The following is a 66,892-nucleotide window of genomic DNA, read 5'->3' as shown; positions in this document are numbered from 1 at the left end:
GAGTTTAAATCATTCCCAGCATGCTGCAGAGCTCATTCTGAACCACTTTATTGTGCTCTGCGGTCCAAAAATGTGAATTGTGCTTCTTTTTTACAGCACTTCTTATTGGGGTGGGAGTTGCATAATTACAAGTTATAACATGAGCACAACTAATTAAGTTTAAGTTAAACTGATGTACATGAATTTGTTTAATTATCAGTGCCAACCATACATGTATACTTGAGCTGCATTGAGAATGTTTCACACCATATCATGTTTTTTCTTTGTTTTCAAGTTTTGTTTAAATTCTGTAACATCATGTATTTACACATTTGTATGAAAACAACATTAACCGTATTTTTTAGGGTGTCAGACCTTGTGGGAACATTTTGGGTCCCCATGAGGATACACGCTTATGAATAAAACAGAAAATCTAAAATAGCAGAAAGTTATTGTGTGTGTTCAAGACTTGCAGTGTGTGTGTTCACTACTTAATTATAAGAGATATCAAGGTTATATTATTTTAAAAAGTTCCTTACATTGTAGAAAGAATTTGTGTAGTAAATCACAAAAACGACTTTAGCTGGGTTTTTAAAGGTAGGGTTACATATCGTACTAGTATAGAGTTCTTTTAACAAAAAATGCTTTATGGTTTCAAAGTAGCTTTACAGAAAATCATGCCTTAATGCTTTAAGCACCAGCTTTGAGGCCCAGTGAGCATCAAAGGTGAATGCAGAAAAAAAATAAGATAACTGAAAGTAAACCTATCTTGGCTTCTCTGCTCTGCATTACAATAAATATTCTTATTACTGCAAGTTTGTTATTTCCATTTATTACATGCCTCTTTAAAATGCTAGATTCTGATTGGCCAGTCAGGACATTCCAAGGTTCATTCATAACACATGGTAACCCGAATAGAGACAGAGCGCAGCGCGTCATTACCTGAAAACCACGCCCACTGGGGGGGACAATCCAACCGTCTCCATTGAGTTTGTATTGCGAGAAGCCGCCTCCTTGTCATTTCTGGCTTATAACAAAAAACTGAATAATGCCTAAAAGCTGCTGTGTGACAATATGTACAGCTAACAAGCCAAAGAACCCAGAAATAAGTTTTTATAAGCTGTCGAGCCGTAAAACCCTGCCTTTAAGGATAAAAAAGTGAATCGCTGACTACGTTTCTCCCTAGTGGGTGCAGTTCTACTAATAGAAGTACTATGAAAAGTTGCCTGTTTTGTGTCTTTAAACGCTTGTTTTTTTTTTTTTAGGTCGACAGCTTATAAAAATGTATTTCTGGGTTTTTTGGCTTGTTAGCTGTATATATTGTCACACAGCAGCTTTTAGGCATTATTCTGTTTTTTGTTATAAGCCAGAAATGACAAGGAGGCAGCCTCTCGCAATACAAAGTCAATGAAGACGGTTGGATTGTTTCCCCCCCGGTGGGCGTGGTTTTCAAATTTGCATAACTGCGCTCTGTCTCTATGCTGCAAATGATTTTGATAGGTACAGTTTAAAGGCGCTCTAAGCGAATCTATGTGATGTCACTTCTTGTTGATGTTCGAAGTGTTTTCAAACAAAACGGAGTGTAGCTAACTCCTCCCCTCCCCATCCCTTCTGTGCTTTCTGAACGAGTCATGAACGCGCCCAGCCCCCCCCTCCCAAATCCTTCTTGTCGTTTATTTGCTGGAACACTATGTTATGTTTCGTGGTGGTAGGTTTGATCACTTTGTTTTTGATGCAGTTTGCGAACCCTGGGGCTGTCTACAGAGACCGCGTTTTTTACAGTGTGTTCAGGGGACAGGCAGCTAGCAGATAGTGAGGAGATGTTTACTGTATGAAACCAAAAAATTTTTATGACCTAAAATGCGTGAATTTGCTTAGAGCACCTTTAACATTACACTAAATTCAATATAAATGTGTTTCAATTACAAATGATTAAACCAAATAGTGTGTTCATGACATTTGAACAGACTGGTCTCACGGAAAGTCATAAATAGTAAAAATGACTCTTTTTCGTGTCATTTTATTTATTGTTTTCTCATAGTTTTTTCCTGTTTTCTTACCATTGTTGCTTGGGGTTGGGGTTAGAATCACTTTCTGTTACATTTTTAGACATCCTAACCCAAACCCCAACTCCAACCCCAAGCGACAATGATTTAAAAAAAATGGGAAAATAAAACAATACATAAAATGACATGAAAAAGAAAGTCGTGCCACAGACACGAAAAACTATTTATAGAAATTTGTGCTGAGTGACACGGAAAAGACATTCAAACAAGCTGAATTTTGTGCCATGGACATAAATAAATAAATCAGCAATTAGCAAATTAAATATGTTAAATCAATATTTAATGTTCCTTTCCTATGAGGTATAAATAGCCATGTAGTAAGCAAGATAATGTATAGGCAGCAGGTTGTTGTTGCGAAATAAGCCCCTTCAATGTTGGGTCCTGATCACAAAACTGAAAATAAACGGTCTGTATGCGTTAAAACTGAACTGATAAAATATTTTAAATCAAAATTCCTATGTTTCTTTCCTTACTTATGAGGTAAATAGCTATGTAATAAGCGGGATAAGGCAGAAGGTTTCAAGGTACTAATTTTTTTTAAGGTGAGTGGCCGCAATCAATTTATTTAAACTACATCTAAACAAAAGTTTTTTGTTTTGTTTTTCTAATTTTTGTTTGTTTAAATGTAGCTTGAATAAATCGATTGCGACCACTTACCTTAAAAAATGTAATTGAGTAAATTGAGTGAATAATTTTTTAATAAGCCCCTTCAGTGTTATATTAGATTGTCGGGACTTACTATTTCTGCAATAACAACCGGCTGCCTATACATTATCCCTTACATATGCCAGTTTTACCAGGTTACATTTCATACAGAAGCAGCCTAATTTAGGCATTTGGCAGACCAAAACATCTTACGTTAAAGATATAAAATTTGTATTTCCTGTGGGATCAAACCCATGACTTTTTGCACAGTAAACACAATGCTTTACCAATTGAGCCATGCAGGATTCACAGGAACACACAGTAGTTTGTAAGATGAATGTGAATTTCCTTTTGATAGTGAGTTACCCACACTAACACGTGCAGCCACCAGTTGGAAAGAGAATAGAAAATAAGAATTAAATAGCAATCTTTATCCCAATAGTTTCTCCTTTATATCAAGTAAGTTGTTTAAATAAGAAAATACAGAGATTTCTATTCAGTCTTCCAAACAATTAAAGAGAGACTTCTAATACATTGTCCTCTGGATGGTAACTTTTAAATAATAAAAAATCCAAGTTATGCTTTGACCAAAACAATCTTATTTTGTCTTTCATAGCTGAACATTCTGTCATTTAATCTGATCGAAATCACTTTATTTTCACCTGTGGCCTTGAATCTTCAAAAAATGCTTTGGCAACCGTTTTTTTATTCATTCCCATCTGCAGACGTATTCAATCTGCCAGCATTCATGTGAATACCTCTTTAACCTTTTATATAATCTCTCTAGATGTTTTTGTGACAATGCAGGCTTGCAGTGGAAGAAACTCATGGCTAAACTTCAAACTGAATAAAGAGAGTAAGATCTCGCTAGCAAGAAGAATTCGAACCTTGATGACAAACACAAAAATAAAGTCGTGACTTCTGGGGACATCCAAGACACGATGATACCACAGTGTGGGTGTGTCCGTGTGATATATGGTTAATGATATAAGTTATTATGTTGGCTTGAGAAAGCCAACTTTCTCTAGCTACAGCCACCAAACTTTGCACAGACCTTCAGTCTGATCTGACTTGAGTTGCTATATCTTTTCTAAGGGATCGGACTAACGGTTCACCTAAACCGTCCGATCAAACATCCCAAAAAAGTCCCATAGACTTACATTCATAGAATGTAGGCTGAGTGTTTATTTTCAAATTCTAATTGTCAACTCTCATTCATACAAATACATTACATCATCATCTGCCAATCTCTCTCAGTCTCTCTCTGTCTCACAAAACTCACTCAATAGCACAAACACACACACACACACACACACACACACACACACACAAACACACACACACACACACACACACACACACAACCACACACAGACACACAACCACACACAACTACACACAGACACTCAACTACACACAGACACACAATTACACACACAAACACAAAATTATATATAACATACAGTCACAAAAACACAAACATGCGCGCACACACACACACACACACACACACACACACACACACACACACACACACACACACACACACACACACACAGACACCCATCCACACACAACTACAACTACACACAAACATAAATGTCCCAACTGCCCCATCTGTCCAACTGCCCCGTCTGCCCCAAATGCCTCATCTGCCCAATTCTGTCACAACTACCCCAACTGCCCTATTCTGACCCAAATGCTCCATCTGCCCCAACTCACCCAATTCTGCCCCAAATGCCCCAACTGCCCAATTCTGCCCCAAATGCCCCAACTGCCCAATTCTGCCCCATCTGCCCTAAATGCCCCATTCTGCCCCAAATGCCCCATTCTGCCCCAAATGCCCCGTCTACCCCAACTGCCCAATTCTGCCCCAAATGCCTCATCTGCCCCAAATGCCTCATCTGCCCCATTCTGCCCCAAATGCCTCATCTGCCCCAAATGCCTCATCTGCCCCATTCTGCCCCAAATGCCTCATCTGCCCCAAATGCCTCATCTGCCCCATTCTGCCCCAAATGCCACATTCTGCCCCAAATGCCCAATTCTGCCCCATCTGCCCCAAAATGCCCCTTCTGCCCCAACTGCCGTAAATGCCCCATCTGCCCTAAATGCCCCATCTGCCCTAAATGCCCCAACTACCCAATTCTGCCTCAAATGCCCCAACTACCCTTAATGCCCCATCTGCCCCATTCTGCCCAATTCTGCCCCAAATGCCCTAACTGCCCCATCTGCCCCAACTAACCCATCTGCCCCAACTAACTCAACTGCAGCTCCATCAGTAGCGGAGTGGCCATCGGGAGAGTCGGGACATTTCCCGGTGGGCCGGTAGTGTTTTGAGGCTGCGAGGGCCGGTCTGATAATGGTTAATAGTTATACATTGCAAGTTATAGCAACCCCGTCTGGCGGCCTGATGTGCGGCCGCTTCCCTCTGGTCAAACTGTGCAGCCTCTTTGCTCAACACAGTAGGCTATATAAAAGTGCTCAACCTGTTCGGCAGGTCCAACCATGTTTAGGATTTTAAAAAAATATAAGGGGATTATTGAACGGCCCTTCTCCAAATTGCATAGCCTGTCGGCCTTTGATGTGAAAAGCCGCGTCACCGAATGCCTGTTTATTTCAGTACATATGCAGTCCTATTGATCCATCAAGTGGAGACTATTTGATAGAAAGTGTGGATTAAGGATGTTTAAAATCTCTAGCCTGGTGGTCAGTACTTGAATGGATAAAATCAGCAAATTTGCAAAGGTTTATCTCCATATGGCTATATATAATAAATACAATTTAGAATGGTAACTTTGCAGTATCACATTTTATATTTCCTACTATTAGATTTCTATTAGATTTCCATATTAATAGACGAGAGTATTCAACTGAAATATATAAATATCCTCACAACATTATTATTTCTCAATACTTTGACAAAAATTATTTTCAAATGAACTGTATTCTTACAGTTATTCAAAGATGCACACATTATTCTGGATATGATTTGAATATTAGACGAGATAATATAACGGCAAGGAACGTCTCATATGCCATTAAATATCCACATATAAATTAACATTACAGCATAATGAAATTAATAAAAAGACAAGGAAGCAGGATTGGCATGTAAATTGTATAATTATTAGCAGGAAAAAAAGCAATATTACTGAAATAAACTCTGAGGTAATGCGCCAAACACGTTAAAATAAATAAGCAATAACCGTGGAAAAAAACATTATTATCTCTCAAAACTCTGACAAAAATTATATTTAAAGGAAATATTCTTACAGTTATTCAAAGATGCACAAATTATTCCATATTACTCCGTTTATGAGCACCTTCATCTCTGGCCTCGCTCTGTTATGTAATAGCTGATTGAGGTGCGCATCTCCGTCTTTCAACCAGGTATCATTTTGTATAATTACTCATTTAGGAAAATTAGCCATGATTTAATGATTTTATTAATATTATGAAAATGTTTTTTTTTTTTGTGCAAATTGATTACGATTTGTATTACCCTAGTTTTACTACAAATAGGCTACGAGACATTTTTTGTTACCACGGAGGGCCGGTGGTATACGAAATTTCCCGGTAGATTTTTTGGTCCCACTCCGCCCCTGAGCTCCATCTATTACTCTCAGACTAGGCTTTCTCAAGCCAACATAAAGTTTGTTCACAAACTTTAACCTCATCTAGTTTCAATTACTGTACAATTACTAATAGACTATATAATTTTACATTTGTCCAACTTAAAAGATTAAATCATGGCCACCATGTGAGTGTTAAACAATTCATATAATAGCTCTTTTGCCCTAAAGCTGTCCTTTTTTTGTTGCTATTCTGTGGAAAGTACATTTTGGCAAACTGCAAACACACACACACACACACACACACACACACACACACACACACACACACACACACACACACACACACACACACACACACACACACACACGCACACACACACACACACACACACACACACACACACAAACCCATACAGATAAGCTTCAAAGCTGGCAGGAGGAACACAGAGTCCAACAGATGACAGCTACCTGCTGAGGCTCTGACGTTTGAAACATCCTCAATATCCTGAGTTTCCTAAAAACACCAGCACTGGGTTGAAAAAACAGACAAAGACACAGATAAATCCAGCACACCTGTGGACGGGGGGTTTATATAGTTCACTCTCTTCCATGCAGGATTTTTTGTCTTATTATATCTTCCACTCTTGCTGAGCTACAATCAAACATTTCCATCAAGTGTAAATTTAGGAGTAGAAACCAATGTGCAGCTGTTTGTGTAGAGCTTTGTTTCTGCATTGCGTCAGATATATGATAGGGCCCTCAGACATCATGCCCATGAAGTTTTGATGCATAACGGCACATTTAACTGGAAACACTTTAGCAGCTTCAAAGTCATGCTCTGGTTGGTTGAAATCAACACAGTCTCACACCCTATTCGTCACATACTGCCGTTTGGTCATGACCCCCTTACGTTCATAGCCGACGTTGAGGGTACCCCCTATTCGTCGCTTGAAAACGTAGAGGGTTGTCCTATAGATTTGAATGCAAACCCCTCATCTTTGAATTTTGACGAAATGGGTTTATCGGTTTGCCTGCGCAATATGGTTTTAGGCGATTGATTTTATGCTGCAAATGTGCATTTTGCGCAAGCGTGCGGCGCATATACGGTTACAATCATTATTGGTGAGGTGACCAAACATTTCCGTGGGACGGAAACCCTTGTCTAAATCGGTGTATCACGACTTTTCTCTCTCTTTTTTATATATTTGGTCTACAATAAAATGACATGTTTACAGGGCTGTATTTGCTGCATGCCTTAATTAACGTAGGATATTTTATTATTTTCGATCACGTACAGGCTACTGTTGGTCATTCCCCCTCACGTCTATAAGCTGACGTTGAGGGTACCCCCCAATTCGTCGCTTGACAACGTAGAAGGGTCGTCCGAATCCAAATCCCTCATCTTTGGATTTTGACGAATGCCTGCGCTGCAAAGTATGTTTTAGGCGATTGATTGTATGGTTCAAATGTGTATTTTGCAGTAGCGTGCGGCTGTTACATTCATTGGTGAGGTGACTATACATTTTCGTGGGGCAGAAACCCTTGTCTGAAGCGGCATCACGACTTTTTTCTCTCTTTTTATATATTTTTGGTCTACATTAAAATCACATGTTTACAGGACTGTATATTTGCTGTATGTTTAATTAAGGTAGGATATTTTATTATTTTCAGTACCAGGCTACTGTTGGTCATTCCCCCTCACGTCTATAAGCCGACGTTGAGGGTACACCCTATTCGTCGCTTGACAGCGTCTTGGGGTCGTCCGATATTTGAAAGCAAATCCCTCATCTTTGGATTTTGATCATCTAGCGGTTTGCTTGCGCTTGAAAAGTATGGTTTTAGCCGATTGATTTTATGCTTCAAATGTGTATTTTGCAGTAGCGTGCGGCGCATACTGTTCCAATCATTATTGGTGCGGTGACCATACATTTTTTGTGGGGCAGCCAGAAACCCTTGTCTGAATCGGTATCATGACTTTTTTCTCTCTTTATCAATATATATATATATTAGAACTGGGCATAGATTACATTTTTTGCATAACATATGAGTTTGTGCTGTGTGTAATTATTATGTATATTTAAATACACACACATTGAAACATTTACATGTTTATATATATTTATTTATATTTTTATATATTCTTAATTATATATTAATTAAAAACTATATTTAAATAAAACATTTATTAAATGTATATGTATGTGTGTGTGTTTAAATATACATGATATTTACACACATCACAAACTCATATATTATAACTTTTATTTTGTATGAGATTAATCTAGATTAATATATATATACACTAAAATTTACATGTTTACATAACTGTATATTTGCTGTATATTTTAAACATGCCTTAATTAAGGTAGGATATTTTAATTCCATCACATATACTGCCGTTTGGTCATTTCCCCCTCACGTCTATAAGCCGACGTTAAGGGTGCCCCCATTCGTCGCTTGACAACGTAGAGGGGTCGTCCTATATATAATAATAAATATTATATATATTATTTATATATATCATATTTTATATTATATATTTAATAATATATAAATATATATTATTTATACGTCCTATATATTTAATAAATATAATATATTAAATAATATATAATAAATATAATATCTGACTGCAAATCAGGTTCGTAACATAAACAAAGTTTTTCTTCCAATATGACTTGAATATATATATATATATATATATATATATATATATATATATATATATATATATATATATATACGCTATATATATATTGCTTTATGTTGGATAGTGAGCAACTTTGCTTTTTCGCGACAAAATAGCCTACTTTTATAGAACTTTTTATAGAAAGTTGTGATCAATTAAATAGCCTACTGCAGAAATGTGTATTGCTTTATATGGACATATCCGATAAAGAGATCGATGCATTCTGGGAAGTGATGCTTAAATATAATTGCTACATATAATACCCGTGTTTCATTCACTAAGACATTTATGCTGACCACTTTAAAATTTTGAGCAAGAATAAAAAATATTAAGACTGTGCTTTTTAATTGTGATTGATATTTTGGCGCAATTTTGTGCAACACGTCACTGTGTGCGACCATAGCAGAAACCATTGCCCTGCGCGATTCCATCACGGTAAGTCGCAAGTTATAACAGTCTAATAAGCAAGATAAATTAATAAGCATTTAATGTTACACGTCCAAAATTAATAAAAGTGCGAGTTTATTTAAAAGACAATTTTATTGTAAACATAAACTCATAATGTTAATTTTGGTCGTGTAAATGCTTAGATATAGATATAACAGAAGTCTGGCAAGGCAAAGTTTATACAAGTAACGTTACCCTGATCATGTTATTCCTGCTTGTTTTACCAATTGATTTAAGGCAGAACCAGGGTGTGTTCCAAATATCATGAACCCTTGCTCAGAAAATGACTTATTTTTAAAATCATTCATTTATGATATTGTGATTGCATGAATGAACAAGAGCAGCATTTACTTAACGTCTTAGCTTAGTAACGTTAGTTATTCATAATGTAATATGTAGTTTGGTAATCTTCTCTTTTTTGATTTGTTCTTCTCTTTCTCTGCAGGTTCCTTAATCCCTGTCCTTAAAAAAATAGCACCCGATCTTTACATAGAAAAAAGGCACTTTTAAGAGCCACATTTGTCTTGTTTGTCTTATTTGTATTGTTTATTGTCTTATTTGTATTGTTTATTGTCTTGTTATTTCTTGTTATTCCCCCTCTCTCTCTCTCGCTCTCTCTCTCTCTCTCCATCCATCTCTTTCTCCATCCATCCATCCCTCTCTCTCTCACTCACTCACTCACTCACTCTCTCTCTCTTTCTCTCTCTCTCTCCATCCCCCTCTCTCTTTCTCCCTTACTATCTGAGTGGTTGCTTTTAAGAGGTACGTATAACCTGGGTTGCTTCTTCTTCTTTACTTTCTGTAATCAACTGAAAGTGTAAAGGTTGGGATTACAACATATAGATTAATTTGCTGGTGTTGCTTAATCACACAATATTCAAATTTAATGTAGAGACTGGCATATACACTGTAATACCTGGTTATTGCACCAAATTAAATTTGCAGGAGTCTGCACAATATAGGCCAACCTATAAGATAAGATTGCTGTTGGCATGAAGTCTAAGTAAATCAAAGTTAAATTTTGTGAGGAATGCCTGTATTCAAAGATGTTTATGTCTACAGGAAAGCAAATAGCTCGCTTAGTGACTTTATGTTTCACAGTGTTTCTGCAACTTAAATAATTTGCCAGGTTGCAAACATCCAGATCTAGTATTACCTTTTATAATGTTAGAAAAGTAGCTTACTGCTGTATGACACATGCTAATAGATTGACTAGCTCTGTCTTTCTTGTACTTATGTGTTCTGATCCCTGTATAATATTTAATATTTATATTGTTGTATATGTGTACATTTCAGAATGACAAAGCCAAAATTCAGACCTTGTCCTATCTGCCAGGTTCTTCAGCAGGCCAACCGCAAAACCTGCAGTGCTTGTTTTGCCACACTACCAAGCAAGCGGTTATTAAAAACTGCAAAAATTAATGATGACTGGGGCCAGAAGGTCATCAAAAACAAAAATGCATCTAGGGTGGTGGCCTCTGCCCAAATAGCTGTAAGTAAAAATGCTCATGTTGTATTCATTACTGTAAGTTTTAATCATTATTAAGCTTAAAGTACACACAGTATTTGGTACTATGCTTGTTAATGGACAGAAGACTTAGCAGCCATGCTCTGTGCTGTGTATCAGGCTTCACATGCATGCCTTGATGTTGGAAGTTGGCACATCTTGTCAATATAAAATTTTAGACAAACAATCACTTTAAGAAACACACCATTCATCCCTATTTAATTTGCAGCACACATGAGGCTTAAGTGATAAATGTACATCACATGCAAGTTGCTCTGATAAACAGTTTGCTAAAAAACTCCCCATACACAATATGTAAAGATGCTTTTATTTTATGCAGTACAGGTGTACTTCTGTTGTGAAAAATCTTGAAAATACATTGGTGTATGTACATAAGTAGGCACATTTCTAGAATACACTTAACTTAAAATACTTGTGTAACTGATGGCAGGGACTAGGGATAGGGATAAATGAATCAAGTAGTACCTAGTTTATAGACGGTTTTATTGGACGCACACGTTTGGTCGGAACTTTACTTCCGGTCTAAAGTTTGTTTAATGGTCTGACAAGTGTCTTAACTAAACTCTTGTTACACTTTAGCTATGTTTGTACTTGATTCGTTGCAGAGTTTACCGGAAGTTATGTGTGTTCAACAATAGCAGTTTGTTTATGTTGTTACTGCTGAAACCGTCTGTAAACCATGTAAACTGCCCTCTGTTTCTAATTCAAAGTGATAGAGTTAGTGTGGAGTAGACGCCATCTTCAATACTGATACAACATCTGATTCATTATTTTCAAACAAAATCGAGGACTGACAGTTGCAATTTAAGAAATACTCATAAATGAATATTTCTGTGTATTAATATTACAATATTTAATCATCACATACTTAACACTTATTGAAAGCTTTAACAAATATTTTTTTGCCAGATTAGGTCTTTAAATAGTAGATGGACTGCCATATATCTACTAATGTAGCAACATTATTTATTGGAAATGTGTTAATTAAGTTTGTTTCATTTCAGGTCCAAAAACTTTTTGCCTTGGGCTATATGCCCATATTATTTATCAGCCAGAGGCACAAGGGCACAGGCAAGTTGATGGCAGATGTAATCACGCATCTGCCACCAACGCAAAACAACACACGCTTTTTAACAAGCATGAAGAAGGCATATGACTTCCTGATCAAAATGAATTGTAAGATAAGTTTTATTTGTAGTTCATTAGTGTTTGTTGTTGATTTCTTTGACAATGGGTACTGAATTTTTTTTTTTGCTAACTTCACAACAGATGTGCCTCAGCCCCAGCAAGACCAGCCCCTCCAGCAAGACCAGCCCCTCCAGCAAGACCAGCCCCTCCAGCAAGACCAGCCCCAGCAAGACCAGCCCCAGCAAGACCAGTCCCAGCAAGACCAGCCCCTCCAGCAAGACCAGCCCCAGCAAGACCAGCCCCTCCAGCAAGACCAGCCCCAGCAAGACCAGTCCCAGCAAGACCAGCCCCTCCAGCAAGACCAGCCCCTCCAGCAAGACCAGCCCCAGCAAGACCAGCCCCTCCAGCAAGACCAGCCCCAGCAAGACCAGTCCCAGCAAGACCAGCTCATACTCCTAGACCAGCTCCAGCAAGATCAGCCCCTCCACATAGACCAGCCCCAGCAAGACCCTCCCCTCCACCTAGTCCAGCCCCAGAAAGACCAGCCCCTGCCCCTAAACCAGCTATTCCCACAAGACCAGCCTACCCCAGCAGACCAACAAATAATTACAATTGAATTATTTACGGTCGACTCTCAGGCTCAGCAGTATGTGGAGCCTCTACCACCCAGGAAAAGACAAAGTAAGTAAACTTGCATTGCACCACATCTGTAAATTTGTCCTATGTCTTTTGCAATCAGTGCACAATATAAAACAAGTTACACATGGTGAATTTTACCTTTTTTAATTAATTAAGCTGCTCCTCCAAGATACTGAATATACAATTCCCAACCTTTTTCCTTCCACCTTAAGCCCCACTATCCACCCCGGGGCGACCATCCACCCTAGGCCAAAACAGACGAGCCCCACCATCCATCCAACCTCAACTAAAGAAAAGACAAAGTAAGTTATCTTGCATTGCACCACATCTGTAAATTTGTTCTATGTCTTTTGCAATCAGTGCACAATATAAAACAAGTTACACATGGTGAATTTTACCTTTTTTAATTAATTAAGCCACTCCTCCAAGATACTGAATATACAATTCCCAACCTTTTTCCTTCCACCTTAAGCCCCACTATCCACCCCAGGCCTACCACCCACCCTAGGCCAAGACAGACGAGCCCCACTATCTATCCAACCTCAACTAAAGAAAAGACAAAGTAAGTAATCTTGCCTTGCACCCCATCCATAAATTGGTCACATGGTTTTGTAATCTTTGTATTAATATAAAATAGGTTAACCAATGTGAATTTTACCCCCTTCTATTAATTAAACCACTTCCCCAAGATACTGAATATATAATTCTTAATCTTTTCCCCTTGCTCCCCAAGCCACAGGTACAGGAGCCACACAAGCCCCACCCTCTACCCTGGCCAAAAAGAAGAAAACAAAAAGCAAGTAGACATTTTTGCACCCCATGTGTATATTAGCATACAGCGATTGGACAAAACTCAGGGTGTATTCACACTTGGTCTCTTTTAGCCCTCAAAGTAAACTAAGAACACTGACTCATATATGAACACCTCAAGCAAACTGCGATCCATTTGAAGTGAACTAAACTTGTTTTTTGTCTTTGTCATTTAAGGTTGCAAATGCAGTCGACAGACAATTTATCCGTATGATAAAATATTGGAAAGACGGATGAATGAGGTAAGATGTAGAACCATATTTTTCATTTGGCTGTCTAATTATCCCATCAGTCAATCCAAATGTGACAAAACAGTAACACTGAGCAGTAGTTATCAAACTTTTTCAACTATCGAGCCTCTCACAAGTGCTACCCCTTACGAAAAAGAAGTATACTTCAAGTTCATTTTATGAAGTATACTTAACTAATGAAAACAATGTAAAAAAAACAATGTAAGAAATGTATTTAATAGGCTACTCGATCAAAACCGTTAACAAAACTAAAAGCCAAGTATACTTTAAATACTTAATTATACTTTTAAGCTTATCTCGATCAAAAGATAGAGTACAAGTAAAGGCCAAATATAATTTGACTTTTCTGTCAGTTTAAGTCAAGTACACTTAAGTGTAATAAATTGTATTTTTAAGAAATACATAAAGTATATTTTTGAGAATTAAAAAATTTAGACAAATAGTATATTTTCTTATTGTTTTTTTTTTTTATTAAGTATACTCATAGAAAATTTTAATTAACATATTTTTCATAAGGGACATGCTGTAAATACTAAACAAAACTATAATGCAAATGGAATGCGACAACAGATTATTATTTTTATTGAGCTTACAAAAAATACATAAGTACTGTGTGTGTGTGTGTGTGTTTCTGCAGGGGAAGGCAGCAGAGGTCAAAGTACGCTGGCTACCTTGTTCTTCCTGGTAAGTGATGGCTGATGTAATTTAATCCATGGCTACACAGAGTTTTAGGGGTGGTTTCCCAGAGAGGGATTAGACTAGTCCTAGACTAAACTAAATGTACTGCACTGACATATCTTAAAATACATCAGTGCCTTTTCTTTTGCCTCAGAATTCACAAAAAGTAATGTTTTTGTAAGGCATGTATGTTAAAACTAGTTATATTTCCTAAGGTCTAGTCCTGGCATAAGATAATCCCTGTTTGAGAAACCACCCTATAGTGTTTTTAAAATCGGGGCCTCATTTATAAAATGCTGCATAAAACCATACTACATTTGATTTTCTGATCATTTATCAAAAATTTGTACGTGTGATTCAAATCTATAAATCACAAATGAACTTGAACTTGTGCGCAGCCGACCAGTTTCAGATCTCTGCCTTTAAACAATGCCTAATTAATAATGTCATAGACATATGAAAGAGTGCTTGTCAATGTTTAAAGGAATAGTCTACCCTTGTGCCATATATGTTATTACCTCAACTTAGACGAATTAATACATATCTATCTTTTTTCAATGCGTGCACTGTACAGTGCGTCGTGAATGTGTTAGCATTTAGCCTAGACCCATTCATTCCTATGGTACTAAACAGGGAAGCCACCAAACACTTCTGTGTTTTCCCTATTTAAAGACTGTTACATGAGGAGTTATACCAGTAAGTATGGTGCCAGAAAATAAAACTTTTTTTAGTACCATAGGAATGAATGGGGCTAGGCTAAATGCTAACACATTCACAACGCGCTGTACAGTGCATGCATTGAAAAAAGATAGGTATGTATTAATTCGTCTAGGTTGAGGTATTAACATAGTTTAATATGGCAAAAGGGTAGACTATTCCTTTAAATCCTTTACGAGCAGCAAGAATGGCTTTTATTTCCAAAAACCTGCAGCAATCAGATTAGCAAAAGTGTGTATGTCTGCTCAGAACCTGATGTGGCGCTAAGCACTTTTTCACGTCAAAAACAGTTTTTATAAATATGGACTTTGCCGTGGATTTTGCGTACGCACACTTCACGATCAAATCTGTGCATACCCACGCTTTATAAATCAGGCCCCTGGTCCCTTTCAGCCTTCAAAGTGAACTTTGAAGTGAAAGAAGGACTGATAATTGTTTTGGGCACCAGGAACTATCTGAGCATACTCGGATCACTTTTAAAGTGAACATAACTGAGACCTCCCAAATGTAGTCCAATTAAAATGGCTTGTGAGGTGGACTGAACCAAAAACAACTTGTCTCTTTCTGTTCACATTATGAGTTCACTTAAAGATGATGCAGATCACTTTCTAGTCCACTTCAGCTCTGATTAGATCTTAAGTCCAATTAATAGTTACATGTAGATTTGACACAGAGGCTGACATAGAGGCCTTTAACCACATCATTTCTGTGCCCATCCCGTTGTGGTAAGTATTTGCATAGCGACACAGTTAACCTGGTGCAGAACTTCAAATAGTTGACTGTAGGGATGACTACAGAAGTTTTCACTTAGAACAAAATGACTGCTGCTTGACAAACTCCATATAAAATAAACTAGAAGAAATTATTCAACAGAAAAAGGGTAAACAAAAAATAAATTTTTCAGCTTCGGATGACATATCTTCAAATTTGACCCATAAGATTAGTTGTGAGCTGTAGGCTGTACTGTATATGCTATGTGTAGGATGACTTGTTTACTTATATATTGTTAACTATTTACAGTGGCAGAGTCTGGGAGGACACCTGGGAGCCGGCCAGCAAATTCGCCTGATGACCAATACTGTTGTGCTATTTGTTTGTATATATTTGTTGATAATTAAATTCACAATTTTTACATTTTATGATTTGTCTGCCAATCATTGACTTCACTGAATACTTAAGGTGTCATGACTTTTGTGTGTATTTGATGGGAATAGTGAGATAGCGGAAAGTTGCAAGTAGTGACTGTCAAGCCAATCACCTTTATTTATATAGCTCTTTTTACAATTCAGATTGTATCAAAGCAGCTTTACAGTGATAACATGAATATAGAAAGACACTTTATTAGAAAATTACATCCTCGTCCACCTTAAGGCAGATTAGCAAGCCAAAGGCCAAGGCAACCAGAACAATTACCAAATTGGCTTTATACTAACTGATCATGAAAATTGTTGTCAGTATTGTTGGTAATTTTGGAGCAAATTAAATGGGCTGCCATCCCTGGTGACAGATGCCTCCCGCACCAGGATGTATTACTGAAAGACTGCATCCTCTTTTTTACCTCTGATCGCTAGCACACAACACTGTTTTTGTTATCATGGTTGTCTATTTAGAATAATTATGAGAGTTCTTAAGACATTTCAAACATTCCCAATGAAGAGAAGAGGCACATTTATCCATTTTCATTAATGGTACATGGGTCAGCAATTATTTTTCGGGTCAGGAAAGAACTATGACAAAAAATGGAAGTGAATTGAAATCACACAGTGTCTGAAGTGCCACTCATGCCATTTTTTCATATCATACAAAGACAGATTGTCAAATTTTACAAATAATTTCCTCAGCCTCTGTGTCAACAATCAACATGCAATATGTGCATGACATAAGTTGATCGGAGATCAGAAAGACCAGAGACATGAGCCTTGTAAATCATTAAAGCTAAGAACAATTCCAGCTTGGTCATCAAAATAAAAATCTAATGTTTTCTTGTCATAAAACCAGCAAGAGAGGTATGTTTCCCTCACAATAAGGAACATGGGAGGACACTGAGGACATCAATCTGGTCACCCTAGAATGACTTAACTGTGGGCGGTTTATTAAGGCCTATGACAGTGGTAGGAAATCTAAGGCCTAATGTCTTCATGATCAAAGGCCTTTGATCTTAATTGTCAGGAAAATGTAGCATTATTCATGAAATACACTCAGGCCCTACTTATTCTAACCCTAACTTTAAACTATAGGCCTAACTTAAACCTACCTCAATTAAAAATGTAAATAATGTTGCTTAAGGCTGCAGCGGTTGTGCAGTAGTTTCATGATAAAATGCATATAGGGTTGTTTGCAGGTTGAAAGATGAGCAATAAACTGTGGCTTTGATGTGTTTCAGCCTGGTTACATATCATTTTGTTTATGTTGGTTTTTATTGTAATCATATATCGGATATATGATAAAATAAAATGTTAAGTCTTATGTGTGAAGCATTTGAAGGCAAATTTCCCTCTGGGGACAATAAAGGAGGCTATCACCTGCAAAGTGGTCTTCATAATATGTAAGTTGCCGTAGGACTATAGCAAGCACATCATTGGAAAGGTCTCAACCTCGACAGTAACATATGTCAGTCTGAAGAGGATACATTACTCATGATTTGAATTATTGACCTCTGCTCTGAACCTTGAACCCAGTAGGCCTACATTTTTGATGGCTTGTCATTTAGCAACAGAAGGTCCTACACACATAGGACCACCTGTTATAGAAAGCTCTGGACCTTAGCTGTCATGCAGATATGGTCTCTAAGCCTCAGGTATACAATGATAATGAAATGAAAACAATCAAAATGATATCTGTAACTCACAACTATGATTTTTTTATGTCTTAATTGTGCAAATCTATTTCTATGCATTGATGCATAATACAAGGATGGTTAGATAAAGGATCAGGGATGGATGAATGTGTGAATATCTATAGGTAGATATATTAGACAGAATTTTATTTTATTATTTGTGTCTAAACACAACAAACCCTCTGTTTGTTACAATGAACCCCACCTATGGGTAATGTTTGCACTCCACTCACTTTCAGTGTAATTGTATGATAGCGGTAGGTCCCATAGACAAACTTTAAGTGTTTATTCATAGCAGAGATGTGTGTGTGTTGATTGTGTAAAAAATGATTCATCTAACTTAAACATTTTTTGAATGATAGAGCCAAAGTCAAAAAGCTTTAGGTTGTGCCCCACTCTCCCTTATATCCAAAATTCTACACTACCAACTTATGAGAAATACCACAATTTTTTTAAACAACAACTTCCACTAGAGACACACAATAGAACACAGTTACAAAGCTAGTGTTACTTTTAGTTCTTCTGGGCAGGGTGGGTGGACTTTGTTTTTCTGCTTTCTACTGTAAATGGGCTTCAACTACACTAATAAAGGTCAAAACTGAGCAAAGTGATGTTGCTGGTGATTAAATATGTAAATTGAAGCTTTACTGGTGTTAAAGACCACCTGACCTGCATTGCAGGATATGGGATTCGCATGTGACCCGCTCAACCCACATTGTAGTGTTCTGTCTTACACCATACTGTAATGTAATAATTAGAACGATAAATAAAATAATAAATCATAATAATAAATAAATCTTGATATGAAGCATTATAGTTTTAATTTTTAGTATCTAGGAGATGGAGGAACTGTCATAATGAAATGTCTTCTTTCCCCCATACAGACACTGTACTTAAGACGACACACCACATTTTAGGCATTTATTAGCTGATACAAAAACAAAAATAACACGCATAGCTCAGACACATAACAAAAATCACAAATGTAAAAAGTAAACAGCATGTCTAGTTTTTACAAAGGCCTGGTAGGGACTGACCCTGTGATACATGATACTGGGCAGCTACTGAGTGATTTGCAGTGGTGGTTGTGCAAAAATAAACAGTGCAGGGATTTAATCAGTGCAAAGCTGTGCATGTTTAATATATGACTATGGAAAAAATAGCATAATGGCATAATAGGGTTGCTTAACAAAAAACATGCAAAGAAGATAAAATAAATAGAACATCAGAAATTTCCACCTTTAGTATATAGACAGAATTTTATTGTATTATTTGTGTTTAAACACAATATATATTGTGATTTTTATATATAAGATTTATATATATATATATATATATATATATATATATGTGTGTGTGTGTGTGTGTGTGTGTGTGTGTTTAAATATACATAATATTTACACACATCACAAACTCATATATTATGCAAAAAATTATTTTTATTTTGTATGAGATTAATCTAGATGAATCTATGCCCAGCCCTGATATATATATATATATATATATATATATATATATATATATATTTATATATATTAGGGCTGGGCATAGATTCATCTAGATTAATCTCATACAAAATAAAAATAATTTTTTGCATAATATATATATATATATTATATGATTATATAAAGATTATATAATCTTTTTTATATATATATAAAAAAAGATTATACAAACCAACAGGGGTCAATGTTGAAACCACAGTCCAAAATGTTTAGAGGGGCTAATGTAGCATATAAGACAGTCAAATGAATGGTGGAGACAATAAACAAAGTGATGTGATGGTTCTTCTTAATGCTGCCTCCCCAGCACACAACAGCATAAAAATGACTCATGATTAATCTTGCTCAGAGTCACTACTGGTATGATATTCCTCAGAGTCACTATCAAAGTTCATTTCAGTTTCAGTCAGAACTTGAACATAGCATTTCTTTGCATGCTTTGCCAGGCTGTTGCTTGCTTGCCTTTTCTTCATCATCAAGCTCTGTAGACCTTGGATACCATCTTCAAGCAGGCCCCAAGTCTCACCTTACATGTAAAAACACATTGAGCCTTTATTAATTAGAAACATTGAGAAATATTGTATTGCATGCCAAGTATAACAGATATATACCTGATGTCACATTAGAAAGCTGGGATGACATCTGCTTCAGGGTGTCTGCATGGGTGCAAAGAGACTTCCAATGCTTCTTCATCTCTGCGATAAGAATCCCCTTCTCCTCCTCAAGTCTCCTTACCGCCATCACAATGTCAAACGCCTTCCTTTTTGTCCTTAGATCTACAGAGTCTGTAATACATAGATGAAACATAAGTCAGTTTAAGATTAGTATTTAAAAGTTTTTCTGGGTTTACAATCGAGGCATGCCAGATTTTGTCCTACTATGTGACTATTTCACATAGTCAACGGAATTGTGTACATACCACAGTGTGTAAGCTGCCATGGCCAAACAATCTCGTCCGATAGAATGGTGTCCATAGTCAGTTTTTCTGCATTAGGAACCAATGTGTTATACATTTCTACTACAGAATTTAAGATTTTTTTTTCCTCCCTGATCTTTCGGCGGATTCGGGCACGTCCTTTACATCCGTCACTATCCTTATAAAGACGCTGGGACCTCCTCTTAACACTTGCCACCAGCTCCTCAATTCGGCTGGCAACAGCGGCAACATCAGCATCATTTGGGGATGTTGTTGCTGAGTAGAAGAAATGAAGAAATAAGAAATATGCTTCTTGATTTCCAGGAAAAAATATTATTTCTGGTGAATGAGCAAAATAAAGCCTCAACAATCTTTTCATATTTCTCGGTAACTGAGAGACTACACTTGTAGGTACGGTTTAGTATAGTTAGGTTAGTTAGGTTCTTTATTGTCCCAAAGGGATAATCTTTCATCATCAGCAATCAGAGTATGTGCTCTTTGACTATAATTACAATGAGCCTCTTTGAAACTGCAGCCAAGATAAGTCAGAAGTGATACATCAAGCACCATATCAAACAGTATAAAATATCCTACCTTCTGCCCACTCATTGATATCAATGATCCACTTCTCCAGTTGATTGTCCGAGATGTCCATTTCTGTTTTCATGGCCTCCAGGTTATGCATCTGGCATTGCAGGGCTATTGTGGCCTTCAAACATAAATGACAATGAGGGAAATGCCTACCACTTTGACTATTGTTGATAAGGATTGTGAAGTACCTTCACTATTAGAAAACCACATACAACAATACTTTCATATACAGTATATTCGTATATACATATACTATCAATATGTGATATGAACATTTAATATTTTATATCAAGACACTAAAAAATACAATTTACACTATACATGCAACCGTTTGTATATTTCATATATATTAAAGAATATCTGGGCAAGTGGTCTCTATGTATTTGTGATATATGCCACTTTATTTTACAATATCGCTATGCATTTTTCATAAGAAAAAACTGGTGTCTTTACCTTCCGGTATCGGCGGGCAAGGGTAGAAGCCAAGTTGTCAAATTTTTGTTGGTTCCAGCGCATGGCCATGATCGTCAGCATGTCTATGCGTCCTGCAAAAATAAAAAATATGAGATTATCACCCTTCTTTCTGTAGCAGTAGGAGAAGAAACTGTGCAGACTTAAATCACAACCTTTTCAGAGATAATAACTTACAGTACAGTACTATGGTACTAATCTAACTAATAAGTTGTGTTATATTTGATAACTGTCCCATGAAAGGGTTAGATAAATAGCACAAGATAGTGAAGAAATAGCATGAAACAGTGGTGCAAGACAGTATTTAATTGGCATAGAGCACTATGGCAGGACAGTAGGCGAATGGTACTATGATGTGACTTTTTTATATCGCACTGCACAGCCCTTCCTTATTATCCTCACGTTAAATAAAATAGGATGATGGTTTTTAATAAAAAGAGTCAGCAAATATGAAAGTTGCTCACCCATGTCATCAGGATCTAAATTTACTGGTTACCTTACCTGCTTTTGACATGTGCTTTGTCGTAACAGCAATCCTTGAGAGGAAGGCGTTGCACTGCTCCACCTCTTCCCCAAGAGTCGAACCAGCCCCCTCCTGATATGCTCCACTCCATTTTACCTTTAAAAAACAAAACCAAAATGGCAACTGTCTTATGCAGGATTTCAGGGAAAGTATGAAGATTCATGGACAATCATTTTTTCTTACCTCACATTTGAAATCATGAGCTTTTGCATGAAAAACAGAAAGAAACGGCCTCATGGTGAGGAGATCCTGAAGCTCAGGGCATTTCTCTGTCACTCTCTGGAGGTAAGGCCAGTACTTGCATGCCACATCCATTGCAAAAAATGTAACTGGCTTACAGGCCATTTGCTTTTGGAGGTACAGGGGGTAGGCAAAAATCTCCCCCCTGAACATATTGAGGGCACGAAGGAGAACTCCATGACGACACACAGCAAGTTCCAGGCCCTCCTCGTCTGTTTTTCCTGAGGACTTCTGAGACGTTTCACGGGCGGCTGACCATTGCCCTCCACAGACACCTCTTCCAGAGACCTAAAACATGGAAAATGGTTAACAGTCCAAACTTGTTCAAACAAAGTCCTCTGTAGGACGTGGTGTTTTATTGGTAAATATAGTGAAGTTGAACAAGTTTACATGACTGGTTGAGGTACGGACATAGTCCACGAATCTTGCGACGTCGTCATCATTCGCGATGAACACACCATCAAAGATGGCTTTTTCCTCCGATCTAAATAAAAGAGATGCAAATTATCTTTAAATATTCATGTGATTTTCAATTCACAGCAGTTACTTTCAAAGTAATGAACTGTCAATGCACGCACAGTACCTTGCTGCACTCTTGAATCTGTAGTGCTTACGGTTTCCATCGACGGATACTGCAAGCATGTCTGGGCTGCACGCTGGGCACTCAAAGTGGTCCTCCTGGCATAATTTGTTCACTTCGAATAGGACAGCTTCCCACTCCAAGAAGCTTTTCCGGAAGCTGTCTGCTGTGATGTTTCCACTCTGTTTCAAAGAAGAGTTCAGTAAAAGAGAACAAAAGAAAACAGTAAAATTGAACAAATTAAACAATATACTACACTGAAGTAAAATGTTCTAAATGGATACATTTTGGGATGTTTGTACTAACTTCAAAACCACTCCTTAGAATACATATCAAAGGATATAAACAAAAAGTAGATTACACTCATACACTATACACTGGTTTTTTTTTAGATCTTCAGAATTACCTGTTTTTTTTTTCAGAAATGCCTAATGAGAGAACATGCGTTTATGGTTGTTTATAAATGATCTAAATTTAACTTTTTTCCTAAACAGTGCAAATGTCCTCATAGTATTATTTATGGAGTTACACAGTTAATACCACAAATACTTACACGGCCAAAGCGAAGAGTGCGTTGATCCAGCATTCTAAGAAATGCTTGGCTGGACATCCCTGGTGCCGCCATCTTCAGCTGTTCAAAAGAAAAAAGGACATCTGTTCTGTACACAGTAGAAAAGTGAGAAGTGGCAGGCCAGTAGTCATTGCGGATCAGGTCATCCACTCCAGGACTCCAAGTGGCTTCACATGCTTTGCATCTAATCTGAGGCAATCTGAGATCTTATCGCCCTGGGAAAAGAAGAAAATATATACACAAAGTTAATTCTGACAGACCAAACTGTGTCATTCTGACAACTGATATGGGAACCTTTGACTAAGGATGGATCAGGAGGACACTTCTACAAACATTTAGTAATTCACTCTATTGGAAGTAACTTTTTTCTGAGGCAAATTAACTATCCCAATTTAAACAAAGGATAATTGCTTTTCTCCACATAGGTGAGCCCAGCCAATCGAATCAACACACAACCTATTGACACCTCTGGATTTCCAGCAACATTTATTGCACAATGTAACATGTATAAATGTAACATATTCATGATTTGATATGTGCATTATTGTGACGAAAAGTGAGAGGGAGTGTATATTCCGTACAAGGTGTTATCAGCAAACAGCTGCGGGTGAAATTCTGCTGACACTTCTACAGAAATGACCCCCACCCAAACCCATAAAGTTCTTCTTACCATTCATTGTAACCACAACTATGGACTGTCCTGCAATGACACTGGACCATTCTCGTAGACAACCGCATATTGTCTCTGGCATCTCCAAAGGTACAAGACGCTCTTGAAAAAACACACGGATAAGAATTAAAGAATAACATTTATTTACTGCCAATTATTTTAAACAAGATATCCTTGACGGCTTCATCGACCTATCAGTTTTTCAGTCAAGTGTAAAAATGTGACTGCCACTTACCACACTGGGTTAGAACCTTCTCCACAACACAGGTTGTGGGAGGCAATGGGTAAAAAAATGCGTGTGTCATCGAATCCCTGTTGTGGAACACTTGTTCTCGGTGGACCCTGACATCACACTGACCACAGAGGAATGGGTGTGGTCGACAATCACAACAACGGATAACGGCTGGGCCATTTCCACAATGTTGGCAGATCCGAGTTGCCGCATGTTGTCCAGCCACAATGATGTTGACCAGTCGGGGTCTCTCTTTCTCCCACCATCCTGATATGAGGCTCTTTCGGGTCAACCAGTCTGTTGAGGCTTGAAGAGCCGTTTCATCCTCATGTATGTCCTCAAACAGTGAGCTTTGAAGCTCTTGAAGGAAGGACTCTGTTAAAACAATGCAAAATATTTAAAAACAGTAGTTTATTATAACAAAGGAGAATAGCCTTGAACAATGGGCATTTTATAATAAATTAACATACTGTTTTGAAACAGTGAAATCAAAGTAAATAACACACCTGATGCAGTAATGGGAGGAAGGTCACTGGTCATTTCCTCACTCGTTTCCGGAGCCCTGCTGTGAGAGACACCAGTCTTTCGACTCTGGCTGTGACTGGAACCTGCTTTACCAAAAAAGTGGTTGCTTTTACACTCAATGAAACAAACTTTACCTGATGCTACGCATAGGTACGTAATAATAACCTCAGATATGTTTTAATTCAAACCCATGACTTGTGATCATGTTGTATTCCATTTCAAGATGCAAAACTACATCTGGAGTCTACATTTTAATTACAAATCAGTTTGCCTGATGAAGATCAGTTGATCGAAACGTTGCAACACAACTTTCATTAAATACATTTTTTTCAGCAAGCAGATAGTGTGCGGGAATTGTTCTTTGTATATTTTGAGACTTTTTGTCATCTTATCCTACGCACCTACCTATTGACTTCAGGTGTGCGACGCTAATTTGTTTAATTAACAATAATGTAAAAAAAATCTTACCTGGTTGTGGGATGCGGGATGATCTGGGCCTGCCGTAAATAATGTTTCCATCACTGTCCCTCTTAATCCATCTAACATCTTGCTTGCTGTTTGATGTCCGGCTGGTGGATGGATTACTGGTGGATGGTTCTGCATCCTGGTCCATGCTAATAAGCTGCTGGAGGTGAGCTTGATGTTCAGCCTGATCGACAAGGTCACTCATCTCCTTCAGGAGATGGTCCATCTCAGGATCTGACATGGCAACCACCACTCAGATGATAAGGGAGAGAGAGAGGGAGAGAGAGAGAGAGGGAGGGAGAGGGATGGATGGATGGATGGAGAAAGAGATGGATGGAGAGAGAGAGAGAGAGCGAGAGAGAGAGAGGGGGAATAACAAGAAATAACAAGACAATAAACAATACAAATAAGACAAACAAGACAAATGTGGCTCTTAAAAGTGCCTTTTTTTCTATGTAAAGAAGATCAGGTGCTATTTTTTAAGGACAGGGATTAAGGAACCTGCAGAGAAAGAGAAGAACAAATCAAAAAAGAAAAGATTACCAAACTACATATTACATTATGAATAACTAACGTTACTAAGCTAAGACGTTAAGTAAATGCTGCTCTTGTTCATTCATGCAATCACAATATCATAAATGAATGATTTTAAAAATAAGTCATTTTCTGAGCAAGGGTTCATGATATTTGGAACACACCCTGGTTCTGCCTTAAATCAATTGGTAAAACAAGCAGGAATAACATGATCAGGGTAACGTTACTTGTATAAACTTTGCCTTGCCAGACTTCTGTTATATCTATATCTAAGCATTTACACGACCAAAATTAACATTATGAGTTTATGTTTACAATAAAATTGTCTTTTAAATAAACTCGCACTTTTATTAATTTTGGACGTGTAACATTAAATGCTTATTAATTTATCTTGCTTATTAGACTGTTATAACTTGCGACTTACCGTGATGGAATCGCGCAGGGCAATGGTTTCTGCTATGGTCGCACACAGTGACGTGTTGCACAAAATTGCGCCAAAATATCAATCACAATTAAAAAGCACAGTCTTAATATTTTTTATTCTTGCTCAAAATTTTAAAGTGGTCAGCATAAATGTCTTAGTGAATGAAACACGGGTATTATATGTAGCAATTATATTTAAGCATCACTTCCCAGAATGCATCGATCTCTTTATCGGATATGTCCATATAAAGCAATACACATTTCTGCAGTAGGCTATTTAATTGATCACAACTTTCTATAAAAAGTTCTATAAAAGTAGGCTATTTTGTCGCGAAAAAGCAAAGTTGCTCACTATCCAACATAAAGCAATATATATATAGCGTATATATATATATATATATATATATATATATATATATATATATATATATATATATATATATATATATATATATATATATATATATATATTCAAGTCATATTGGAAGAAAAACTTTGTTTATGTTACGAACCTGATTTGCAGTCAGATATTATATTTATTATATATTATTTAATATATTATATTTATTAAATATATAGGACGTATAAATAATATATATTTATATATTATTAAATATATAATATAAAATATGATATATATAAATAATATATATAATATTTATTATTATATATAGGACGACCCTCTACGTTGTCAAGCGACGAATCGGGGGCACCCTCAACGTCGGCTTATAGACGTGAGGGGGGAAATGACCAAACGGCAGTATATGTGATGGAATTAAAATATCCTACCTTAATTAAGGCATGTTTAAAATATACAGCAAATATACAGTTATGTAAACATGTAAATTTTAGTGTATATATATATTAATCTAGATTAATCTCATACAAAATAAAAGTTATAATATATGAGTTTGTGATGTGTGTAAATATCATGTATATTTAAACACACACACATACATATACATTTAATAAATGTTTTATTTAAATATAGTTTTTAATTAATATATAATTAAGAATATATAAAAATATAAATAAATATATATAAACATGTAAATGTTTCAATGTGTGTGTATTTAAATATACATAATAATTACACACAGCACAAACTCATATGTTATGCAAAAAATGTAATCTATGCCCAGTTCTAATATATATATATATATTGATAAAGAGAGAAAAAAGTCATGATACCGATTCAGACAAGGGTTTCTGGCTGCCCCACAAAAAATGTATGGTCACCGCACCAATAATGATTGGAACAGTATGCGCCGCACGCTACTGCAAAATACACATTTGAAGCATAAAATCAATCGGCTAAAACCATACTTTTCAAGCGCAAGCAAACCGCTAGATGATCAAAATCCAAAGATGAGGGATTCGGACGACCCCAAGACGCTGTCAAGCGACGAATAGGGTGTACCCTCAACGTCGGCTTATAGACGTGAGGGGGAATGACCAACAGTAGCCTGGTACTGAAAATAATAAAATATCCTACCTTAATTAAACATACAGCAAATATACAGTCCTGTAAACATGTGATTTTAATGTAGACCAAAAATATATAAAAAGAGAGAAAAAAGTCGTGATGCGCTTCAGACAAGGGTTTCTGCCCCACGAAAATGTAGTGACCGCACCAATGAATGTAACAGCCGCACGCTACTGCAAAATACACATTTGAACCATACAATCAATCGCCTAAAACATACTTTGCAGCGCAGGCATTCGTCAAAATCCAAAGATGAGGGATTTGGATTCGGACGACCCTTCTACGTTGTCAAGCGACGAATTGGGGGGTACCCTCAACGTCAGCTTATAGACGTGAGGGGGAATGACCAACAGTAGCCTGTACGTGATCGAAAATAATAAAATATCCTACGTTAATTAAGGCATGCAGCAAATACAGCCCTGTAAACATGTCATTTTATTGTAGACCAAATATATAAAAAAGAGAGAGAAAAGTCGTGATACACCGATTTAGACAAGGGTTTCCGTCCCACGGAAATGTTTGGTCACCTCACCAATAATGATTGTAACCGTATATGCGCCGCACGCTTGCGCAAAATGCACATTTGCAGCATAAAATCAATCGCCTAAAACCATATTGCGCAGGCAAACCGATAAACCCATTTCGTCAAAATTCAAAGATGAGGGGTTTGCATTCAAATCTATAGGACAACCCTCTACGTTTTCAAGCGACGAATACGGGGTACCCTCAACGTCGGCTATGAACGTAAGGGGGTCATGACCAAACGGCAGTATGTGACGAATAGGGTGTGAGACTGTGTTGTTGAAATATACAGGATTTCAGAAAAAAAAATGTGTGTTGGGTTGTTTAAAGGTCTGCCTGTGAACAGCACGAAAAAGCCGAAAAAGTATTGGGGGTTCATGGTATATACGTCCAAAAGTTTTGATTGATGCAGTTATTGGAATGTAAAATAGATATTTTACCATGTTTGCCATTTAGTGAATGGATAATTTCCTGGTCTGTTATTGTGGAGACATTTCCTCGCCCCTAAACATGACATGGCACAAAGCGAAACATTGGTCATTGGTTGCTTCACGTGTCAGTCATATGGGGGTGGTTCTTGGACATTCAAAGTGGCCATAGTTTCCAAACCTTTACTATGAAGGTCAAAAGGGAAAAACCCAGCCGTTGGGTTAAATAAACAAAGAAAATTGTTAGATTTGACGCAACAATGGGTTTAAACAACCAAGGATATGTTAAAGAGGTGGTTCAATGCTAATTCAAGCATTCTGACTTATTAACACAGTTATAAAGTTGTTTCCTCATGCTAAACGTAAACAAAGTGTCAAAAAAGCAGTTGGGTGTGTTACATAGTATTTCTGTGCCGAATGCACTTCGCCAGGGTTCTATATCACTTCTTTATATGGGCACTTCCGCCGGAAAACCCCGCCCACCCGTCAATCAGCGGGAGATGCTAGAACTTGCAAACATCATATCACGCGACGGCTTTGTTTAATTTCAAAACTCAGCAATGGCATAAATGAAGAAGTGTGTTTTGGGATATAAGGAGAAGAAAGCCAGCCGCATGAAAACAATGGATATAGTTTATTATCCGGGGTAGCAGCGGAGTTTTGCGCGTGTGTTTGGATTTTCCCAACCGGGTCATGAGTTGCATGCGGTAAGTAAGACTTCTGTCTTATGTTGGAAATAGGTGCGTGCATATTACATAAATGACACAAACATTAAAAGTTAAAGAGTGTTGTATAGTGTTGCATGACTCGTACCCGCTCCTCCCGCAGTATAACTCCTCCTTCTTCATGTTTTCGTGCGTTATCGGAAAGATTCAGTAAAGCTAATCTTTCTTTTATAAATCTGATTAAACTAAAGAGTCTTTGGAGATATAAATGTGTAATACTACTCTATAGGTACTCCAGATTAACATCAGAAATGCAGAAACAGCGTGTGTTACGTGAGCTTTAAATTATAACCTTAACAAGTTTAAACTTTAACTTTTTTGTCACACACCAACCCAGAGGAAAGTTTTATTCCTCAGATCTTTCATATCTCAGGAGATCTGATGGATTTCTCAGTTGTGAAATTATTTTTAAACCATGGTTGGGTAAATGCTGGACAGAACCAACCGTTTGGTTACAAATAAACCTGTGCTTGTTGTACCTATATTGATTTTGTCCAATATTTACCTTACTCAACCGAGTATCAGGAAATTACGTACCTATAGTCACGTAATTTTGTGAGCGTTTTCCGTGACACTAAAACGTTTTTACGCCTTTTTGCGTGAACATGTCAGGTATTTGTGTTTACGTGTCACTGTCACGTATTTGTTACTCAACTGTTATCTCCTATTTTCTTACCATTATCGCTTCGTTTTAGGGTTTACATAAAATGACAGCCTTACCCAAATCCAACTCTACCCTAATGCCAGGCGACAATGGTTTAAAAACATAAAATATAAAAAATAAATCATGAAATTAAGGTTGAAACCAATACTTAAGTGGCATCCTAACGCAAACACCAAATCTAACCCTAAACCAAACCTCAATGGTTTGAAAATAAGACAAAACAGTTGAGTAACAAATGCGTGACAGTGACACGCAAACAGAAATTCACGCAAAAAAGGCATAAAAAAAAAACGTGTCCGTTTCACGGAAAACACTCACAAAATTATGTGACTATACACTGTAAAAAAATTCCGTAGAAATTGCAGCTGGGTTGCTTTTTTTAAGAGTATAACCCGTGCAAACTGAATTAACATTTAAAGTAGCATGTACTGATTCTGTTATATGGGGGTCGGGCAGTACATGTGGCTCCGTCACACATGACTGTTTCAGATTCCCTCCATTAACAAACTCATTGGGCATTAGTGACCCTCCATCAGTCAGTTCATTTGCTCTATAACCCTCAGCCCTCTGCTCAAATAGAGAAACTAAACAAGCCGGGTGCAATGGAAACCAAAGCGGGAGAGGTAAGGGTAAGTTTTCAAGGCGAATTGGTTGTATAAGTTATGTTTCTATATCATTAAAGGGTTAGTTCACCCAAAAATGATAATTCTGTCATCTTTTACTCACTCTCATGTTGTTACTTGCATACATTTCTTTGTTCTGATAAACACCAAGGAAGATATTTTGAGAAATGTTTGTAACCAAACCGTTTGTGGACCCCATTCACTTCCACATATGATAAAGAAATACTATAGAAGTAAATGGGATCCACAAACCATTTGTCCCAGTTATCTTCTGGTTTATGAAGTTAAACACAACATTAACAGCTAATATTAACCCTGTATTATAGTGCATTTATGAGGTGGGGTGCGTGGGGCAAAAACTAACGCGAGGTTAATTGTAACACAGATTGTTTACATTGTTGCACAGGGTTGAGCGGGTGTTGCTTGTGTAAAAATATGATTAATAAACTTAAATATTTTTTAATGATTGAGCCAAAACCAAAAAGCGCTTTCCCCTACATTTTGCATTCACCCTTATAAAGTTCAAAACTTTTTTGTAGAAAAAATAAGAAACCACTTCACGATTATTTTCAGTTTTTCTAAATATTATTCATAAGTATGTGTTTAAGTAAAATTATATTTTTTTGTTTCATTCTTTCAACTACTGACAATATTTTTTGCTAAATTTCTAATAAAAATGATGTATTGCATTTATTTGCAGGAAACTGCAACTGAAAAAACTAACAAAAAGATGCAATGTTTTCAGATCTATACTTCAAAGATGGATTGTGTTATTTACACTTTTAAATAACACAATGCTAATGTTTTTATATGTATTTAGAAACAATTCAAAAAATTAATATTTGATGGAATTACCCTGATTTTTAATCATATCTTTCATGTGTCTTTTATAGACGGTTTCATCAGACGCACGTGATCCACGTCTGGATCCGAACCTTACTTCCGGTTTCGGTTTTTTAATGGTCTGACTAGTTGCTAAACTGATCTCTTGAACGAATACCTCGTAGAAAATAACAAATGTGTTGGTTTTCTAGGTAATCTATGTGTTGTTTTTTTTTGCTTGTTATATAAATAAACTACATTTAAAGAACTTTGTTGTTATTTGTTCTTAGGGGAATTTACGTGCGGACCGTGACAAACGCTTGTTTATGTTGTTACTGCTGAAACGGCTTGCTTTTGAAACTTTATGTCACTCCTGTCCTGGGGTGCGTTTCCCAAAAGCATCGTTGCTAACCTGTTAGTTGTTTGGCAATGGGAAATTGTTAGCAATGCTTTTGGGAAACGCATCCCTGACTGGTTTGCTTTTGTTAAAAAATTCAACATAGGACTGAAATGGTCACAAAACATGCAGAAATGATTAAATGGAAACTGGAGTGGTCTCAATATTTTTTGTAGATAACAAATATAAGAGTGCTTGACTTTTGAAAATATATGCAATTATTTCTGAAAAGAAGCGGGCTTTTTGCAGACTTTGAATTCCACATAAACAAACTTAAAAAAGCATTAAAACATACTGCTTTAAAAGCACTTCATTGTGAATGTAATTTTTCTTTTATCTGACAGGCAATGTCAACTACAGTAACTAATACACCTTGTATGCCATTGTATAATAATACATTGATTGTTTTTATTAGAAGTTCACTGGTGGTCCTGAAGACCAGAAACGTTTAGGAATCCATTTTGATGTAATGTTGACTATAAAGAGAAATTAATCCCTGTTATCCTCCTATAATGTGATTTAAATGAGATCATTACAAGCTGTATCATTACAAGATGTATTAGATTGCAGCCAAACGGCAGAAGTGACTCAGCACTTCAATACACTGGCATTTCAAAGTGTTGCTTTGCTTTCAATGTGACTCACTGCAGTCCATCCAGAAAAACCTAAATTAAACTTATTATTACTAGAGACACTAGAGGTAGTATGACAGACAGTAGGTGTATACTGACCTCTAGTGACAAGCTTAGAAAAGTAAATCTTTCTTTTTTAACTGACACTTACCCAACAACATATATATAATAAAATAAGTATTTGAACACACTGCTATTTTGCAAGTTCTCCCACTTAGAAATCATGAAGGGGTCTGAAATGGTCATCGTAGGTGCATGTTAACTGTGAGAGACCTAATATATAAAAAATCCAGAAATCACAATGTATGATAATTTTAAGTATTTATTTGTATGATACAGCTGCAAATAAGTATTTTAACACCTGAGAAAATCAATGTTAATATTTGGTACAGAGTAGCCTTTGTTTGCAATTTCAGAGGTCAAACGTTTCCTGTAGTTTTTCAGCAGGTTTACATACACTGCAGAAGGGATTTTTCTGGCCTGTCGCTGAGAAACACAGAGTTTGAGCTCCCTTCAAAGATTCTCTATTGGGTTTAGGTCTGGAGACTGGCTAGGCCACGCCAGAACCTTGATATGCTACTTACAGAGACACTCCTTGGTTATCCTGGCTGTTTGCTTCGGGTCATTGTCATGTTAGAAGACCCAGCCTCGACCCATCTTCAATGCTCTAACTGAGGGAAGGAGGTTGTTCTCCAAAATCTCGCAATACATGGCCCTGCATCTTTTCCTTAATACAGTGCAGTCGCCCTGTCCCATGTGCAGAAAAACACCCCAAAGCATGATCCTACCACCCCCATGCTTCACAGTAGGGATGGTGTTCTTGGGATGGTACTCATCATTCTTCTTCCTCCAAACACGTTTAGTGGAATTATGACCAGAAAGTTCTATTTTGATCTCATCTGACCACATGACTTTCTCCCATGACTCCTCTGGATCATCCAAATGGTCATTGGCAAACTTAAGACGGGCCAGGACATGTGCTGGTTTAAGCAGGGGAACCTTCCGTGCCATGCATGATTTCAAACCATCACGTCTTAGTGTATTACCAACAGTAACCTTGGAAACGGTGGTACCAGCTCTTTTCAGGTCATTGACCAGCTCCTCCCGTGTAGTTCTAAGCTGATTTCTCACCTTATTAAGACCCCACGAGGTGAGATCTTGCATGGAGCCCCAGTCCGAGAGAGATTGAAAGTCATGTTTAGCTTCTTCCATTATCTAATGATTGCTCCAACAGTGGACCTTTTTTCACCAAGCTGCTTGGCAATTTCCCCGTAGCCCTTTCCAGCCTGGAGGTGTACAATTTTGTCTCTAGTGTCTTTGGACAGCTCTTTGGTCTTGGCCATGTTAGTAGTTGGATTCTTACTGATTGTATGGTGGACAGGTGTCTTTATGCAGCTTACAACCTCAAACAGGTGCATCAAATTTAGGATAATAAATGGAGTGGAGGTGGACATTTTTTTTGGCTTTTCATAAACAGGGATACATTAAGAAACACAGCCTGTTCAATAATAAGTGTCAGAAATAATAAATAACTGAAAAAAAATAATAATAAAAATTATTGTATGATTGTCTGCGTAAATACATGAATATTTAAACATATGAGGAAAGAGATATAGATATAAATGACTTTGATAGTGTATACAAATGTGTATACAAATGACAATTTCAGACCCCTCCATGATTTCTGGAGTGAGTGGGAGAACTTGCAAAATAGCAGGGTGTATAAATACTTATTTTCCTCACTGTATATATATATGTATATATATTTAAAATAGTTGGATGAAGTATATGAAATCACACTGCATGAGATGTCACTGCTTAAAGTTTCAGTGCTGTTTGATCTATTTATTTACATTAAACAAAATATACAAAAGATAAACAAACAAGAAACACAGCAGAATGAAACATCAAACCATATTTCAAGTAATATTAACACTCACTCTTATTTCCTTTAAAAGGCAATAGTGTTCCTGTACCATAAAATACAAATCATTACAGACAATATTAAAGTATGAGAAATAACAGTTGATGCTGAATTGTTATCCAGTGTAAAACATTGTGTAAAACAACAAATTTCCATATTAAAAAAGTATAAAACTGTGAAAAATGACATTCAACACAAGAAAAGCCTTACATTCATTTGGCCACACGACTAACAGCACACAAAGTTTATAAAAGCATGACCACTTCAGATGGACAAAGACATGACATTTTCTTCTTCTTGTGTATTGCTTTTGGCTTTCACACTTTTTACGGACTGTGGGTCTTGTGGTAAGGTGGGTAACTCAAAGTCACTTGGCTGTTTCAGAGAATGACACAAAAAAAGTTTAGTTTAATTAATGACAATGGCAAGAATAATGGTTTTGATGCATTACGGTATTTTGGTATTGCTATTGAACTTAATTCATACAATGAAGGATCTCAAATTTGTTCTTCTCCATTTAATAATATTTTGGAGGATCCTGAGATAGATAACACCTGTCTAGGTGTTCAATGAATAAACAATTTGCTTTTTAAGGACCATTTGAGCTTCTTAATATAATGGATGAAGGGAGCCATTAGACTCAGTTTATTCGAGTGATCTAGTGTCAGGTGGAGTCCTCTGCGAGCTTTGATAATGTGGAGGGGGCTGGGGAGAGAGACGGGTAAGGTCTGGGCTGGTCCAGATTGACATAGGTGACCTGGAGGTTGATGTAGTGCTCCCCCTCTAGATTGGAGTGGATCTGATCAATGGATTTCACAAGCGTGGGAAAGCCCGGTCTTCTCTCGGGCTCTGGATGCCAGCATTGTAGCAAGATGGACCACCTATAATAAAAAAGGGGAATCAAATACATAATCTACAATGTTGCATTTATTTCCTTATTTCGTTGTTGTTTTTTTAGTACAGGTAAGTACACATAAAATCATACAGGGAATCTAAGCAGTATTGTGGCTGATGCAGTCGACGACCCTGCAATAGATAGCGAGCGATGTCATAAGGGTCCACATCAGGATACGGACTGGCTCCTCTTGTCATCAACTCCCACATCAATACTCCAAATGACCACTAGAGGAAGTAAAATATACAGCAGATAACAATCATGTTTCTTTTTATGTTTACAAAAACATTAAAAAGGAAATATTTTCTTACCACATCTGATTTAGTGGTGAATTTTTGAGTCTGCAGGCTTTCTATTGCCATCCATTTGACTGGCAGCTTTGCTTTTTTACTATCTTGAACGCTGTAGTATTCCTTATCGTAAATGTCACGCGCCATGCCAAAGTCAGCCACCTTTACTGTAAAGGACTCATCCAGCCTAGGAAAAGATTGCATATTATTGTATTAATGTATACTCAACTGTGAATCGGTACTGATACTCATTTTGTTACAATAAACAAATCGATCGGCTACTAACATGCAGTTGCGTGCCGCAAGGTCTCTGTGTACAAACTTCTTGTTTGCAAGATACTCCATTCCTTTGGCAACCTGGAGTCCAAAGCCAATCAGATCCTTCACTGTTGGATTCTAAACATGAAGGATAGTCGATACATAATAATGAATTAATAAAAATTATACAATAACATGGCACATGTGAATGTAAATATACAGTACTGTGCAAAAGTCTTAGGCCCCCCAGAAAAAAAAACAGGAAATATGTACAGAAAATTAAAAACAAAACAATTTTCAGAACTAAATGTCTTCTTCAGACATCAGTCAGTATTTAGTGTGACCTCTCTTGGCACCAAACACAGCTTTTTGAGGAGACTGAAGTCCTTCGATTTGAATTAGGATTTAATTTCATTGAGGTTTAAGAGATCCTGCAGTTTCCTGCTATTTCTCAAGTGGAAGGAGAGTTTACCCTAAAAACTTCACACTTCAGCTTATACTTTTATACAGTTTTTAATACTACATACACATTTCCTGTATTTTCTGGATGTATATTCTATTAAAGAAACTGAGAAACAATTATATATGATCACTATACCATTAAAAGAACAACACATCTAATGGTAGCATGCTGTCAGTTCTCCAGTACATAAACTAACTAAAAGACAACGAGGAAAAGAGTACAAAAAAGGGGTTATTTATTGAAAACACGCAGACGATAATCACATGACACACAGGTAGCAGGCAACGTCGATCGACAAGGAACAGACAAAAAAGGGCAAAATATAAAGGTGAATGATAACAAGAAACAGCTGTAATGTATGACGTGATTAACTAAACACAGGTGTGATTAACTTAAACAAACACAAATGAACAATGATAAGAATGAACACAAAGTAACCAAAACCCTTACACATGGTGGCCTAATGCTACGTACACACCAAACGCAGTAGAGGCGGCAAGCGCGTGTGATTTCACACTGGGTTCACACCACAAGCGAGTTCAACGATTTGCACGAGTAGATTACATATAAAGTCAATGCAAAGACGCGATCAAATGGGGCGATGTGAATGACGTGATATGGGCGGCGCTTTTGCCGCAAAAACATGCGCTATTCGCCTCAAACGCATCTTCGCTCAAGTTGAAAATATTCAAAAAAGTTAAAAGTAAAATCCCGTGAGTAATCTAGAGTGAGTAACGCGATGCCCCGCATTTGGTGTGTACGAAGCATAAGGTCAATGCAAAGACGCGATTAGGCGTTCCGCGCGAATGGAACGTTGCCGCGAAAACATGCGCTATTCGCCTCAAGCGCGTCTTCGCTCAAGTTGAAAATATTCAAAAAAGTTAAAAGTTAAATCCCGTGAGTAATCTAGAGCGAGTAACGCGATGCCCCGCATTTGCTGTGTACGTAGCATAAGGTCAATGCAAAGACGCGATTAGTCGTTCCGCGCAAATTGAGCGTTGCTGCAAAAACATGCACTATTCGCCTCAAACGCGTCTTCGCTCAAGTTGAAAATATTCAAAAAAGTTAAAAGTAAAATCCCGTGAGTAATCTAGAGCGAGTAACGCGATGCCCCGCATTTGCTGTGTACGTAGCATAAGGTCAATGCAAAGACGCGATTAGTCGTTCCGCGCAAATTGAGCGTTGCTGCAAAAACATGCACTATTCGCCTCAAACGCGTCTTCGCTCAAGTTGAAAATATTCAAAAAAGTTAAAAGTAAAATCCCGTGAGTAATCTAGAGCGAGTAACGCGATGCCCCGCATTTGCTGTGTACGTAGCATAAGGTCAATGCAAAGACGCGATTAGGCGCTCCGCGCAAATTGAGCGTTGCTGCGAAAACATGCACTATTCGCCTCAAACGCGTCTTCGCTCAAGTTGAAAATATTCAAAAAAGTTAAAAGTAAAATCCCGTGAGTAATCTAGAGCGAGTAACGCGATGCCCCGCATTTGCTGTGTACGTAGCATAAGGTCAATGCAAAGACGCAATTAGGCCTTCCGCGTGAATTGAGCATTGCCACGAAAACATGCGCTATTCGCCTCAAGCGCGTCTTCGCTCAAGTTGAAAATATTCAAAAAAGTTAAAAGTAAAATCCCGTGAGTAATCTAGAGCGAGTAACGCGATGCCCCACATTTGGTGTGTACGTAGCATAAGGTCAATGCAAAGATGCGATTAGGCGAATAGCGCAAATTGAGCGTTGCCGCGAAAACATGCGCTATTCGCCTCAAGCGCGTCTTCGCTCAAGTTGAAAATATTCAAAAAAGTTAAAAGGAAAATCTGAACTTCGGCGGATTTCCACGGCACGTTAACCAATTAGGACCTTGCTGTAGTAGTGACTAAATTACAAAAAGTGAGCAGAGTCTCAGCGGAGTCACAGAAGCCCCTCCTATGACGTGAATTTCCGTGTTAATGTCTCGAATGACTAGAATTTCACACGCGGCTTTCAAGCCCGAATGAAGCGAGTGAACTCAAATGTTCAAGCGTCCAACTACTTTTTGCCGCCTCTACCACAGTTGGTGTGAATGCACCACACAGTACTGTATATCTGTGAAGGTAAGGTCTTTTTATGTTTGGTTTTACATAAATCATCCTAAATAATGTAAAGAACATTCTGTAAAAGAAAGTATAACCTTGATATCTTTAATACTGACTAAGTAAAGTCATGTCAAAGATTAAAATCAATGTGAAATCAATAATTTAAATTAAACTTTAATGCTCCAAATCTCATAATTAAATTATGATAGCCTGGATTTCAAGAGGCAGGGACACAAATAGGTTGTCCGAGAATTTGGGTATTTTGCGACAGTTTGAAACTTTTGAGTTCTTTATTCTGAGAACTATACGTTTATGTTATTAGGACAACATATTTAAGTGCAAAAGTCAGTCTAACATCCTTGTTTGTTCTTAAAATTACATTTCTGTCATCCACTTATACTGGTGAACAGGCTTAAAGGGATAGTTCACCAAAAAAAAAAAAATCTTTCATCATTTACTCACCCTCATGTTGTTACAAACCTGTATACATTTCTTTAGAAAGATATTTGCAATTAAGCAGGAAACAGAAGCACCATCGACTTACAAAGTAGGAAAAAATCCGAAATAAATTCATACAGGTTTGTAACAACATGAGTTTGAATAAATAATGACAGAATTTTCATTTTTGGGTAAATGATCCCTTTAAGGAAATAATAGGCTAGGCTGAGAGTCTTGACAACAATCTTTTGTCTATCGTATTATTGCCTTTTGTAAATGAATATATCTGTAGTATCTGTAATATAATTACTTATATAAAATAAATGTGCTTACTCTCTTCTCAGAGCGGATGAAATGTCTGAGGTCTCCGTGTTTCATGTACGGAAGGACCACCAGAGGAAGTCCATCACTGGGGAGCAAAATGCCCAAGAGAGACAGGACATGCGGGTGGTGGAAGGCCTTCATGAATATTCCTTCTCTCAAAAACTGCTCCACCTCCTCCAGATCAGTGATCCCTTTTAATAAATAATGATACAGGCATATTTTCCATGTTTTCCTCTTACCCATAATGCATCATGTACTTTGCTTGAATGGCTATGTTCATATTGACAATCTAAACCCGTTTTCAAAGCTTGGTCTAAATGTTTCAGGAAGTTCCTGACTAATATATGCATAGAACACAATGTAACCAAAGTTTTAAATAGGAAAAATATTGAAATAATTTGGTTATTTTTAGCGCAATGCTAATGGTAGGGTGACCACCTGCTAATAAGCCCAAGGAGGGACAAGGGGTATGTTTCTGAGGGACAATGTGGGACACTCCCTGGTGCGGCGGTGCACCCAACCCACAGGCAGATTTATTTATAGTGGTTTACCCATTTCTAGCACATACCACCTTTCACAGCAAAAAATTATTTTCAAGATAAAAATTCTTAGTATTTTTGTCTCGATTTCAGTAAAAATATCTAAAAATTCTTAAATTAAGAAGTTTTTTCTTGATGAGCAAAACAACCAAAGAAAATAAGTTTATTTTTTAGACCAAAAATATCAAATTTAAGTGATTTTGTGCATAAAACAAGCAAAAAAAATCTGCCAATGGGGTAAGCAAAAAAAAATCGTAAATTTTTTTCTTAAACACCAATTTCGAGAAAAATTAATTGGCTGATTTTTTTGCTTGTTTTATGCATAAAATCACTTAAATTTGAAATTGATGGTTTCTCTTGTGGAGCTCGAAAATTAGCATATTTTCAAAAAAAGTGAAGTGTCCCTTTAAAGCATAAATATAATATAACCATCTAAACAGTTTACACTCACTGTTCAAGGACTTGACAGCACAGTGGATCTCTTTGTCTTCATTATCAGTAAGGTGTCCATGATACACCGTCCCAAAATGGCCTGAGAAAAATTATGAGATTATGAAACCAGGTAAATACTGTTTTTAATGTAAAAAAACAAAACAAAATGAATGGAGGATTGCTCAACGTACCCTTGCCAATGATGTGGTCATGCTCAATTTTAAGTTTGTTTGGTGGGATCAAAACATCCTTCACTTCCTCCAGCAAATGTGGCCGGAGGGAGGACACAGTGATCGTCTGCGTTAGCATCAGTGGAGCTGCTGCAGAATCCATGGACCCGGTGTACGGCAAACTGGAGAAGGTTGCTTGTGAATCACGAAACAGAGAAAGCGCCAAACCTAGGATGCATGAAGAATAAATGGTGATGAAAGATTTATTTGTAGCTTTTTTCCAGTTTTCACCAAAATAATCATTTTGGCTTGCTTGTCTAACCTCTTCTATAGTCACCATCAGGTGATCGGTCATAATTCTCCAACGGTGGACGAGTTGAATGCATGGAAAGTCGAGCTTCAGCGAGGGCAGCTGTCAATCAAAAATGAACACATCAGGGATAATGCAATGAAAGCCTGGCACAGTTTAATAAATAGATTAAAATACTTACCTTTCTTCCTCTTATTTTTCTGTGCCATGGCTACGTAAGCCAGAGCCGCCCCAACGCCAACTGCAGCTAAGATGCCCAGCACAATGCCCACAACGTAACTGTTTGTAAATACCACCGTACCGATGTAATATTCCTCTCTATTCACGAACACCTGAGAAAACCAAATTAAATGTTTTGGACAAAAGTAACACAAACTGCTTGTCAAAGCTGAATTAAATTATATACAGTCTAACAACCTTCACTGGTGCTCCCTTCCTAGGGATGGTCATATTTTTGGGGATCCTGCAAGTGATCTCATTGTCCAAAACTTTATTCTTGCAATCCACTCCATCAATTGTCATGAAGATATCCATGCAACCTGACACCAGGCCCAGTTTGTTGTGCTGAAAAACACCATATAATATTTATAATGAAGCATGTTTAAAAATGTATTTTCAGGTATAACATGATACTACACTATATACTGCATTGTAGCACTGAATGCCAGTTCAATAAATGGCCAATCAACATCAAGCAGTGAAACTATCCATCTAATAAAAAACCAAAAATGTGAACGCACATGCAATGAGACTTCATCCTGTCCCGGGCTGAGTTCAAGCACATGGCCCTCTGTTTCAAAAGGGATGGGCTCTGCATTCGGATGACAGGTGAATGACTGAGGCATAAGTCCTTTAAGTCCATCCAGGTCCACGGTGATGGTCCCGATCGACTCCTCGCACACAGGAGTTGTGCACTCCATCTGTGTGGGATTTCCTTGACCAATGCACACCTGTTGAGTAACAGTGTCCGATAGGTGGAAACATTCACTGGATGTTCAGAAAGTAAAACATTTACAGTGAAAGATGTGAAAGGCTTACAGCTTGAACGGGTCTCGTGTTGTTGCCTTTGTAGTTTATGGTGGCCTGGGACACAGAGTTTAGATTCTGGCCGGTGATAGTGATTTTTGATCCTCTTTATTGCATCAGGACCCAAAATATACAAGCAAACCATTTAGAAATTGGCAATACAAGGTGATGCACAAAAACTGCAGATTGTTATAACATGCTGCTGCATGTAATTAAAGAGTAAAAAATTGTGACGCTGTCTGTGAAATCCAAGTTTAAAGGAAAACACCACTGCTTTTCAATATTTTACTATGTCCTTACCTTAACTAAGATTAAATAATACATACTTATCTTTTTTCAATGCGTGCACTTAATCTTTGTACAGTGCGTTGTGGATGTGTTTGCATTTAGCCCAGCCCCATTCATTCCTTAGGATCCAAACAGAGATGAATTTAGAAGCCACCAAACACTTCCATGTTTTCCCCATTTAAAGACACGAGTAGTTACACGGGTAATTATGGTGGCACAAAATAAAATGTGGCGATTTTTTAAGCGAATAAAAAATTAGAACTATATTGTATGGGGGAAGAGCACTTAGTTGGCAGCACTTCAACCTCGGCAGTAACATCATCACTCCTGACTACCCCTCTCTCGCTCAAACCTTCGTCAATATTACTGCGCCCATGGTCGAAGTGCTGCAAAATAAGTGATCTTCCGCCATAAAATATAGTTTTCATTTTTTAATCGTTAAAAAAAATTACCACGTTTATTTTGTGTCACCATACTTACTCGTGTAACTACTCATGTCTTTAAATAAGAAAAACATGAAAGTGTTTGGTGGCTTCTAAATTCATCCCTGTTTGGATCCTATGGAATGAATGAGGCTAGGCTAAATGCTAACACATTCACAACGCGCTGTACAAAGATTAAAGGTGTAGCGGAGGATTTTCTAGAATTTTAGAAAAGATCCGCCTTCTCCACTTTTTTAAAAAATGCAATTGCGCAACACTCCTGATTGACAACTAGGAGGACCAATAGTCTTGATGATCCACCCGGAAAAAGAAAATCCTCCGCAATACCTTTAAGTGCACTCTGAAAAAATATAGGTATGTATTAATTTGTCTAAGTTGAAGTAAGAACATAGTAAAATATTGAAAAACTGTGTTTTATTCCTCTGTTTTTACAGAATGTTCTTTACATTATCTACTGTAGTGAACAGTAAATCACAAAAAAATTACTTTAGCTGCTCAGACAGCAGCCAACTACAGGCCGGATCCGCACGGAGCTGCTGACTTTGGCACGGATCCGGTCCAGAGTCGTCTGCTGTCAGAGTGGGTTTTCACATGCAGGGTCACAAACATGTAAAAAACTACACTAAATGTTTGACCTACCTTTTAAAACCACAACTGGGTTTCAACCCCATCACCTCGGGATTGACCATGTAGCTAAAATTTTTCGTGGTTGAAATTGTTGATTCATCAATTACAACCTTCACATCTACTGTTGTAATGTCCTTCACACCTTCAGACCTGCAAACTATAGAAGACCCATTGCTGGAGACACTTTGAAGACAGGAAAGAAAAAATTAACGAAAAATACATTGTTATACACAATATGAACACTTAAAGGGATACTCCAGCTAAATATCAAAATTACCCCATGATTAACTCACCCTCAAGCCATCCGAGATACACATGTCCATCGTCTTTCAGATGAACACATTAGAGTTATTTTAGTAAATATCTTGGCTCTTCCTAGCATTAAAACCTTACTAAATAGGGGACAGGCAACAATTTCTGACGTTAAACTACCAAAAAGTGCATCAATCCAAGGGGTTCCAATGGGTAAATAAAGTCTAAGATGACGTCGTTACCAGAAACTAGTTATTATAGTTTATAAAGCTTGAAATATGGATATTTTTCTTACAAAATCGCATCAATTACCTGCAGAACACCTTTGGTAACCCCTTGGAGCCGTGTGGATTGCTTCTGTGAAGGATGAATGCACTTTTTCGTGTTTAAGGTCAGTTGTTGTTCCCTGACCCGTTTTCTACCATTATAATGTTTGGAAGAGCAAGCACATTTACTAAAATAACTTCAAATAGACATATGTACTGAATCTCGGATTGCTGTATGTCTGTTGTATGCATGTTGAACATCAGTGAGTTGAAGTACTGATGTTGGGTGATACAGTCTGGTGTTCCACTTCACCCTAATGACGCTTTTCCATTGCATAGTACGCCACGGTTTGGTTTGGGTGAGGTCGGGTCAGGTCTGGTCTGGTCAGCTCACCTCACTTTGACTTGGTTAGCTTTTCCATCGAGTTTAGTAACACTTCGGAGTGGATGGGATTATAGGCGTGTCGTTATATTTGCGCTGCTTACTGCTGTGACATCATACAAGTGAGAGCGTTGTTGTACATTCTCAAACATTATTTATTTCCACAAAATTAAAATTGACCACCACAAATAGATGTTTGCACATAGCGTTTATCACTACCTCTGTCTCACATGACAGTTTCTGTACAAACACCCATGGTGTCGATCGACGTGCTCCGCTGAGCCTCATTTAAGTTGCATTTAAGCAAATATGCGAATGTCTGTAAAAAATGTTTATGGTGTTCCTGATTCACAAACTGTGGATGTTTTTCATCGCTAAAAGGGAGTTTGGGAACAAAGCAAAGATGACAACATGTTTACTCAAGACAGCGTAAGCTAGCATGAAGGTAAAGCTAATCTTTTACATTATAGTGATGCTGGTAGTGACGATTCTCTCAGACCAAACAGTGATTTACAGTGTTTTTGCATCACGTTTTGGTATTACCTCGGATCGCTTGGAACACCAAACCGAGGTGGTACTACAAAAAGTATCGAGTAGGCTACTATGAACTAAACCCAGCTGAAAAGCTCCCCAAAGTAATTTGACCCAAACCAAACCCCCCCATGCAATGTAAAAGCGCCATAACATTGTTTTCAGACCAAGGCTTACATAACACTGAATGTAATAACCTGGCACAATAACCTTTGAACAGGGCAGATTATGCCCCCAAGTCTGACTGTCCTGTCTGCACCAGCATCAAGATGTTTTCCTGACAGGGTGATCAGGGTTCCCCCAATCTGAGGTCCATAGTCTGGACTGATATCTGTGATTTCTGGAGTCTAATGAGAGAGATATATATTTTTTGTTTGTCAATGTGAATATGACACAAAAAAGACAAAAAGATTGATAAACATACAAAGGGAATCCGATATTTACTAGAGTAATAAATGATAGAGAATGTAAAGGTCGTTACTACAAAGCTGATGCCATGTTTGCTAGCCTCTCCAGAGATGAAGTATCCACTATCCACTCTCTTTTCATAAGCCTGCACTGTTATTTTTAAGCTCTGGTTCAGTTCTGAGCCCACATCGTCAATCCGACACACCAGCCTGAAAAACAACACAGTATGTGTGCGTGTTAGGCTACAATTCTCTGTCAGATCATAATAGTGTAAAAATAGGTTCGCTCCGGAGTATAAGTCGCAATGTGTTTTGAAGAGGAAAAACATATATAAGTCGCACTGGACTATACATCGCGTTTATTTAGAAAATGATTTCCCAAAATCCAAGAACAAACATTTAATCTGGAAAGGCTAAACTAAACAATACCACAAAACAGCAGGCTGGATAGGTGTCCATACATGTTAAAGTAACATTAACAGTTATTTACACGAAACACAATAGCATACAGAACCTGTAAGGTTCCCAGATACCTGGGAGGCTGAATAGGCAAAATTAACATGATAAGCCAAATCAAGTTCAAAAAGGTCCCGAAGTCATTCCACATCACTGAATCCATTAAATTACATAAATACAGCAGCATAGAGCGGACTGTAGACGGTAATGGTTTCTCTTATGAAATAATAAATTTGTACGTATAAGTCGCACCTGAACTTAACTCTTTCACCGCCATTGACGAGATATCTCGTCAATTAAGAGAAAACGCTTCCCCGCCAATGACGAGATTTTACGTCTTTCCGCAATACCGCTATTATCCAACCCGGAAGTAGCGCCTCACGTGAAAGAGACAGAACTCCGTGTATGTTTTAAAGATCGCTCTACATCTGATCTCTATCAAAAGTCCTTCCCAAAAATGGAATTATCTCAGCTTTTTGCTCAAAATTGGGTGTTTTTGTAGAAACCTACCCATGTTTGAGAGGTGATTATAAGAGAACTAATGAAGGTAGGATGAAACGGGGGGGGGGGGGTTTTGAAAGCAGAGGGTCTGTTCTTTCATCTGATATATTGTTTGTTTATATATTTAAAGAAGAACATGTTCTGGAAGGCATTAAACTTTTGTGAAAATCATGAAAAATGCTGGCGCTGGCTGGCAACTTTTTTTAAAAACGCTGGCGGGGAAAGAGTTAAGTTCCAGGACCTGCCAAACTATTAAAAATCGTGACTTATAGTCTGGAAAATACGGTATATGGATGAAAACGTTACAGTCCTATTTTAGAAAAATGATCCAAATTAGAAAGGACTCGTCCTTCACACAGAGGTGAATGTCACTCTCCTGGGGAAAAAAGCATGCTAAGTATGTTTTGTGAAACAGACTAAAATGCTATTACTCTATCTATAGTATGGGTCAAGCCATGTGATGTCCCATCCCCGAATCCTATTTTGATGAGAAAACCCAACTAGTTTTTACAAAAAAATCTGTTCCCTACATAATGTAAATAACATTCTGTAAAAATATAACCTTGATATCTTTAATATTGACTGAGTAAGGCACAACAAAAATTGATGTAAGTAAAATCAACAACAGAAACCAAACTTTGATGCTCCTAACTTAACTATTATGATACTTTATCTCAGATTTCACCGATAGGGTCACATATATCAATACAGGACAGAAAACTACAAAGCATTTCCTGGTATATATGCGAGTGTGTTACTCACTGAGAGCTACTGCTTTTCTCTGGTATGACAGTACAGCTGCTGTTTCCCACCATAACCTGATGTGTAGTCTGAGTGATAGCAGGCCTGGATGCTGACTGGAAGTCCCATCCACACAGAGTGAGCTTACTTTTACCATTAAAAGGCACTGTGTTTGGAAAAAACTGACAAGGAACAGCACCAAGAACATTAATGTATATAATTGTGCATAAAGGCCATGATGAATTAGTTGTGAGATGCTTTGATTTGGGTCCCTGGCCTTTATATTTCAAATACGTGTCAATAAAAATAAATCACAGTGACTTAAAGGGACAGTCCACTTTTTTTGAAAATATGCTAATTTTCCAGCTCCCCTAGAGTTAAATATTAGATTTTTATAGTTTTGGAATCCATTCATCTGATCTCCGGGTTTGGCGGTACCAGTTTTAGCATAGCTTAGCATAACCCATTGAATCTGATTAGACCATTAGCATCGCGCTAAAAAATAAACAAAGAGTTCCGACATAGTTTCCTATTTAAAACTTGACTCTCCTGTAGTTACATTGTTTACTAAGACCAACAAAAAATTAAAAGTTGCGATTTTCTAGGCCGATATGGCTAGGAACTATACTCTCATTCCAGCGTAATAATCAAGGACTTTGCTGGTGTAATATGGCTGCAGGAGGCGCAATGATATTACGCAGTGCACGAAAATAGTCCCCTTGGTAACTTTCAATAGCAGGGGACTATTTTCAGGCACTGCGTAATATGGATTAAGCTAAGCTATGCTAAAAGTGGTACCACCAGACCCGGAGATCGGCTGAATGGATTCCAAAATGGTAAGAATCAAATGTTTAACTCTAGGGGAGCTGAAAAATGAGCCTATTTTCAAAAAAAGTGAAGTGTCCCTTAAAGGGGGTCGCACACTGGAAGCGCAGCTCAGCGCTGCGCCGGTATCGTACACCGGAAGTGCACATTAAATAGCGCAAGCTTAGTCAGATAGCGTCTACTTAAAAATGCAAAATATACGTTAGCAGCCAATGTTAATTGTTAATTATTTGGGACAAATATGATGTTATTTAATGTTAAACTATGTGAGCGGCGCGACATGGATTTGAGCAACTTCCTGAGTCGTAGCTGGGCGCCGCGGACAGGCGCCACCTGTCGGCGCCAGTGTGCGTATACTCATACTGTAGAAAATTGTTGTGATGAGCTGAGCTGCGCTTCCGGTGTGCGACCCCCTTAAGACAATAAGGTTTAATTTAATCACATTTGTTTACATGAATTAAAAATATATTTTACAGCATTTATTTGATCTTTGTTAAGGTTAAGACCATTACAATTGTTCATTCAAAAAACTTTTTTGTCTTTCAAGTTAGTTTACTGTGAATGAAGTAATGTACAAATTAATTTACTTAAAAAAAAAAAAGTTTAATAGATGATACAGCTTTGTTAGTTTTTAGGTAATGTTAACTAATGAAGTTAATTTTAACAAATACAATTTTATTTTAAAATGAGAGATTAGCATAGCATTGAAACAAAACAAACCTTTTAAACTGATTTTTTTAGAAATTATTTCCTTATTATATATTTCTCCTAAAACCATTTTATTTTAAGGCTTAAATGATTCAAATAGGTTTTGTAGACATATATAAACGGAACCTATGTGTGAATTTCTTTACTTTCTTACTTGGCGCAGCCCTTTTTGAGTGGGGGGTTGGTGAAAAGGTGATATACACCTTTAAATTAATATAACTCTGGATTTTTTTTTTTGGTCTAGAAGCCTAATTTTGGTTTTAATTTTGGTAATTTTTGGTTTTAAAGAAGACACTTCAACGTTTTTTAGGAAAGTGTCTGGAGGTGAAAATATAATTTTTTTTGAAAGCAGTTTACATTTATTTGTAATAAATAAAAATGCAATAAAGTATAATTTTTAATACATAAAATTGTCAAAAAACTGAGGTTTGTGCTGGTTTACTTTGAGGTTTGCTGCATACTTGTGTCACAAATGAATAAATTACAGTTACTGCATTATTATTACTGCTAAAAGGTTTTGAAATATGAAAAATACATACTTAGACCTTTCCAACAATATATAGTTTGTCGTGATAGATTAACATTTACATAGAAAATATTGAAATAAACGTAGGTGTCCCGCTCACAGGACAGCGCCAATTAACGGGTTAAATATTAAATATGCACTGTTGCATAGTTTCTATATTTCCATATTTATAATTTCATTGTTTTGATTAATTGGTTTTTATTATTATTATTATTATTATTATTATTATTATGCAAAAAAAACATTATCAATAGGTAGTGAACCGTGTCTAACCTTGTGTTTTGTACTGATTTTTTCCAATTGAATGACAATCTGGTATTTCATCTATGCAAGACAGGGGTAAGAGTCCAACAAATGCTTGTTAACACAGCCCCACCCTGGAATTACTCTGAAAGTCTCATATTACCAGATCATAGTCGCTGTGTATGATGAGACGTAGACACTTTATTGCAACTTTTATTGCCTATTTATCATTATAGTCCTCTGGCTATGTGTTACCTGAGTGATAACAGGAGGACAGGAGTTGTCACTCCACTGGTTCTCACACTGTGTCTTTTGGGAACAGACTCCACCACACCAGCCACATCCCATGAACTTAGGGGCTGCTAAACACACTGAACAGTTGAGGAAATGGGCACAGCCGGGGCCCCTGGTGGACACCTTCAATAACTGTACATATAGAAGAAATAGAAAGAGGTTTTATTTTGAAATACCGTTGCAAGGATTGGTTTAGTACACAGAGAAAATGCAGATGAGTCATTTACCGGAACACCAAAATGTTTTAGAAAACCTTCTTTACTGATGTCAGATAAGCCTTTGAACTGTACAAAATAAACACCCGTGAACTTTTGGAGGCGTACTTGTACATACCTTGTTTCCGACGACAAAAAGCAGATGCTCGGTAGAAAGAACCGCAGCTATTCGTGACACTCGCTGCTGTTCTTCTACGAGAGAGTAGTTGGCAAACATGACAGGCTGTGACATGCTGAGAATAACCTGATTTAAAAAAAAAACAAAGAACATTTTTTTAGTGAAGTGATAGTTTACCCAAAAAATAAATTTTTATTCTTATGTTAGGACTTTCATAATTGTTAAATAATCAACCGATCGCAGTTATTTGACCAAACGTGATTATGCCAGATAACCACAATTACTGTAGACCTTTAGAAAAACAAGAGGGTTTATAGTATCTGCAGCAGCCCTACACCCAAAAACGTACAAACGTTGTCACTGTGGTGGTACCTTTTCAAAAAGTACACTTTTGTACCTAAAAAAATGCATATTGGTACCTTAGAAGTACATAATGCAGAAGTACATGGAACATATTCAGACTAGTGATGCACCGATGTATCGGCCACTGATATTTATCGGCCGATTTTTGATGAATTTGAAACCATCGGCATATCGGCAATAGCACGAGAAAGGCCGATACCGATTGTTTATTAATTAACTGCATAAAGAAATCCATTATATGTAAAAAATTAATGTTGTTTATCAAATAAATGCTGAATAGCAAAAACCACATTTGAAGGTTGTCATGCTGTCTTATTATATTTGTTTTAGCTTAATTTGTGCCTCTCTTATTATGTTGGTCAGTTGAATGTTAATTAGATCCAATCCATGTTCAGTAAAAATAATTTGATGCAGAAATAAACTAGCTAATAGACCAACTGTATAGTATTGTATACACGTGTTTAATATCGGTATCGGTATCGGCCAGAAGTTGTCTGTTTAAATCGGCATCGGTATCGGCCCAAAGAAATCCTATCGGTGCATCCCTAATTCAGACCTTTTTAAAAGGCAATCAATGAATATGCAAATTAGTCCCAGCTACTACACAAGTGCACAGCTCAGACCATAGATATGAATATGCGAATAAGTCAACTCTTTCATACCACCTAGAACCCTAGATGTATATGTAAATAGATTCTACATTCCTCTTGAGGCATCTAAACATAATATCTATGACTTTAATTTTATGTAATACTCTGCAATGGAGCTGAATGATAAATCTGAGTAAAAAAAAAACATATTAAAAACACCACAGACATATAAACAACATAAAAAATTATTGTCCCCACAGTGGGAATTTAAATAATTACAGTAATTTGTGACAATTATTTAATGAAAGGAGCACAGAAAAATACGTATGACGATTTCTAAATGAGGTGCTCAGATGCACATCTCCATCAAAAATGAGATAATGATATTAGTCCAAAGCTCTTAGGCATGTAATCATCAAATACTTTCGCTTCAAATCTGCTTAATCCCTGCCACAGGCCATTCAAAACTACCGCTTTGTTGGCAAAATCCATTAAGAGTCTGATTAAAAAAAGCTCATTTACAAAAAAACTTTATGTCAGATGCACTTTGAGCTCTTCAAATAATCGTTGTAATCGCCAAAGCCCAGAAACAGGCAATTAATCGCAATTATTAATTATACCGTTACAGTTAGGCACACTGTAAAAAAGATTTGTTGGTTCATTTGGTTGCCTTAAGGGTTAATTTAACTTAAAAAATATTAGTTGACTCAAAAAAAAATATATTGTGACAGCCCTACCTAATTTTTCTAAACTCATATGACTCTCATATGATAGCCATAGTCGCCATTCAATTTTAAGAAGTAATTTTTTAAGTTGATCCAACTTTTACTGCAATATCTACTTTTGTGTCTCACTAAAAACAAACAAAGTCAAACTCATGTTTAGAAATACACGTGGGTAGTAAATGGGTGATTCTCGTGAAATTAAACTTATGAGGTGTCATGAAACATTTTGATTAAAAAAAGTAAATGCAAAGTAAGAGTATCAAAATATCTCTTCATGTACTATTTTGCACATGATATCAAATGACATCATACAAACCAATTTTGTTGTTTTTTCCATATATAAGTGGAAAATTATCATTACCGCAACGTGTCCATGACTGGATTTGGGTTCTTTGACATGGAAATATTTATAATTAAAAAATCTAAAAAATGAAAAGCTTCAGTGCATGTTATACTATAAACATTTACAGTAAGGAAACATGTGGTATTTGGTGATTATTGGTAAATGTAGAGACAATAAGGAATATAAATGTGTCCAAAACAAATGTTCTCATCCTCCGCAACAAATTTCAATCATTGTTTAAGCCTTCAAGGAACTTTTTTTTTAATTGTTGGAAGGGCCATAATTGACGGTCACACTCAAGATGGCTACCAGGTAAGCAGTTCTTATTTTTTCTCTCCAGATAAAAGTTGAAATTTTGTTTTTCATAGTACCTAGACAACTTTTAGTTCTCATTACCGAAACATGAGTTTGTAAATGCATATATTTATATCATGTTGCGGTAATGATCATTTTTTTATAATGATAATCTAAAAAATGTAAATAATTCTATGGGAAATATTTTTAAATCCTCTAAAAATAATGGTTATAGTAAGTTCCGACCTTAATCTTATATGTGCAAAAAAAATTGGCTTTAAGGACTTTTTAAAAAAATCTGATGCTGGGTCACCTAAATGAGTTGAGTATATTTCTTGGTAAACTATCCTTTAAAAAAAGTCTACAAGACGCAATGCAATGAGGGCAACCAAAGTTGTCTAATAACCTGATAGAGTCTCCCGTGATCCGTGCCGATGTGAGCCACAGTCTTACTCTCAATGGTAGTGACCAGGATAGAAGTGAGGAGAACATCTTTCAACTGGCCATTGAAGAAGTCCACTCTATAGTACGGTTTTGACACCATGGTGGGGAGAGCGTTGCATTCCACATTATCTGGATTCTGGACAAAACAGAAGAACATGTTTGTAAAATTAATTGATATTGGGAAAATTTTATAATGCATTTTTCACTTAAAGCATTTCTCTCCATTACACTGACACATTATGTATATACAGTGTATACAGTATATATAACCTGTGGCCAATGGGGAATCTGTGCTTGTGCCACAGTGATAAACAAAATACATAATCTTAAGTAAACCAGTAAAAAGGAGGCAACAGCTTGAAACAGCTGTAAAAACCATCTGGCAATAATAAAATACTTCCTGCACTAAAAGTTCATACTCTGTGACCAAATTAGGATTTACAGAAAAAACATTCTGTCAGTAAAAGACGCTTTCGGACAGTTTAATCTCTTCATCCTTTAACTGTAACTTATGCTTCATTCTAATCATATCTAACATTATAAACTATCCTGAAATAGAAGTAAAACTTTTTAATTGTTACTGTAGTTAAATATTTGATCCTAAATCCTTAAGCTCTACAAGGCTATTTCTATTTCTATAACTCTTGACATAAACATTTTAAAGGGGATGGGGTTTAAAGCAATTTCATACATACTGACTTATTAAAACTGTTGGATTTCTCACAATAAACATAGTGTCAAAAAGCAGTCAGACATATGACGAAGTATACCTGTGCTTACCTTACCAGAGTTCGTACAACTTTTGAAAAGTTTTTTTTTAACATGAAAGATTCATATGCAACAATCTTGCTATATTTCTTATATGGGCAATTTCAGTGCAGGAAATACAGTGGAAGTCCTTATATAGGCACTTTAACCGGAATAGTGTATGCACACACCAACCAAGAGCTGACACAAAATCAGTGTCACCAAAGAAGTGTGTTGTTATTGTGAGGGAAATTTAAGCTTGCTCAGCTTCCCAAAAGACTCAGCCTTATGGAAACAATGGATATAGTTTGTTTATCCGGTGTAGAACCGGGCCATGAGTCGCAGGCGGTAAGTAAAGCTGCATTAAATGTCTGTGTTTTGTTGGCAATCGGCGGGTAAGTGAATATAATGTAAATGACACAAACATTTAGAGAATCAAAGGCAGGATAGGCAGGAATTATCTAAAAAACTTTTTTACAAATTTGTTTAAACTGTCTTTATATACCAATACATAAGTAAAATGTAAGTAACCTGAAAAAGAGAGTATAAAACTCGAGTGTCTGTAGACCTCTCACGGCTGTTTTAAACACAGCTCATTATTTCCATTCGGGACGAAACAAATGATTGGAATGCGCGACTATCACTCTCTCTCGCGACCATGGCACCACCCCTGTTGCTATGGGATCTGCCAACACATGCGCACACTCGATTGATTTGAACGTGCACGAGGCACTCTGAAGAGCAAAAAAATGGCATAGAAAGAGCATTCAGAACTCACAGTACCTGCATATCCAGTCAGCGAAGGCAAAAAAAGAAATAAACGAAGCAATCAAACGAGAGTAAATATTGTGTGGCTTTTCCTCGAGTCGACGATGCGGTAGCGGTATTGTCTCCGGAGTGTAGTCCTCATCAGAGTCAACAATGCTTTCATCACGGAAACTCTTACATGCAAAACACTGGCTTAATAGTGAGGACTAAAAGCCATCCTATTTGTTTCTATTCATAGTGATAAAGTTAGGTGTATTATTACATGTGATTGTGACATGATGTTACTACATGCACCGCGCTGTGTTTAAAACAGTGGTGAGAGGTCTACAGACACTCGATTTTTATACTCTCTTTTTCAGAGCACCTACATTTTAATCATGTATCTGCATACAAAGACAGTTTAAACAAATTCGTAAAAAAGTTTTTTTTTAGATAATTCCTGCCTATCCTGCCTTTAATTAGTAAGAGGCATAACTAAATAAAAAAAACTGATGAAAAACTTTTTCCGTCAAAAGTAATGGTTAAAAATAAACATCTTAACACAAATAAACTGATCATTCTGTCACCAATTTCCTTTGTATCTGTTTCTACGGGTAAAAAACAAACCATTGACGTCATATCTGATTAATCAGCCCTGGCTTGGCTCGTTCCCTGTTTAAGATCCTAAGAGATGAAGCCAAACTCGTCTGCCCGTGGAAACTTCAGTAAAGCATTGAATGACGTATTAAAGTTCATGTATGAGCATGTGTTGGCTTACAGAAAGTGACTACATGAATTCAACAACACAACAAGGACTCCAAAACTATTTGCAACCAGAGGACATGACAAGGCCTGGATCCAAAGATTTCCAGAACGTGTGCAGCTACAAATTTAAGTTAAGTAAATATCAAACATTTGTATGAGTCATTTCCTGGGCCTAGCTACAATTTTCAAACATTATACTTCTTTTATGGTTCCCCTCTTTTAATATATAACTTAAGCAATGTCACACATACCTATTTAACTATTCTGCATACAGTATCAAGAGATGGGAAGAGTTTCAAGAAGAAAATTAAAGTAGTAGAGAACACAATTTAAAGTGATTAAACGTTAAAGGAAAACACCACCATTTTTCAATATTTTACTATGATCTTACCTCAACTTAGACAAATTAATACATACCTATCTTTTTTCAATGCGTGCACTTTTACTCTTGGTATGGCACCTTGTGAATGTGTTACCATTTAACCTAGCCCCATTCATTCCAAACAGGGATGAATTTAGAAGCCACCAAATGCTTCCATGTTTTCCCTATTTAAAGACTGTTACATAAGTAATTACACAAGTAAGTAGGCTGGAACAAAATAAAACTTTTGTTTGGAGCCATAGGAATGAATAGGGCTAGGCTAGATGCTAACATATTCAAAAAGCGCTATGCAAAGATTAAAAGTGCACGCATTGAAAAAAGATAGGTTTGTATTAATTCATCTAAGTTGTGGTGTTTTCCTTTAAAACAACTTAACAAGCAAGTAATTGAGAAAATAAATAATCATTCATACATACCAGATATATTTAAAGGACAAGTTTGGTATTTTTATTTTACGCCTAAAGCCCTGTTTTCAGATTGTTTATTATGAAATAGAACGGTTTTGACTGAAATTTGGACATATTGTGCTGGCACGAGAATTTTCGGGTGTTCGTTGTATTACCTCCCACGTCTACAATGGCTGCATAGGTGCACTGGAACAATCCTTACTAAAATGCATTAAACTTTCATTTACAAAGACGTGAAACTCACCGGTGGTCAGGGGTGTTCACTGATATGCTCACACAAAAATCGCTGCAAAAGACGCTTTCCAACAGGTGTTTTACCGTTCGTTGTAAACTTGTGGACCTATTTTTCCAAACGCCGCACACCCGTACATTCCAATAGCGTCATTTCCGTTTTGCCGCTAATTTCCGTTTTCACCGCTGGATGAACAGCAATTTTATTTCCTATTTTAACCTCTGAAAATAGGAATATTTATTTTATATTTTCACCTCTGGATAGACAGCATATTTATTTTATATTTTCACCTCTGGATAGACAGCATATTTATTTTATATTTTCACCTCTGGATAGACGGCATATTTATTTTATATTTTCACCTCTGGATAGACAGCATATTTATTTTATATTTTCACCTATGGATAGACAGCATATATATTTTCGGTTTTCACCTCTGGATAGACAGCATATTTATTTTATATTTTCACCTCTGGATAGACGGCATATTTATTTTATATTTTCACCTCTGGATAGACAGCATATTTATTTTATATTTTCACCTCTGGATAGATGGCATATTTATTTTATATTTTCACCTCTGGATAGACGGCATATTTATTTTATATTTTCACCTCTGGATAGACGGCATATTTATTTTATATTTTCACCTCTGGATAGACAGCATATTTATTTTATATTTTCACCTCTGGATAGACGGCATATTTATTTTATATTTTTACCTCTGGATAGACAGCATATTTATTTTATATTTTCACCTATGGATAGACAGCATATATATTTTCGGTTTTCACCTCTGGATAGAAAGCATATATATTTTCGGTTTTCACCTCTGGATAGACAGCATATTTATTTTATATTTTTATCTCTGGATAGACAGCATATTTATTTTATATTTTCACCTATGGATAGACCGCATATTTATTTTCGGTATCCACCAGTGGATAGACATTCTTTGCAGGCTTAATTGCACACGTCTTTTCCGTATTGTCATTTTACTTTAATGACTTAAAATATATAATATAAAATCTGTGTGCAAATTAAAATGTGATCTTTATCATATCTCTTTACATGATATGCTTAATATTATAACAATATCAATAATTCATGCAAACTGCATTCACAAGAACCACCTTGAAAATATATATTGTTCAGATTATTTCACAATTTTTGTGACTTAAATTCAGCCTAGATCAATGGACTTTTTGTCATTACAACAGACTTGTAAGCAGGGGCGCAATGAACAGTTTCAAGGGGGGTATGCAAGACATAATTTTGGGCCCCTTCCTTTAGATGATTGTTTGATCTTCAAAGTCAAACCATAATGTGTAGCTATATAGAATTACTCAGTTGAGTGCGTTTATTTAATTTTACAGGTCGCATTTGCAACTAAAAGTAAATCCATGAAGCAATAAATGAATAAATTTATTCGAAAAACAAATAGCCTACCATTTTAATCTGGAAAGGCAGAAAACATTCACGTGACTGATTTTAAATAGATCACTAAAAAAATAATAATACATGTAGATGCATTTCTGAATCTATGGAAATCTATGGAAGGTGCTTTGAAAGTCGCGGCAGTCAAGTTTTCTGCGCGGCTTTAGAAGCGAAATGTGTACAATTAGGTTTAGCCTAAAATAGTTCATTCTTCAGGGTTCATATTGATGATCTTATAGTCCATTTAAAAATGTTCTTAGGAACTGACTGTATTCGTCTGAAAAACACTATCTTTATGTTGCTTTTCTCTGTGCGTGTGGTATGTGTTCCGTCCTCCGCTCATGACAAAAAGGGTGGCCGGCAAAAGTATTAAAAAAAATAATATTACGTTGATCTTCTCCTGCACACGCCCTTCGCCAGTGACACAGAAATTGCAAAACGCACAATCGGCTAAAGTTTTAAATATAACGTTGATTTTTAAAAGTCAAAAGCATGTCGCAATCAAATTTGCTGCTGATGGACATGGACATGCAAATTTAATTTCTGTGCACTGAAGGCTGTTTTTTGAAAAGCGATTTAAAGTGATATACTCCATAATATGATTTTGCACATCCAACAACAGCTATATCATTACAAAGATAATACTGCATGTTTTGGCATTTGGTAGCATATTGCAGTAGTTTATATTTGTTACGTAATGAGATGGATGGTGTTCTTTTTAATTCTTTTTTTAGTTAATATTCACATAACTTATCGTCAAAACATGGATTAAAATAAAGAGACAAATTATATTAAACGCAATTCATTTTAAGCAAACATTTGAAGCAAACAAAACTTAATTTAAACTCGAAAATTATGTCTTATGACTCACTCCATTTGTACCGTCATATTAGCCTTCAATCCATTACAATATATGGCGTTTAAAATTGCAGTTAAATTGAAACAATTAGGAACATTACAACAATACTCAAACATAAATATAAAACAGACATTCTCTATTAGGATACATGTTAAAATCAATCTAATATAGCGTTTATAATAGCGCACTAAGTTTACTATTTTGGGCAAAACCTCCGTTGCAAACCTGAATAAAAATAAATCACTTTCACTTTGAAAATGATGCGCTGTCACATTAAATCCAGCTCTTAGTGATTTAAAATTTAACTCAATTATGGCTTAGACAATTCTCCTATTTCATGTTTATTTAGAAAATAATATTTTTAACTACGCCTATTAAGTTATTGTCCGTCTTAGAAATGCAATAGTTGTCATCGGACGCTATGCTAATATTTCCTTAAATAAAGCCCTTGCTGTCCTTTTGTATTAACACAAAATTGTTCATTTTTCATAAAACATACAGTTTAAGGATCAGCATGAACGCTTTTTAGTGGCATGTGAGATCTTACCTTGAAATGGCAAACTGTAGATTATTTGTGGTAACTTTGCATAGCAAACCCACCAAACTGATCCCAAACCAAAATGTTGACTACCCACCCAAATCCATAGCCGCACAATCAAATTAAAAACCACCAGAACCGCCAAATATGTAATTGCATCTACTAGGTCATGTTTGCACGCAGTTTTTAAAAAGTGTCTCAATTGTACTTAACACAAAGTCATTTACAGTAGTTTTATATTAATTTACTTTACATTTTACTACAGTGGTAATAACTAAACATGTACAAAAAAACGGAAACGTGCTGACGGTGGGGCCCCCTAGCGTACTCGTGGGCCCATATGCCTGGCATACTCTGAACCCCCCCTAACGGCGCCCCTGCTTGTAAGTTGCATGTTAATTGACCAGTTTTTTTGTAAATGTAACCAGTTCTGTTTTTTAAAATATACGTAGACTCACATGATCAGACAATTTACCAAACAATCCAGATCATATTAACACTTCGTGATTTTGCAATATTTATTGGAAATTACACACATCTTAGTAAAATTAGACAAATGTGACCATCAGAATGAAGATGCAACAGTCAGCCCCGTAAGGTTGTGGGGGAAGTCCCTATTTCAAGAGAAAATAAAACATGAACAGTTCCAAATAAACTATTGCACACTGTGCACACCACACCTCATTCCTGCCCCCTAAAACTGGCTAGCTAGTTGGTGCATTTGAATTCTGACATGACCGATAAATCATCGACAGTTTATTATTTTTTCTTACCGCTGACATGTGCATGGCGCGTCAAATTTGAAAAGTGAATGACGATACGGAAATGACGTCAGCTGTCCAGCCACTGGTGTCTAGCAAGAAGTGAGTCTGCGGGGCTGCAGCTGGATGCCTCTCGTACATTCTTCCGTTGAGAGCTTGAATAATAGACACTCCAGCCCAGTTGGTGGCGATAATCCACCTTTGCCAATTGCAAGAATACAAACAACGTTCCCAGCGCGGAGTAATACCGTACCCCACAGCACATCTAATACAAGTCAATGGAGTTGGACAAAAATTACGATAAAACCTTTTGGAAAGCATCTTTTGCAGCGATTTTTGTGTGAGCATATCAGTGAACACCCCTGACCACTCGGTTAGTTTCAAGTCTTTGTAAACGAAAGTTTAATGCATTTTTAGGAAGGACTGTTCCAGTGCACCTATGCAGTCATTATAGAGGTGGTAGGTGAAACAACAAACACCTGAAAATTCTCGGGCCAGCATCATATGTCCAAATTTCAGTCAAAAACGTTTTATTTCATCATAACCAATCTGAAAACAGGGCTTTAAGTGTAAAATACCGAACTTGTCCTTTTATATAGGAACAGTTCACCCCAAAACTTCAGAGTTACATTATTTATATTCTGGCTCATTTCCGCTTTAATATGATATGGCATAAGGTAGTGCCCCATTTTTTAAACCAAAACTAAAAAGCTATCTATCAAAAACTAATCCATATGGTTATTAAATGTCTTTTGAGGTGAAGCGATGGATTTCTGTGAATAAACTTTATAAACTACGGCTACATGGGTGTTTACCTCATCTCTGACCCAACGTTACAAAAACCCATCACTTAATCTCAAAAGTTGTTATTAACCAAAAACTGTAGTCACCTATTCATGTTATTGTATGAAAATGTGTCATTTTCTGTTTTCGGAAATAAAAGTAGTCATAGCAGTTTTGAAATACATGAGGATGAAGAAATTACTAGGGATGGGCACGGATATTCGAATATTCGAATATTCGATAGGCAATAATAATTCGAATTTAAAAAATGCTATTCGAATGTTTGTTTGTTTTTAATGTGACACCAAAGGGTTACGACTTATTTAATGCTTTTTCACTTCATCTATACTCTTTTACAGACTTAAATGTAAGATATACATGAACATTAATTCGTATATATTTCTGATTGTTTGGCAATGCAGATTGCAGACGAATTTAAGTTTTTTTTCTTTTATCTCCGGGTTTGGCCGCGCCGCGCCATATTTGGCAACTGGCTCAGTGAGGGCTCACGTGTTATTAAACGTGCTTCTCCGCCGCCCGCATCAACACATCATGAGAGATTTGTAAGCTTTCTGTTATAAAGTCTACTTTATTTTGTTAATAACGAGACAGACACGGAGAACGAAATGAAACGGAGAACATTTATAATATGCGGTGCTCTTTCAAAAATGAACCGGATAACTGCACATGGCTGTTTAAAAGCAAAGCTCCGTCTTTGTGAAATCTTGTTAAATTAAGCTAACGTTAGTAACTTTGCACAGTCAACAATAATCTTTCGAGCCAGCTTACGTTATTTGTAAAATAATGTTAAATACAGATATTCAATCTTGTTCAATCCGTCTGTTGTTTTTATCCGATAACCATCATCACGTGCAACACGAGGAAGAGTTTTCTCCGCAGCACCGGCATTATTGTATCTAGTCAGAAGAACGTGCTTTCACCGAAGCAGGTAGGGTAAAGATGGTTTCTTTATTCACAAATACATGTCAAACTAAACTGAGAAGATATTTATATGTTGACTGAGGGGTCGGTTATGTAGATGCGTTTTTTCGTTTGCTCCGGGCTCTTATTTGGAGTCTGTTTAAGGGTTTAAATGATGATAGCCTACTTTGTCAAGTCCTCAAACTTTAAACTTCGCAAGTCCTCAAACTTCGCTTAGATTTGGGGTTAATGTATAATATTTGGTATAATATAATGTATGTAAGATCCAACAGTAATGAATTCATACTCACGACCGGGTTTGACTGACAGCAACCAGACTTCGCTCCGCATGGGGTTTTAACGCCTTTTTTTCTGTAGGATATTTTTTAAGAAGAATTTAATATATATATATATATATATATATACAATTTACAATGTTTTCAACTTAAAAATACATACATACATATACATACAGAATATAAGTTAAGCTTGTTGTGGATATTTCCTAATTATAAGCCTTCTGTGAAATTATGACAAAATGAAAAATACAAAAGACGCATGTCTTAATTAACATAATTTAAATAAACGAATATTCGAATATTCGTTCTTTATGAGCTTAAATATTCGAATAGTAAATTACTGGAAAATGCCCATCCCTAGAAATTACAACAGAATATCCATATTTGGGTGAACTATTCCTTTAATGACAAAATTGTGACCCTGTTTGTGAAATCCAGGCTAAAGTCTCATAATCTACTAATGAGATCAGGATCATCAAAGTTTAATTTCACTCAATGAATTCACATTGATTTCAATGACCTTACCCATTCGATATTAAAGATATCAAGGTTAAAGGAATATTCTACTCATTTTCAATATTAAACTATGTTATTACCTTAACTAAGAATTGTTGATACATCCCTCTATCATCTGTGTGCGTGCACGTAAGCGCTGGAGCGCGCTGCGACACTTCGATAGCATTTAGCTTAGCCCCATTCATTCAATGGTACCAATCAGAGATAAAGTTAGAAGTAACCAAACACATCAACGTTTTTCCTATTTAAGACGAGTAGTTATAAGAGCAAGTTTGGTGGTACAAAATAAAATGTAGCGCTTTTCTAAAAAATTTAAAGAGGAACTATATTTTATGACGTAATAGCACTTTGGGGAGTACTTCGACTCGCCTGAAAAGTCCGGTCCCCTTCTCCCTCTCATAATGGGAGAGGGAGGGTGTTACTGCGCCGAGTCGAAGTACTCCCAAAAGTGCCATTACGCCATAAAATATAGTTCCTCTTTTAAATCCGCTTCGAAAAGCGCTACGTTTTATTTTGTACCACCAAACTTGCTCGTAAAACTACTCGTCTTAAATAGGAAAAACGTTGATGTGTTTGGTCACTTCTAACTTTATCTCTGATTGGTACCATTGAATGAATGGGGCTAAGCTAAATGCCACCGAAGTGTCGCAGCGCGCTCCAGCGCTTACGTGCACGCACACAGATGATAGAGGGATGTATCAACTCTTCTTAGTTAAGGTAATAACATAGTTTAATATTGAAAATGAGTAGACTATTCCTTTAATTGTTCTTTATATTACGTAGTAGGATGATTTTATGTAGAAAATTAAATAGTTAAACACAAAAAATGACGTTAGCTGGGATTTCACAGGCAAAAATGGGAATTTTTTAGCTTTGGTGAGAAATACAAACTTACCCCATTAGGACACCTTTCAAAAGGCTGGAAATGGCTTAGCCCACGTGGAAGATGCTCTGAACAGCAGGTGTCAACCCCCTTTTCAATAGCACTGTTCACGTAGTCTATTGGGAATGCGCACAAGGCCGACTGACGGGTAGGCTTGCCGTCCTTATCAGTTACAGCAAACACTCCATACAGGATTGGGCTTTCCATTCTAACTCCCAGTTGATCAGCCAGCTCCTTGCCTGCTGTACCAAAGTGGGCGGCTTGAACTGAATTGTACACAACATCCGTAAAGCTCCTTCTCCTTCTTTTGGGCTCAAAGCGGCATTCCAGAACTATCTCCCTATACATCCATGTCTCACTGTCCTGGATCGGCAGCCGCCCAAGATGGGTCTGAAACCTGACGTACGGCTTATCCGGGCTCTCCCACTGTACAGATAAGAAATACACGTATTCTGCTGTATGGAAGGTATAGATGTAATCAATGATAAATGTATTCTGGAATTGAGGAAGAACCGTCAGACTCTTCACTTCGCTGTCAAAACCGTTTTCTGTAGACAGAAGGCGGCGTATGGAAAGGGAACGTTTGCCAAAAGTCCCAGCTATGGTGCTATTGATGGTAGCTGCTGTAAAAAAATATGTTGCAAATCTATCTAATACCGCACTGACTTTTGTACCGAGAGGGCTAGCGACACAGTCAGGACAGTCAGAGCGCGAGTTGGAATTTTTATTGAAAAAGCATTTAGGTTCAGGGGGTGTTTTGTCTTGATTAAGTTCATTGAGGGTACAGACTCCATACTGGGTGCTCCCACATACGTACAGGTTGTCAATATGTTCCAACGGCTCTAAAACAAGAACCTGGTTATCTGTGTCCAATGGCGTTCCCGGCTCATTCTCAATGTCACAGGAACACGTCTGACACGCCGGACTGCCGACCGGGCCGGTTTTTAATTCCCATAGTTTGTTAAGCTGATCGTCCAGAGCTTCAATCACATTTTGGGAAGCCACGTAAACTTCATTAAAATTCGTATTAACTACAATGTTCTGTATGCCGTTTGTAGTCTGAAAAAAGGGAACTGGGTAGTTGACGGAAAAGTTCAAAGGGGTTTGTAAAATCGTAGGGCATGTTCCCAGGGCACATGTCAGATGTATCTGGAGCCAGACACATTTTAACAAGGTGCTAGGACTGAGGAACATCTCCACGATCCTATGAGGCCTGAGGGTAGGGGTATAGTCACTGATGCTCAAAACATGTTGAAAAACCAAGACCTCTGGATGGAGCAAAACAAAAACAGATGCGAGTTAAAAACATGCACCCTGTGAAAAGGTTTGTCATCATTACGTAAGTACAATCATTATTACAGTAAGTGATTTGCAACATTTTATGATTTTGTTATAAATCAATTTTTAGCATTGATAAAAGTGCAATCAATATTCTTCTTTTATAAGCTGTAAAAGTTGTAACTTTGTCTTAAAACACCAATAAAACTGTAATCATTCTCCCTGCTTAAAATGAAGCCAATTGCAGATATTCAAATGGATTGTATTGGTTTTAAAGGGATAGTTCACTTCAAAAAGGAAATTCTGTCATTATTTACTCACTCTCATGTTGTTAACCTGTGTAAATTTCTTTGTTCTGAGGCACACAAAGGAAGATATTTTAAGGGATTTTTGTAACTAAACCATTCATGAGCCCCATCCACTTCCATAGTTTTATTTTTCCTACTATATACGTGAATGGGGTTCACGAACGGTTTGAAAAAAAAATAATAGAGTAGTTTGTAACAACATGAGAGTGAGTAAATGAGGACAAAATTTTAATTTTTGGGTGATCCCTTTAATGGAAACTGTAATGGTTCTGCAGGTTGGATTTACAGTATCTGGTGAATGGGAACCAATAGAACACCATTAAATTTTATTGTAACAAGACCAAAAACACTAGCATATATAAAAAAGTTTTTGTAATGGTTTTATTGGTAAACAGATTAAGGTCATAATTTGACCATCATAATTTGTATTGCATGACTGTTTTACCCAAAACTACAACCTACAATGTTTAACTTACTAGCGTATGAATTTGACGGATAATTACGAAATACGGCAATTTCGCAATATTAACAGATTTTGGTATCATTTTCACCTGTATTGTAGTTTCCATGAAAGCGTAAACAAATGAATGCTAATTGACATTCAACTTAATACAATCAAAGCACTGCTTACGCAACGACATATTTCATTGAATTTTAACGTGACACAAAAACTGAGCACTAAAATGAGAAAAGTTAGTACTGATTGACAATGCTACGTCAAATTTACCTGAGTCTCACCTGAAGTCATATGAAGTCAAAGAGTAACGTGGGTGCAGTCAAGGCGATTACACTCACATGTCAAACTCCACCACAGTACAAAAACTTGAATAGATGGCAACATATATCATATATTTTACATGAAAAAGCAAACTTACACTGCTGAAGGTTCAACTGGTTTCTTCATACGGGATAGTTTCGACTTGTATCTGCAGGAGACAGTGAGTAGGGCAATCCAGCATTCACGGTACACGCCTATACACCTCATGAGGAAGTAATGTTGCACAATCCTGTCCCGACCCAAGTTTCCCTCAAGGGATTTAAATCACAGCTCGTGGTTTTACACCCCATTTGCTTGTCTAAGCTGCATTTACATACATAAAACGTAACATGTGTCCTATAACAACTCACTATAGTGGCTTTTAGGGAAATTTCTCTGGATATCATTTTTGAGGAATGCAAGGAATTTACTTCGCCGATCTGACACGAGAGCGCATTCGTTAAAATGACGTATTCATAAACAAGCGATATCATTCACATAAATAATACACTTTATTGTGGTTATGGATAAACAACATGATTATTAAAAATCAGCAACGTTATACAGATATCTGGGTTTGAAATGGAGGCAACTGAGTGATTTTGAAGTGACAGTATTTTAACTGAGTCATATTTTATGTAGTTAACGTTATAGACTGACATCAAGTTACCCTTACGAAAATTAACCATGGTTTTATTGTGGTAAAAGTGTAGTAACCATGGTATATAAATTACTATCAGAAAAATCATGGTTTTACTACACTAACCATGGATTAGCTATTTTTTGCGTGTGTTATTTTGTGGTTACCATGGTTTTACCACAGTAACCATGTTTTTTTTAAATGTAGTAAAACCATGGTTAATTTTCGTAAGGGTAGATTTGTACTGAACTCTCATCTGCCAGCCCTTATGAAAATTAACCATGGTTTTACTACAGTTAAAAAATCATGGTTACACCTTTACCACAAAAAACAGTTAATTTTTTATAAGGGAGATTCCAACTCTTCTCATCCATGCTGAAACCAGCTAAAACCAGCCTAGCTCATTGGCTGGTTTTAGCTGGTTAAGCTGGTATAATAGGCTGGTTTTAGAGGGGTTTTAGACACTTTTGAACTGGTGGTAGCTGGTCAGTCTGGAAGTCCAGTTGACCCACCAGCTTGACCAGATGACCATCCAGCTTTATCAGGCTTGAGGACCAGCCTAGTTACTTCTATTTTAAACCAGCTAAGACCAACCAACCAGTTTAGCCAAGCTGGCCAAGCTTCCAGTCTGGTTTAAGGTGGTTGGTCAGCTAAGATCATCAAGAAAGTGTCCAAAACCCATCTAAAAACAGATAAAACCAGGCTGGAAAACCAGGTTAAAGCTTAGGCTGGTTTTAGTCAGTCTTTTCGATAGAGATAGATAATTGCGCTGTTTAAATATGAAACACATTATTTAGTGCATCTAGGATGTCCCCAAAATTCCTTTCAATTTAAGCCATATCAGTTTTTCTGTCTCTTTATGTAATACAACCCCTGTTTTTTAATCCTGACCACTGTTTTTGTCTAGTTTTACTACATTCTTTCACCTGTCCTATAGTATCTTATTCCTAGTACTTGGCATTGCAATACTGCAGATATTGTTACCTTTTGTAAAGTCAACTGTTTGACATTTTTTATTAAAAATAATTTTAGTGACTAAAAGGGAATATTTTTTATCGGAATTAATTGGAAAATCAAATGAGCACTTACTCTTATAGTTTTTAAGTAAAATCCCTTAAAGGGACAATTTACCCATTTGCATTAAGCTTTGTATAGTTAGAACCCCAGTCATGTTTTTGAATTTCCTCAGTTGCCGCTGAAACAAGAGAAATACAGATTTCAGTGTTGCACTTCCTTCTTTCAATGATGTAAAAATCAAGTCCAATATCTTTGTTGAGGGGGTGAGACTACAAACACCCCTTTTCTCGCTTAAATAGGCACCAAATTCGAAATGTATGTTACATTTCGACTACAAATATGACGCACTTTCAAAAAAGATT

At 36.8% G+C, this 66,892-nt stretch overlaps 4 protein-coding genes across 6 annotated transcripts; 1 reads left to right on the top strand and 3 right to left on the bottom strand.

Annotated features, from left to right (window-relative positions):
• The first annotated feature begins 9,037 nt into the window (after window positions 1-9,037).
• Window positions 9,038-16,289, top strand: LOC129439892 (uncharacterized). The gene is made up of 10 exons (XM_073870396.1): window positions 9,038-10,163; window positions 10,698-10,893; window positions 11,934-12,105; window positions 12,199-12,738; window positions 12,909-12,998; window positions 13,169-13,258; window positions 13,430-13,492; window positions 13,684-13,748; window positions 14,395-14,441; window positions 16,173-16,289. Exons 2-10 carry the CDS (start codon window positions 10,699-10,701, stop codon window positions 16,219-16,221), a joined length of 1,311 nt encoding a protein of 436 aa, XP_073726497.1. The 5' UTR covers window positions 9,038-10,163; window position 10,698; the 3' UTR covers window positions 16,222-16,289.
• A 3,306-nt stretch (window positions 16,290-19,595) lies between these two features.
• On the bottom strand, window positions 19,596-23,498 carry LOC129439895 (uncharacterized). The gene is made up of 10 exons (XM_073870394.1): window positions 23,365-23,498; window positions 22,815-22,993; window positions 22,622-22,715; window positions 22,175-22,519; window positions 21,970-22,087; window positions 21,451-21,542; window positions 21,001-21,115; window positions 20,410-20,682; window positions 20,102-20,275; window positions 19,596-20,016 (listed from the first exon to the last, which is right to left on the bottom strand). The coding sequence occupies exons 1-10, from the start codon at window positions 23,434-23,436 to the stop codon at window positions 19,826-19,828; spliced, it is 1,653 nt and encodes a 550-aa protein (XP_073726495.1). The 5' UTR covers window positions 23,437-23,498; the 3' UTR covers window positions 19,596-19,825.
• Window positions 23,458-26,592, bottom strand: LOC129432146 (uncharacterized). Of its 2 annotated transcripts, none has more exons than XM_073870395.1 (5): window positions 25,278-26,592; window positions 24,791-24,895; window positions 24,288-24,659; window positions 24,053-24,154; window positions 23,458-23,597 (listed from the first exon to the last, which is right to left on the bottom strand). In XM_073870395.1, the coding sequence occupies exons 1-5, from the start codon at window positions 25,513-25,515 to the stop codon at window positions 23,590-23,592; spliced, it is 825 nt and encodes a 274-aa protein (XP_073726496.1). In that variant the 5' UTR covers window positions 25,516-26,592; the 3' UTR covers window positions 23,458-23,589. The 2 variants fall into 2 exon arrangements, with proteins under 2 accessions (XP_073726496.1, XP_055046333.2); XM_055190358.2 differs by having other exon boundaries at window positions 24,791-24,892.
• Window positions 26,593-34,341: 7,749 nt separating this feature from the next.
• mst1ra (macrophage stimulating 1 receptor a) lies at window positions 34,342-65,288 on the bottom strand. Of its 2 annotated transcripts, none has more exons than XM_055213797.2 (22): window positions 64,992-65,288; window positions 62,543-63,798; window positions 52,216-52,389; window positions 49,495-49,620; window positions 49,123-49,293; window positions 46,587-46,747; window positions 44,942-45,077; window positions 44,671-44,807; window positions 43,042-43,212; window positions 41,684-41,777; window positions 41,386-41,595; window positions 41,063-41,209; window positions 40,827-40,977; window positions 40,658-40,747; window positions 40,357-40,563; window positions 40,185-40,265; window positions 39,204-39,385; window positions 35,926-36,035; window positions 35,661-35,826; window positions 35,440-35,576; window positions 35,212-35,335; window positions 34,342-34,829 (listed from the first exon to the last, which is right to left on the bottom strand). In XM_055213797.2, exons 2-22 carry the CDS (start codon window positions 63,722-63,724, stop codon window positions 34,719-34,721), a joined length of 4,068 nt encoding a protein of 1,355 aa, XP_055069772.2. In that variant the 5' UTR covers window positions 63,725-63,798; window positions 64,992-65,288; the 3' UTR covers window positions 34,342-34,718. The 2 variants fall into 2 exon arrangements, with proteins under 2 accessions (XP_055069772.2, XP_055069771.2); XM_055213796.2 differs by having other exon boundaries at window positions 64,855-64,992.
• Window positions 65,289-66,892: the final 1,604 nt, after the last annotated feature.

Source organism: Misgurnus anguillicaudatus, chromosome 8 (genome assembly GCF_027580225.2).
Source record: "Misgurnus anguillicaudatus chromosome 8, ASM2758022v2, whole genome shotgun sequence".
NCBI lineage: Eukaryota > Metazoa > Chordata > Actinopteri > Cypriniformes > Cobitidae > Misgurnus > Misgurnus anguillicaudatus.
Note: the sequence above shows the minus strand (reverse complement) of the source record. Positions and strands in the feature narration are given on the sequence as shown.

What these genes read in the sequence shown, in the direction of transcription:
- LOC129439892 (XM_073870396.1), top strand. Translation starts at nt 10,699, where the DNA reads ATGACAAAGCCAAAATTCAGACCTTGTCCTATCTGCCAGGTTCTTCAG. An exon ending in CTTCCTGATCAAAATGAATT is followed by an intron (nt 12,106 to 12,198) that starts GTAAGATAAGTT and finishes ACTTCACAACAG; the next exon opens with ATGTGCCTCAGCCCCAGCAA. An exon ending in ACCACCCAGGAAAAGACAAA is followed by an intron (nt 12,739 to 12,908) that starts GTAAGTAAACTT and finishes TTCCACCTTAAG; the next exon opens with CCCCACTATCCACCCCGGGG.
- LOC129439895 (XM_073870394.1), bottom strand. Translation starts at nt 23,436, where the DNA reads ATGGCGGCACCAGGGATGTCCAGCCAAGCATTTCTTAGAATGCTGGAT. An exon ending in AGATTCAAGAGTGCAGCAAG is followed by an intron (nt 22,716 to 22,814) that starts GTACTGTGCGTG and finishes TCTTTTATTTAG; the next exon opens with ATCGGAGGAAAAAGCCATCT. An exon ending in TCCGTACCTCAACCAGTCAT is followed by an intron (nt 22,520 to 22,621) that starts GTAAACTTGTTC and finishes TCCATGTTTTAG; the next exon opens with GTCTCTGGAAGAGGTGTCTG.
- LOC129432146 (XM_073870395.1), bottom strand. Translation starts at nt 25,515, where the DNA reads ATGTCAGATCCTGAGATGGACCATCTCCTGAAGGAGATGAGTGACCTT. An exon ending in ATCCCGCATCCCACAACCAG is followed by an intron (nt 24,896 to 25,277) that starts GTAAGATTTTTT and finishes TTTTTGGTAAAG; the next exon opens with CAGGTTCCAGTCACAGCCAG. An exon ending in GAAGGTTCTAACCCAGTGTG is followed by an intron (nt 24,155 to 24,287) that starts GTAAGTGGCAGT and finishes TGTTTTTTCAAG; the next exon opens with AGCGTCTTGTACCTTTGGAG.
- mst1ra (XM_055213796.2), bottom strand. An exon ending in GAGAAAAGCAGTAGCTCTCA is followed by an intron (nt 45,078 to 46,586) that starts GTGAGTAACACA and finishes GTTGTTTTTCAG; the next exon opens with GCTGGTGTGTCGGATTGACG. An exon ending in GAAAAATAAGAGGAAGAAAG is followed by an intron (nt 40,748 to 40,826) that starts GTAAGTATTTTA and finishes TTTGATTGACAG; the next exon opens with CTGCCCTCGCTGAAGCTCGA.